This window comes from Borostomias antarcticus (assembly GCF_949987555.1).
Source record: "Borostomias antarcticus genome assembly, chromosome: 18".
NCBI classification, from domain to species: domain Eukaryota; kingdom Metazoa; phylum Chordata; class Actinopteri; order Stomiiformes; family Stomiidae; genus Borostomias; species Borostomias antarcticus.
Window position 1 is genome coordinate 14,974,513 of NC_140251.1, and position 72,089 is coordinate 15,046,601.

At 43.2% G+C, this 72,089-nt stretch overlaps 3 protein-coding genes across 6 annotated transcripts in view; 1 reads left to right on the forward strand and 2 right to left on the reverse strand.

Annotated features, from left to right (window-relative positions):
* Positions 1-38,758: 38,758 nt before the first annotated feature.
* Positions 38,759-48,827, reverse strand: gxylt1a (glucoside xylosyltransferase 1a). The gene is made up of 7 exons (XM_084452907.1): positions 48,594-48,827; positions 46,871-47,054; positions 45,777-45,908; positions 43,954-44,205; positions 43,456-43,579; positions 42,668-42,840; positions 38,759-40,795 (listed from the first exon to the last, which is right to left on the reverse strand). The coding sequence occupies exons 1-7, from the start codon at positions 48,788-48,790 to the stop codon at positions 40,634-40,636; spliced, it is 1,224 nt and encodes a 407-aa protein (XP_084309033.1). The 5' UTR covers positions 48,791-48,827; the 3' UTR covers positions 38,759-40,633.
* A 1,367-nt stretch (positions 48,828-50,194) lies between these two features.
* On the reverse strand, positions 50,195-52,727 carry LOC311321171 (YY1-associated factor 2-like). The gene is made up of 4 exons (XM_084453104.1): positions 52,605-52,727; positions 52,200-52,325; positions 51,332-51,484; positions 50,195-51,149 (listed from the first exon to the last, which is right to left on the reverse strand). The coding sequence occupies exons 1-4, from the start codon at positions 52,628-52,630 to the stop codon at positions 50,909-50,911; spliced, it is 546 nt and encodes a 181-aa protein (XP_084309230.1). The 5' UTR covers positions 52,631-52,727; the 3' UTR covers positions 50,195-50,908.
* Positions 52,728-53,891: 1,164 nt separating this feature from the next.
* The window catches only part of LOC311320862 (uncharacterized protein), a 22,592-nt gene continuing 4,394 nt past the window's right edge, over positions 53,892-72,089 (forward strand). The window contains exons 1-12 of one of the 4 annotated variants that reach the window (XM_084452721.1): positions 53,892-54,022; positions 54,469-54,520; positions 56,543-56,625; positions 56,801-57,010; positions 57,686-57,753; positions 58,119-58,148; positions 61,310-61,444; positions 61,635-61,816; positions 63,399-63,434; positions 65,316-65,348; positions 68,594-68,646; positions 69,538-69,660. In XM_084452721.1, coding sequence (XP_084308847.1) covers position 54,520; positions 56,543-56,625; positions 56,801-57,010; positions 57,686-57,753; positions 58,119-58,148; positions 61,310-61,444; positions 61,635-61,816; positions 63,399-63,434; positions 65,316-65,348; positions 68,594-68,646; positions 69,538-69,660 — 954 coding nt within the window. In that variant the 5' untranslated portion in view covers positions 53,892-54,022; positions 54,469-54,519. Of the gene's footprint in view, positions 54,023-54,468; positions 54,521-56,542; positions 56,626-56,800; positions 57,011-57,685; positions 57,754-58,118; positions 58,149-61,306; positions 61,445-61,634; positions 61,817-63,398; positions 63,435-65,315; positions 65,349-68,593; positions 68,647-69,537; positions 69,661-72,089 lie in introns of all 4 variants that reach the window. The other 3 variants (XM_084452724.1, XM_084452722.1, XM_084452723.1) reach the window with 3 other exon arrangements.

The following is a 72,089-nucleotide window of genomic DNA, read 5'->3' on the forward strand; positions in this document are numbered from 1 at the left end:
ATACAAAGGTAAAGGTTGTACTCATTAAAAAGATGACATTGTTGCAAGAGAGTGCAGTCGGTATGAGCAAATCAGTCCTTCTAAATCTGCATTTTGATAATTACTGTTTTCTGTTGTTCATGTGGCATATACAGGCCAGATCTGGCCCTTGTGGCTTAGTTCTGGCCCATATATGGCCCAGATCCGCTTGCTATCTGGTTATTATTTGCAGTGCTTTTGTCACGGTTGTAATCTATTCTCTTTCAGCTCCCGCTGCTTTGTGCCATTTGTTGTTTCATTTTCACCCCGACGGAACACATTAATGATCCAATTAAGCAAAAGCATGTGAATATTTAAAGCCATAATTAGAGCACTAATTATAATTCTTTATTCATGTAATGAGTGAGCCTCCATTCAGAGCACAGTGTATTATTTATTTGGATTCTAACTAGAAACCTAAGTTAATACAAATGCATTGGTTTTGCAGAAAGTTCAATGTTTTTTCTTGACTTTTCTCCAATTTCCTTGGACAACAACTGAAGAGACCATAATAACTTTATAGATCTTTAGATATGCCAAAAACATATCCACTCAACTTTCTGAAATAAAACATATACAGTACTGTATATTTTTTGTGGTGTGGTGAATAATTAAATGTCAGACAGCTGTCAATAAAATGTATCATTCAGCTCTGTGCATGCATAATGAAGACTAAAAGTTTTCCATGCATCTTCACAATGCAAAAAACTATTAGTCTCCACTATCACAGCCATTGACATTCTTGCTAAGTTTGTCTGCTTGCTTTATTCATGGTCAGTATCCATGTCCAATAGAAATGAATAATCTCCCTCTGTGTGTTTGCCTCACTGAGCACTGAAAAGAATAAATTATGTCAGATACCTGCTTCAGACGGCATGTTTTACATTTGTCCACAATCCCTTCTTCATTGTATCAGCAGCAGCCCAACAAGAATGGCAGTGCTGCTCTCAGTACGGTTTCATTAGTCAAACTGAGTTCATCTATAATTGTTTTGAGTCCCTCTGTGAATTACATAGTAGCCCTGTCATAAGGAGATTTCACACACCAGGACTGAACTTGCGCGGTCATAATTGGCTCTAGATGTACATCTTATAATGAAATCTCTCCGCCCACAGAGGCAAGAAACATCACATGTTTACTATAGGCTACCTTTACTGATATACTGTACTGTACAGCCTGTTATGTGAATGATTGGTGTAGCTGAGGATGCAGTGGAAGCACTTGGGATCCTGCTTGTTCAGGTGCAATATTCTGCGTTGATGGTACACCTGGTGGGGGGTAATGCGCTTCTATCGGCCCAGGTGTGTGGACTGGGCCTCCGCTAGCTCAGCTCTCTGGTCACTGTTGTGCCCAGGGGCTGGAAGGACTGGAGATGATGTATGGTGCTCCTTCCTGCCAGGTCATGACTAGACCACGCGTCTACTTGCTCTTGCAACACAGCACATTCATCTCTGTAGAAGTTGTCTGTCTTTGGAGTGGGGGTAGACAAATGAAGGTGACAAAGGTTCATTTGTAATGTTACCGGCTGATCCTATTTCTGGGAATTTGGTTTACATAATTGTTATGCCAACCTGTAGCCTGCAGGTGTATGGTGTCACTTCAGCCATTCAAAAGTAATGAGTGCATATGGATGCAGTGACAGTGATGTTGCTTCAGGGAGCAACAGAGATTGGTCACATTGACGCCCTTTACCGTCTGCATACTCTGGAAATCTACCTTGTGAAAACCAGTCGGTAGGCCTTTTGTGTTCAATACAAAATGTCCATTGTCATGCATGCAGGCATGCACTTTTGAAGTGTTCTAATAAACTGAAAGATAAAAGACTCGGATTGAATCTGGAGAATAGGTATCTTTTATTCTGCGCTGCCTTTGAAGTAAGCCGACAACAAGGTGATCTGACAACCGCAAATGAAAGGATGGTACTGAGCAACAGAATGATAAACTGAACACAGAGGGCCAATGTGCTCTAGTGCACACCCCATACTGTCGTCTACCCGCGTCTCTCTCTGGGGGGGTGACCTTGAGACTTTATGGCCATCCTTCTTTACAGAAGTCTGCTCATGTTCTGCACCTTAAAGCTTTGCTCTTCTAATTCCGTTGTACTTGTACAATGACAATAAAGACAGTTTACGATTCATGGCCATCGATTTCATAAGACTCTGCAGTGCAGATCATTTAAGATGGCTGATTTTGGGGAATGGAAGTGTGGGGTGATGGAAAAGTTGAGAACTCTCTTGGAAAACATGTCCTTGTACCGTATGACTGATATGAACCAGCCTCATTTTATGTGTTGAATGATATATTATGTGTATGAGTCAAACCAGAACTCTCTTGACATACTAAAGAGGTATTATTTGAACAGCCACATTAACGAGGGGGTTATTTATACATGGTATGTAGGTTGTAGAAAGAACAGTATAACGTCTTATCCTTTGCAATCTCACTAATGGTGTGGGTCCCGGAACTAGAGCAAGGCACCCTGCGTGTACCATGTGACACCAAACTACTTTGCATCTGTATACCGAACATCCTATACATCACTGCCATGGCAACACTCCTCATTTGGGTGTGAACATCCATACTCCACAGCCCATTGGTTCAAGGGTGGATCACTGTAATTGTCAGGAGGTATTCAGCAGAATATATTCTGAGGAATACCTCCTGACAATTACAGTGATCCATGGGAATGGGTCTATAGACGGCGATAGGCAACTCTACCGGTAATTGTTTGTGTTTGTTTGGTAAACCAGGTGAAGGAGACATAAGTCATGCTGCCATGTTTGAGCAGCAGCTTGTGGTTCTGACTGTTGCCACCATGGAAGAACTCCAACTGCATAAAGAATGTGCTCAATGTCGCAATTTAGAACTTTCTGGCACACATCCACCAGGGATGCGAATACATTGCATTTTGTGGATGTGATATGTAAATCTGGTCTGTGGCTCTACACCCAGGCAGTTTCAGGGGAGCTGTTTTTGTACCACAGATAATTAGCTTGGATGCCCCCTAAGGATCAGGGTCCTCAGGTATGCCCTCTGCTCTCTGCCTCCACCCGAGGACATGGGAAGGAAGGAAGAACAATCTCATAACTTATGTAAAGTTATGAGTAACCTATTGTACACTGTGGAACCATGCTAAAGCTGCTTAGGAAGGCAACATTATTCACAGCTGATGCAGGCAGGTCTATATCACAACAGGATAGAATAGGATTACTGTCATTAGCCTGAGTGCAAGTGATTTAATTTTGGTGAGACATTATCAGAGATGGGAAACATCTGTGTTACAGGCAGTTGTCTCTGTGGATGTCTGAGTAAGTGTGCGTGCAGGATAAGCTTGGCTTTTGCATGGCGTCATAGCTTAGTAGGGGCTAGATCTGAGCTAGAGATTGAACCGCAGGTGGACAATGGAAAAAGGCGACCAAGGCAAATTCCATCTAGAATGTGATGTTGGATAACCTTGATTAACCTTACTGGTCAATGAATGCTGAGAAGAGAATAATCTTTCTGTTGTTTAATCATCATTATAAGCATGTATTAATACACATACAGTATCCAAGCTTTAGGCATTGGTTCAATATTGATTTGACACACATAGCTTAGTTCAACAGTTACGTAACAGGATTAGACAATGTAACATACCTGTGAACAGATGAGCAGATGTTTGACAACAGGTGGATGTAGCATGCTAACATGCTAAGCTAAGCTAAAGCCAGCGTAAGATAGTTTAAGCCTTCATGAGTTACGAGGTTAAGCGCACCGCTCCAGTCCAGTGGTTCTTACTTTTATACTGTTCAGTGTAGAGCCTTAATATAGGCTGTCATCTGACCATTCTTTATTATGGTAAGAAGCGATGATTGGCACAAAACCAGTTCAAGATTAGACTCTGCTAGGGAACTTATCCATATCTACTTTCTGATTGCCCAATCCTACAGCTGCTATTGACGGTTCTTCGCTGACCAAGTGAGTTGAGAAACCCCTGACCTTTCCTCAACTCCTATGACCGTTAGACTGACCTTTCATCCAACGGTATCACCGTTAGCCGTAGCTAAATATACACTGGTATTAGAGTCACTAGCAGTCTAATATAGCTTTTATATGACAGCGAATGAGATCACTGAAATGTGGCATTCTGTATCAAAAATACTACAGAAAACTACATCAGATAACCCCCGTCTGACAGTCTAAAGACTGTCACAGTGAATTCTTCACCATCGGCTGCTAGCTTAACTCAACAATGTCAATAAAACAACAATTAACATTAAACAATAACTTCAGACAATAGATGCTAACTCAAAAACACAGTCAATTTTCAAAAGAATTGTGTTTGTTATTCAGAAAACATTAGCCTTGTCTGTAGGTTGGAGTAGGGAGCGGAGTCCTGCGTCTTTGCCCCAAGTTTCAGAGGACAGTTGGCGCCAGTCTCCACTGCCTTGTCCAGAACCCCACAGCCAAGCCATCTCGCGAGAGAGAGTTTCTCGAACACATGTGGAGAGGAAACCCACATGTCAGTCACACAGTTCTTAACCATTTTTTCCTTTTTCTTGAAACATAAGACAGTTAAACACTTTTAAGACTGTTAAACAAAACAAACAAAAATTCGTACATTGACAGATAAATACACTGCTTTGTCCTGTTACAGATAACTAATGACAATATGTATATATTAGTGATTATGCATTAAGAAAAGTCATCCTCACGGACATTTTTCTGCCTCCTCGCGATGTCCGTTGAGGTCCTTCTGTTTTCCTCCTCCCCCGTCTGATCCATTGGCACACGTTCAGTCTTTTGCCACCCGTCTGATGGTCACCGTCTAATCCTCTGCCACTCGTCTGATGGCATCCATAGGAATGTCCTTTACCACCCGTCTGATCCTTAACACTCACACTCCCTAGCATAGGAGTGTCCTTTGTCCGATCAGTCCAGTAGAGTGTAGAGGAGACTGGGTAGACTGGCACTCCATAGACGCCTTTCCTTGATGGTCTTTGGCTCAAGAGTCACCTTGCTCCTTTGTTAGTGGAACTTCAGCACAATGCAGAGGTTACAGATGTCCACATTTACTTTTGGGTAGAGGGGAGACTGGAACTCAGCATAGCGTAGGAGTTAGGGTACATTCCAACCACATTTACTCCTTTTCCTTATCAGCAAAAACATTTGCAGTTTTCTTGTTCCAATTAAAAATTAAAGTTATTATACATTTCTGATAAACTTGTTGTGCAGATAAATTTCGGACCAGCGCCTTGTCTGTACATTAACTTAAACTTGCTGCTTGGTTGGTATCAAAATAGAACTTATTTAAAACTTTAACTTGAGTTTAAATAAACCTTGCCAAAATCAAACCACACCTAAGGTTGCTACGCACAGTGAGGCGTGGCCAGGCAATTTCAGGCAAGTTTTGGAGCAATGAGCAAGAGAATATGAAGACAACAAGAAAGTTGACATTCCAATGTTCATTTTGCATCAGTTGAGGATTGAACTTGTAACTTCTGACACCAAGCAACATCCTCTATCTCACTGAGCTAATTAACAACAACTGACGTTTGGTTTTACAAATAGACTATGTGTCATCATAAAACACTGGTGGTATCTGCAATAGCCCATGAAATATCGTTGTTGAGTAAAGTATACACTGAAACAAAGGATACAACAATAGATGTTGCATCATATACTAATGGTCTGCTCTTTAAAGTGTGGATGAGTGGCCTAAGTGATCAGCGTCTCATAATATATTCAACAAATTAAAGAGACAGCTGTTTACAGTACTTTGTATTGTAAAACATGTTGATGCATTGTCGCTCAATCTTAATGACACTCTGGTCACTGAGTTTGTGAATGACAGTCTGACTTCAGCAGCAGTCGCTCAGTTTGGCCAATCAATGAATTCAGTCATTGTAATCCTCGGCAGGGGCTAGGTATGTTTGCCAACAGCGATGTCTCCGATTGGTGGAGCTTGCGTTGGATTGTGGGTAATGTAGTGTTGGTTTCAGAGGACAGAATTAAACATTTTTCAAAAATCCAATTTCTGAAATAAAATTCTGAAAGAAATCACACTACATCTATCCTTTATGACAATCTTCGCTGATGTTTTGTCCACGAGAAGTTAGACTTCAGTGGAAGATGAAGAATAATAATAACATAGGCAAATACAATAGGGTCCCTGCAGCTACACTGCCTGGCTCCTAAATAAACCAATCCCCCCCTTGGACACGAAATTATCAAAATAATGCAGTGGACAATTAATGACATGTTTTAACTAAATCTTTCCTATAGGGGACTGTAATCAATAATTTAATTCCTTAGTGGAGCACAAAGCATTGACCACGCATAGCAGAATTAATGTCCATACTCCTGGCGTACTAGAGCTATCTTTCTTCACTGTTTCTATTATATCATTTTTATTTCATTTTATTGTATTTTATCTTATTTTTATTTATTTTTCAAAACCCCATCCCCTGGCCTTCCCTTTGTGTCCCTCCCAGAGGTCTGGCTGGGGGTAAGGTGCCATTCTCCTTTCACCATGCCCCGTGCGGCATCACATTCCATGTTCCACGCACCTGAACCATAGGCCTCCTTTCGGAACCCTATCGTCCAGCCGCCGGAACCCCACAGTCCAACCGCCGGGCTCACCCGTCAATCACCTCCCCCGTCTGGCGCCAGCCTCGTTGGGGTACACATTCTTTTGGGCGATGACCTCAGCATGTCTCATGGTCACACCTGGCCTTTGGGGTATGATGAGATTTCACAAACAATGAACAGTTGATAATCTCTGACGCTCTCTACTCTACCTGCTTCCTGTAGCTGTGGCCTGTCATTCACTACTGCCTTGACCCCGCCCCCTCTCTGTAATGGAGAGAGAGACAACATTGGTCAACAATCACACTTGGCTTTCACACAGTGGTAAATGCAGGCTAGAAAGAGATGTTTCGTTTCTGCCAGGACAATTTCCGCATGTGTGCTCAACACTTGTCTTGGCATCGATGTACTGCTCTGTTCTGATTCTGCCATGTTGCTCTATCTTCCTTTGGATTGAATTAAAAACACACAAATTAACACCACAGTATAATACTTTGTTAGTACAGCTCTAAGATGAAAGTAAAAATACAACCGCTTGAGTCTTTCAGACCTCCCACCCAGGGCGCAGTCCTGGGCTAGACCCCTTTCCCTTTTGAGGCCTCAGCCCGGGCTCCCCCAGATTGAGCACTCAACCTTCTGCTTCCCGGTGTCTTCTTTTCAAAGCCCACCGATCACAGAAGCACTACTTGCCTACTAACACATTCGCTTTTGGCTTGTAGTGGCCTGACTGTACATTGAGCCGAGCGCGGCGGCCATCTCGTGGTCTTACTGCCATCTGCGACCCGACCGGCCGGTGACCCAGTCGATAGCGATCCCGGACACTGTAATGATTGTTAGTCACCCAGCTCAGAACCGACGGTCTGATCCTAATTCCACTTGGCTATGGATATTAGAACTTTGACCGTTTTCACCAGCCTTGCCTATTCACAGAGGTCGTCTATCACGCCCCTCTGCTAGGTGTGGACTGTCATCCACGTACCACACCGTGCCAACCACCCTTAACAGCGACACAGTGCTGACTAGACGGTACCAGAGCAGTATGTTAATTCATACTTCACCAGACACGGGGGCCTTCAGTCCTCTCCCCAGCACTATACCATGATTTAGCGTGCCCTCGGGACCTTACGGTTCCGCCCCCGTCTGTTGAGATCTAGGTCCAGGGGTGCCCAATCCCCCTCCCTAAATCTCAATGGTAATGACAATGATGGCAATTGATTGCGCTGAAGTCTTAATTACCATACAGACGGTTCCTGTCGGTAGCCTGACCTCCATTGCTGCGCGACTGGTCTGGTTCCAATTTTATTTCTGCTGCACACAGAGACTTTAACAACAGATTAACAAATTCCTTATTCAATAGTACGATTGTATAACAACAGTGTAATATAACAATTTGTTCAATTTCTCATATAGTCATTGATTTTCTCTCCACATTCCTTTCTCTCATTATTTCCTGGTGATAATAGTGAGTAAAAATCGACTGATTATGATTTGGACAGTTCAATTAAAATTTTCAAAAATATAAATTATTCTAAACAATGTCTTGCCCTGCTTCTTAACACTACCCCTGGCTAAGAGCAAACACTAATTGGGACAATGTTTTTATTAAAAGAATGATTTTATAATTCTCTTTGCTAAATGACTTTGCAGAAGATAAAATATTACTAATTTCTTCCCCTGCAGGGCACTAGATTTCCAATGAGATTTTCGCTTGGAATGGTTAGTCTAGAATATAATTTAGCAAATAGTATTTACTCTCTCTTCCTTGCCCTCATGTACACACTAGTCTTTTCTTTGTCCCGCCTATGCCACTGAGTTTAAATAGTTCACTTAATTACTGCTTCTTGCTTTCCCTATAACTCAAATAAGTCATTGCCTACCTTCCCATCAGGGATAGGTAATAGTCACTAAAGTCGTCACTCTAGTCACTACGCTTCCCCTATTACTTTTTAACAGTAATTTCCAGTCAGGTTAAGCATGTTACTTGGTTAATTGGCTACTCACTCACAGCTCACCTGATCCTCTCTTCAGAGGTACTCTTGATGGTTAGTCTCCAGCTCTCGGACGTCAGGTCACGATGGACAATACAATCCCATCGTAGAACGGACCTTGGCTCCAGAGCACCTCACAAGTTAGTTCAGTCAGTTATTAGATTGTATGTCAATAGAAATATTTATCTCCAGTGGAGATAACATTTCTTGTGTACTCATGTAGTATCATGTAGTATTTGCTTGACCCAATGGCTGGTTCACCACGGCCGCTCTGTCCATTCTGCAGGTACAAATACACTTCACAGATGTTACCCAGCTACGTCGTATTATTAAAGCTTTGATCAGAAACCTTAATCACGTGCCTTCCTACGAGCCTGCAAGATGGAAGACATGGAGCGGTGGCACCCAGGCGATTAACCAATTAATCACTGGGTCAGTTATTTGTCTTAAATCTGCGCGCCATTCACCACCGGTGACGGTGTTGGCCCAATCAAACCACGTTGATAGACGCACAGGAATCGATTCTCCTTCACGACTTCATCTCTCCTTACTCTGGAACAATACTCTCAGGAAGTCATATTATTGTCATGTTGTGCACACATTACAGCAATATTTCCCTAAGTAGTCTGTTGTTCTGTAGATTCTGATCGCTTGATATTGTTACGTTACTTCATACACGTTACAGTGCCAATTCTTAAAACAGTACTATATATACCTGTTGTGGCCACTGAGTGTCTTCCAGCTGTGCTGGGGGGGGTATACTTTTTCCTCTTGGTTCATGACGACCGAGTCATCTACACAATGTACTGCAGACCACCAGGTAAGCTGATGACCTGTCCTCCCCATTCTTTCTCAGGACAATAGGTGTCCCGAGCGTCTGGGGAGACAAGCACCATTATTGCAGACAGTACTCAAATCATCATTAGCAAGTTCCCTATTATTTTAAATAATATATATATATATATATATATTCAGGGTATTTCAAATTGCAGTTTCAATAGTTTAATATCATAATTTGCTAACAACTAATCAGTTTTGATTGTTCAATATTATTATTCAGCCTGTGGGTTACAGTAATTTTGTAAGAGAGGGAGAGACAGAGGGAGACAGTGAGAGAGAGGGGCGGGGGCGAGAGCAGAGGTAGGGGCTAGCCCGCCCGCCTGAGCCGGGGCCGTTGCTATTAATAGATTCTTGGTGCCTGAAGAATTGTGTGTAACCTCAACCGACGCACACACCCACGGCGGATTTCTGCTCTCCAGCCTCTCACTCTCCTGATCTCCCAAAAGCGTTATAATAGCACTTCACTCAGATCAGCTGGCTTTTTTAGTGAGTAAGTTTCAGCACATTAGCATAGCTGTAGCGCTTAGCATTTTAAGCATCGTCACAGTTATTTTTATGACAGACATTATTGTATCATTTTTTAGTCGTCACTCGCTTTTTCTGTATATTTCCTGACACTGTTCAACTACAAACATTTTCTGGAATCTGGCGTAACCACAAATGTCACTTGTTTTCGAAATCCCTGTTCTGGTGTTTGTCTCCGTTAGTTTGTGGTTAAATTGTCAAATTAGGTACGGTACCGGTACAATTACGACCGAATGACTTCTCGATTGTTTTACCATGAAATCAGGCCCTTTCTTTTTACACATTCCTTTTATTGTCCCCTTGGAATCGTGTATTTTCCCCTTTTCTGCCAAGGTGATACGTCTAAACTCTGCAGTATTATAATCAACACATCCAATCGAGATAGTCACTTCTGCTTTCTGGGACCCCTTGTTTTTTACTGTTTTTGGTTACAGCGCAGGGAAAACGACTATGCCAGTCCTGGCCAGCTGCCAGCGGTCGGTCCTTTCCCTTAGATCTTAACAACGCGTCTGTATATCATTCACTTCTAAGGAATATCTATAACTAGCCTACTTCACTCATTTCCAAATCTATCGAATTTCTGGTAAATAGCACTGACTGGCGGTTGGTGCTCAAACATACATCTTTTAAGCATCGTTATCCTGTTAATTACAGTGACAATTGTTTCACACTTAAAACTCATGCAAATTTTCACACAGCTTAAATCTGGCATTTTTCTCGTTCAACATACATTGACCCTTTAATTAATCAGTTCCATATAACAGGTTCTTTTGACTGAATAAGCATTTTATACTTTTTACTCTTGATTTGGCTCATTTAAAGCAGATCTCCTATACATTGTTATTGTGCGCGCTGTTTGCATAGGTAAAATACTTCTTCTGCGCCTCTATCAGAGTTTTCAGTTGTAATAATAGCTTATTATATTAACAATCCTTGCCTGACAACGCCATTTTGATGTTGGATAACCTTGATTAACCTTACTGGTCAATGAATGCTGAGAAGAGAATAATCTTTCTGTTGTTTAATCATCATTATAAGCATGTATTAATACACATACAGTATCCAAGCTTTAGGCATTGGTTCAATATTGATTTGACACACATAGCTTAGTTCAACAGTTACGTAACAGGATTAGACAATGTAACATACCTGTGAACAGATGAGCAGATGTTTGACAACAGGTGGATGTAGCATGCTAACATGCTAAGCTAAGCTAAAGCCAGCGTAAGATAGTTTAAGCCTTCATGAGTTACGAGGTTAAGCGCACCGCTCCAGTCCAGTGGTTCTTACTTTTATACTGTTCAGTGTAGAGCCTTAATATAGGCTGTCATCTGACCATTCTTTATTATGGTAAGAAGCGATGATTGGCACAAAACCAGTTCAAGATTAGACTCTGCTAGGGAACTTATCCATATCTACTTTCTGATTGCCCAATCCTACAGCTGCTATTGACGGTTCTTCGCTGACCAAGTGAGTTGAGAAACCCCTGACCTTTCCTCAACTCCTATGACCGTTAGACTGACCTTTCATCCAACGGTATCACCGTTAGCCGTAGCTAAATATACACTGGTATTAGAGTCACTAGCAGTCTAATATAGCTTTTATATGACAGCGAATGAGATCACTGAAATGTGGCATTCTGTATCAAAAATACTACAGAAAACTACATCAAATGCAATGCAAGAACCAAATATATTTAATTAAGCACATATCATGGGGAAGTCAATCATTGATGTTCTAAAGGTTAAGGTTACAGAAGAATATTACAGAAGTTTAGCACGCAGAGAAACACGACACGGCACATCCTGTTTGTGAACAATTTCACAGTGCACACTGGCTACATGTCTTTTGTTATTACCACAGCATGAGAGCAGACTAGCCAAAAAGGATGTGAAGAAGAAAGAGTCGCTGTGGGTTCAAGCCTAACACACTGCTCAATGGCTCTCACATAAAAGAGCACTTGAGAAAACATAGCACCTAACAAATCAGTCCCAGTCACCAGGCACCATTAGTATGACATTGTCTACTTTCAAAGACTGATTTAAGGAGTCAGAAAATGCTCACACTGATTGTGCCACTGCCAAAATGTCAGCGAATATGAAAGGTGTTATTAGTGAATATTCTTTGATCTCTCTATGACCTTGTTTGCTTATTAGCCACCAACTGTGACTTCTCTGTCTAATATTTTACAATAGGCATCAAACTACTGGCTGGGCAAGTATACATACTGCTCTGCTCAGAGATAAACCAGTAGTTGTAGGTTGCATCATGTGGATGCCATCATGTCAATAATATCACCATTATTTTTTTTAAGACAGGGAATCCACAGAGAAATCAATTGCAATACCAATCTCTGTTATCTCAAAAACAATTAACCTTTGATATCTGTTGATCCTAGCTCCAATCCCGCTAATCAGCCATGGCCAGGCATTTGATTCAGTTATTTAGTTCATCAGAAAGATACCGTACTGGAAAGTTAATCATTAAAATGTCAATGGTTTCAGTACAGGCCCAATTTTCCAGTTGATCCACTATAATGTTGTGCATTATATCATATAGGCATGCATACCTGTGACATGCTACTATTCAGAAATACAATTAACAATAGCTATGCATTTCTAAACAGTTCAATGCATTGTACTGTGCAAAGCAGTTGTATGCATTTTCTAAGAAGACACATGTGTGTGTTGGAAAACAACAAATGCACAAGGTAGCAGGTTGGGCCTATTAATGCTGGCTTTGTAATCAATGTGTCCCAGGCTCAAATTGTATCACAATCCAAATATGTTGGATTGTGATACATGATTGGCATGGCTTGGACATAAGCATTCCCCTGGTGCCGGTTTCCACTGCTCCCACAGAGGACTATGTGCAAGTCATGCCAAACACGTAAAGCGATTCAGATTGCGATACATTTCACAGGGGAGCATACTGAGACTGGTCAGATTACACTCTGTGCTTCGCATCTCAGAAAAACACATGTATTTTAGTTTTTCCAACACATTTACAGGTTGCCCATTTACTTCCATTGTAGCCCAGTGAGAGCCTGCAGAAAAACTGCAGCTAGCTCAATACTGGAACGATCAGTGAAAAGATGGTCTCTGTGTTTCAGGTTCATGGTAGACAGACCACAAATAGGGCTAAATGTTCAAAATACAGTAGCACCTTATAGGGAAAACTTCTACAGTTATTTTTAACTTATTGGAATGATAACATGTTGCTGATATCAGGTCCTTGCTAACTGTTTAATTGAAATACAATTAGCAATAGCTATGCTATGAACCGAATTGAAGTCATTTCTCTGCAGTCTCTTCCACGTTTCCTTCTAACACAACCCAAAGACGTCCACTCATCAAAGAGACATGGAAGGCCTTAGTGTTAGTGCTGATATCCAGACAAAAGACAAGCAGATTTGGTCACCCCACTCTTTATGTTACAGATTGCCTTTGTTCCTTATTCTCATTTCTTACCACAGCATCCCATTATTTGAGGAAATAAGGCTGCTGTACAGTACGGTGCATATGAATGGCAGTCCCCTCCAATATCCCCCTTCTCCTTCTCATCCTCGCTCTCTCTATCTCTCTAACACACACACTCCCCCACACACAAAGGGCTCCTGTAAATTAGATTCCATTCAACAATGGATGCAGAATGGCTGGGTTAATATTTTTTCTTTTAATAAGAAAGGTGGAGGGACCTGATGGCTATTCATCCCTTGCTTGCCTGTCAGGAGAAAGACACAGAGGGCTGCTCCACCTATAACGCACACAATAGGGCCTTGTGCATCCATCGTCTATAGACCATTAGGGGTTCTCATACTCTGATGGGATATTGGATCCGAGTGCAGTATTCTCTTTCACATGTTTGGTTTTTCTTGAGGGATGGATAAAAGTGCCTTTGAATGGTATTACTTATTAACAACATCCTAATCCAGATCCATGATCTCCTTTGATGCCAGTCAGTCCACTCCCACTCTCTGCCCTAACTCCTGTTTTCTCAGACCATGATCAAATCCACAGCCATTTTGATTTCTAATTAAGCATGAACGCTCCACTCGTCCCCTCATCTCTCTGAGGAGATCGAAAGGTTTTGTTGGGGGTTGCTGCTCAGTTTACTGCTCAGAGGTCAAACGGGGTCAGAGCCAGTGGTGAAGCCCCTGGGTGAAGACGAGCACTTTAATTTGACCTCAACCGCTGAGTTTTGTTGGTGTTCAATGTTGTCAGGAAACAAAATTATATCGTTGTTGATAGAAGCATTTTATCCTTTATCTTCGCGAACGTTATGTCAGTCCAAACCCTTTGTCTCTGTGACCGTCCCATGTCGAGATATGGCCGTTTCAATTCGCCCTATTGACAATGAATGGGGGGAATTCTTTTGATCCCCAAGTCCAGAAAATGAATGGAGATGAATGGGCGGCTTTGGGCGGTTCATGGAGCCACTTTGTGATTCGGATCCACTCCAAAATTGACTGGTTTCTAAATTGGCCCATGCTACACCCCTCCACCGATTTTCATGAAAAGTGGTTTGGTAGTTTTTTGTAATCCTAGTCCAAAACATGAATGGAGGTGAATGGCCTGCCCGGACATGTTTGGGCAGCTCATGGACCCGCCCCGTGAATCCGATCCGCTCCAAAATTGAATGGGTTCTAAATTGACCCATGCTACACCCTTTCACCCTTTGTGAAAATCGGTCTAGTGGTTTTTGCGTAATCCTGCTAACAGCCAAACAAACAAACAAACAAATGCACACATGCCACCGAAAACATTACCTCTCGCCCTGCGACGCTGTCACTGGGGCAGAGGTAAGCAGTCAGATTAAAATACAATCCCAAAAATTAAAAACAGAACGTCAATCAAAAATAAATATAAAACAACGCAAATAGAGACACAATGGTCTTTATTCAAGAACTTGAACTGACCATAGGATGGTAGAGAATCAATCCTTAAGGTGTTTTGAAGAGATTATTCCAAGAGTATGGAGCAGCAAACACATTTTAGGAAACACATTTTTGATAAGCCACTTATATAACAAATATGAGTGCAAAAATACACTGTGACATGGTGTGACAGATTGATAATCTTTGAGTCCAATCCAGGTTATACGAAAATATGGAATATAAATATATGTAAATTAGCAAATATCCCAGGAAATGACAGTGGAGCGGACACAATAAGATAATAACAGGAGTGATAAGATCTGTCGAGCGGAAACCAACGTGGTGTTACAGAGCCTCTTCAGTGTCATTCAAGCATACACAAGCAGAGATGTTGACTCTCAGCCATGTCCTTTAGAAGATGAATGTTCTCCATGGAGGACCTCTCTATGCACCATTTACCATTGCTCTTGACATTCATCTGCAGTGAGACACAAACAGACGCACACTGACAGACACAGATATCCCAGGATGTTGGAAATAGCAGATGTATAATTGTGAAAGATATTCTTTTGTTTCATGCAAATGATTATGATACTATTGTCGAAGGCTAGGAAGCTCTGCTGAAGAGTCAGTAGGGACAACAGTAGTGATCTGACCAGAGAGAAGAACTAATGAAAAGCTCATATCACGGCAGACATATCCTATTAAACATTCATGCTCCTAGTATGGTGTAATAACACTTAAAACATCTCGCCTGTGCCATTTCACTCTGGCTGTACTATACTGTAGGTTTGGCACCCAGCAAAGGGTCCAGAGTGGGCTAATGAAATGCATGTAGAAAATAAAAGTAATGAATTCTATTTCCCAGTATGACAAACCTGAACATGGCTGTTGATGAACATCCTTGGCCAGGCTGGTGACCTTCTGCTACACCCTGGCGCTAGTGGAGACAACCATGCATCACCAAGCGTCAGCAGCCATTTGCATGTGTCCTCTCACCCAAGCAGCTGGGATGCGCTGCTCCAGAATGGCTTACCTTCCAGCAGGCTGTCACGTGGAACTGCCTTCGCCATAAAGCGTTTATTTGTCTTCACGGGTGACTGTTCGCCTCGGCTAGGATGTGGGTATGTCAAACACATCTTAACACGCTAACAGTGCGTGATGGTGTCATAGCTTTTAGGATTTCCTTAAAGACATAACATGCTGGGTTAAATTGGGCTGTGTTGACAGAGGAGATTAAAAACAGGTCGGGTACTCAAGGCGACGAGGAGCCTTTGGCTGCACCCCTGCCTGGGTTTTGGGGAGGGCGAGTATGAGAGACAGAGGCGTCTGTCACATCACTCAGAAATCAAAAGCTATTTGGAAACAAATAAGAAGAGCAGACTTGCAAATTATATTCACCTGTCAATCCACATTCTGTTTGATCATATGTCACTGTCAGCCTCAATCTACTGTACACTGCTTGTCGTTACATTACAGGTCCTGTGGTTTTTCCAGCTTGGTGGTTACTGGGTTCTGAGTAAAGACCACCTTTTTTTTTTACCAGCCAGCACAATAATGGATAAAGCCCAACATATTGAAAAGCTTGGCGTAGGTGAATCCATGCCTTTTTCATTCTCCTTTGGCTCACCTGGATTTCTGATACCAATCAAGCATACAGTAAGTAAAGAATATCCTTAGCATCCCAATGTCTTCTCATCAACTCTATACCACACATGTTGTATGAAGAGCCTTGTTCTCAACCTGTCATCACCTTCCATGGCTTCCTGGCTTCTCAGAAGTACCTGTCTCGCCTTTCCGGCAAATGAGAGGAACCTATAGTGGGAAAACCTGGTTCCGGGCCTTGTTTGATGAACTGAAACAACATGATGAAAAAGGGAAAGGCAGGATATAGAAGTAATATGGGTCTTTGAATCCTACTTCAATAGTAGTGTTTTCTCAGCCTCTGTGGGGGGTTGTCGCTGTACAGCTCATTACGGTTTTATCAGGAAAATAGGTCCTGGCACATGCCTTCCATACACAATACAGTTTTGTCTAAAAGTCAAACACACCGTGAGAGGCGGATCCCTCCCCGCGCTCTTTGATGGAAGGCCATACAATATTAATTTCACAACAGCTGTCTGAGCCCCTTCATTGTTTGACATGGGCTGTCGATCTTCTAATAATATTCCTGGGTTTTGTCTCATTTGCGTCCCCATCGAGGTGCCTATAATCTCCTTCATTATTAATTTTGCCGAGCGGAAATGTCATATTGGCAGGCTCCTCGCCAACACAGCATCATTTAATTATTGTTTACCACACTTCCTCTTTCACTCCACGCGTTCCCCTAAAGAATAGTATTTTCATTCTGTCAGGAAGCAGAGAATTTGCATTGAGCTCTACAGTCTTTCACCTGCCATACACTATTGTCATCACATCGCTGATGGATCACAACAGCCATTGTACTGCCTTGCCTCTGTGTGTGTGTGTGTGTGTGTGTGTGTGTGTGTGTGTGTGTGTGTGTGTGTGTGTGTGTGTGTGTGTGTGTGTGTGCATGTGTGTGTGTGGCACCTCATTGTGCACGGACACCTACAGCAGCCCTTGAGAGAATCTAGATGATTTTTGTGTGGCCTGGGGAGGAGGTCTGTGCATATATGTCAACAATAACTGGTGTACAAACTATGTCACAATTGACAAGCACTGCTCACCTGACCTGGAGCTCCTAGCAGTTAAATGTAGATCTTTCCATCTGCCACGAGATTGTGATAACAGCTGTCTACATCCCACCGGATGCGAATGCTAAACTAGCACTCGGCTATGTGCTAGCAGCTATAAACAAACAACAGAGTGACTACCCTGAGGGTGTTTTCATCGTGGCTGGTGATTTTAACCACGCAAATCAGAAGACTGTGCTACCCAAATTCCATCAACATGTTAAATGTGCGACCCGAGGGAATAACACACGCGACTGTGTATACTCTAATATTACAAAGGGATACAGAGCCCGCCCCCTCGCACATCTAGGCCAATCACCTGCCACTGCTCCTGATTGAAGGTGCCCAAACAACGTAACACCAGCACGCTAAATGACTACAGAACAGTGGCGCTCACCCCCATCATTGCCAAGTGTTTTGAGCGGCTGGTAATGAAGCACATCAAAGCTGTCCTCCCCCCCAACCTGGACCAACATCAGTATCCCTACAGGGCAAACAGGTCCACACAGGACACTATGGCCACAGCCTTTCACAAAGCGCCGACACACCTTGACAAGACAGGGTCATATGTGAGGATGCTCTTCATAGACTACAGCTCGGCGTTCAATATTATTGTCCCTAGTCTGTTGGTCAACAAACTCCTTGAGCTGGGCTTCAGTAACACCCTGTGTAAGTGGACTAAGGACTTCCTATCCGACCGCCCACAGACAGACTCGGCCCACACCTCTCCTCCAGTCTGTCCACCGGCGCACCACAAGGCTGCGTGCTCAGCCCATTGCTCTACTCCATCTACACATCTGACTGCATCTCCTCCCACCCCTCAAACACCACAATCACATTTGCTGATGATACAACAGTAGTGGGACAGATCTGTGATGGAGACGAGACAGCCTACAGAGATGAAGTCCACAAATTGGCTGAATGGTGCAAAAACAACAATCTCACCCTGAACATCAAGAAAACTAAAGAAATAACCATCGACTTCAGACGAGTCAAAGAGGACATCTCTCCCCTTACCGTCACCGGCGAGGAGGTGGAGAGAGTATCCTGTTTTAAGGAGGTGGAGAGAGTATCCTGTTTTAAGGAGGTGGAGAGAGTATCCTGTTTTAAGGAGGTGGAGAGAGTATCCTGTTTTAAGTTCCTGGGGACTCGGATAACGGAGGACCTTAAATGGGAGGAAAACACCGCAGCCATGATTCAGAAAGCTCAACAGCGTCTCTACTTTCTGAGGACACTCAAGAAAAACCACCTGTCTGCTGACCTGCTGACCTGTTCTACCAGCGCTCCATTGAGAGGACCTTGACATGTTGCATCACTGCATGGTATGAGAACTGCACGGAAGCCGACAGGAAGTCCCTCCAGAGAGTCATAAAAACTGCCGAAAACATCACATACGCCGAGCAGGCAGCATCCTAAAGGACAAAGCACACCCCTCCCACCACCTCTTCCCCCTGCTCCCATCCGGGAGGCGTTATAGGGCCTTCAAAGCCCGCACCTCCAGGCTGAGAAACAGCTTCTTTCCTAGAGCTGTCATGGAGCTGAACAAACACTCCCCTCCCACGCCCTCTATCACCCTATGGGACTTAGAACTCGGACTGAACAGAATATTGATGGAAGAAATATGGGACTGTGCAATTTTCTGTGCTCTTATATATGCTCTTATGTTGGTCTATGTGTGTAACCTCTGTGTGTGTGTGTGTGTGTGTGTGTATCCACTGTGGATCACTCAAGTGCAATAACTATCTACCTGTGCAATGTGCAATATGTAAATATGTAGATATTTAGCTATTTATACTGTATATAGTGTGTGCGTGTGTATATAATGGTGTGGGTGTGAAATATTTCTATTTTATTATTTATCTAGTTTTCTATTTTATATTGGTTGTTAGGTGTGAGTTTTAATTCCGTTGTACCAGCAATGTTACAATGACAATAAAGGAAATCTTGAATCTTGAATCTTGAATCTCGTGTGGGTGGGTGGCTGTGTGGCTGTGAGTATTGTTTTAGAGGAAACTCTTACGACATTTCGTTATACTTGTATGATGACAATAAAGCTTTCAATTCAATTCAATTCTCACTGCCCCAGTCTGTATCTTATCACTCTCCACCCAGGCCCTAATGTGACATCATAGAGGGAGGTCCACCTGGCCAGGCCCTAATGTGACATCACAGAGGGAGGTCCACCTGGCTGGGATTGGGGCTGAGGCTGGGGTTTGGGCAGAGGCTGGGGTTGGGGCTGAGGCTGGGGTTGGGGCTGGGATTTAGGCTGGGGTTGGGGCTGGGATTGAGGCTGGGGTTGGGTCTGGGATTGAGGCTGGGGTTGGGGCTGGGGTTGGGGCTGGGGTTGGGGCTGGGATTGAGGCTGGGGTTGGGGCTGGGATTGAGGCTGGGGTTGGGGCTGGGGTTGAGGCTGGGGTTGGGGCTGGGATTGAGGCTGGGATTGAGGCTGGGGTTGGGGCTGGGATTGAGGCTGGGGTTGGGGCTGTGGTTGGGGTTGAGGCTGGAGATGGGGCTGGGGTTGAGGCTGGAGTTGGGGCTGAGGTTGGGGCTGAGACTGGGTCTGATGCTGGTGTGGCGGTCTGGGTTGGGGCTGAGACAAGGATGGAATCAGAGTGTACTGAAAGTTGACTTTAATGCTCAGAGTTGAAACCTAACCGAAAAATGAGGTTTAGAACGCTTAAGATTGAAATTGACCTTGAGATTGATGTTGAGAGACTGAGGTTAGAGATTTTTGCTTCCCTCTGGAATATGTAGAGAGTGGGTCCTATGCCCACCTCCCTTGTTCTCTGTAAAGCGCGTTGTGTTGCCTCTGGGTATGAAATGCGCTATACAAATAAAGCTTTGATTGATTTTCAACTTTCAATCTGAGATGGTTCAGGTTTCAGCGAGCGGGGGCAGGGTCCACCCAGGGGTGGTGGCTGGAATGCAACGGTGGGACCTGGTAGCCGGCCTGGTAGCTTGATGGGCCCTGCTGGTGTAATTCCCGCCACCGCCCCTGGGCAGACCCTACTCTCGCTCGCTGAAACCTGAACCGTCTCAGATTGAAAGTTGAAAAGGACTTTGAAGAGAGAGGTCAGGGCGGTGTGCTGCGACCGGGGTCAGCTAGGAAGGGCTCAGGTCGAAGGTGGCCCGTCCAGGGTCTCCGGGCGAGCTTGCCGTCGCAGTGAATGAATGAATTCTTCATTTTTAAGACAGGAACAGTGTACAAATAACATTAAGCTTGTAAAACAAGGAAAGATGTTTTGCACCAAACAACAAATGCATAACACTAAAAGAGTACATCCATCATACATACACTGTGCATCAATAGAATACATCAATAAACGTGGAGGCTACCTATGGAATTGAATAATCAAATCAATCAATCAAAGCTTTATTTGTATAGCGCATTTCATACCCAGAGGCAACACAATGCACTTTACAGAGAACAAGGGAGGTGGGCATACGACCCACTCTACATATTCCAGAGGGAAGCAAAAAAAACAGTAATCACCCGGGGGCCAGATAAGTGAGCTGTAAAAATTCTTCCCTGACCCCTCTCAACAAGGCGATCGAGCAAGCTCCTGGAGTATGTTTGTCTACCGGCTAAGAACATTTATAAAGCAATACATTACATTAAATTACATTTTAGAGTAAGAGAGGCTAAAAAGCATCATAGGAGAGGGGACAGAAGGCCATGCTACGACATCCACAACAGACACGGGGGTATCTATCGGACTCCGGGAGGTCTGCTGGTGACAGTGGGGCATCCACTGGACCTGGTTAGAAGATAGGAGGGAGAGAGAGAGGCACTAGGGAGAGGGAAGGCAGAACTGCTGTTCTGCTGTGTGTTTGTTGGCTTTTCTTTCACATGCACTTGAGTTCCATTAATACATACACTGCTCCGGGCTCGTGCATTTTACCAGGTTTTTTTAATCAGTAAAAGTGCACTGTACACACCATTCATAATGAGCGATTCAATAGATTACACCTCTTCAGTTCGTCAGACACAGTCGGAGAGCTACAGCGACAGTGTCAGTACAATGTGTAAGCTCCATTACAACACCATTATCACATTAACTATGAACTGGGTTTGCCGACTGCAAATTAAAGAGAAAATATGAAAGCCCTCATGAATAGATCCGCCACTACTTCAACTCACTGCCAGACAGCCAGAAGATGCATTCTGAATAAAGAATAAGCAGAGACGAAGAAAATTGACTAAATAATGAGTCCATTGAAATTGAAATTCCAACAAGGGGGATCATTTGTTGTCAGCTGAGGCCCTGGGAAAGGGAGATATCATTTAATTCAACCTGTCTATTCTTATAATCTGCAGGCAAAGGGAGCACACGTGTCTATGGAAAAAATACGCTGAAAAATACACACCATCGTCCACCATCGTATTAAAAAAAAAAAAAATTCAGGTGCATTCTCTATTAAATGACTTATCAGAATGAGACAGGCAATGCAATAAAGCTCACGCAAAACACAGAACATCCAGCTACTGTATATGTGTTGGTGTAAAAACATGACATGACATCAATGCCGATCATATCAGTGCCACACATGCACACGCGCACGCACACACACTATGTTGATGCATCAAATGAGACAGCGCGGAGTTAGCTCATAAGCTCAGCAGTAAGCCTGGGCGCCTGGGCTCTGATAAGTCCAGAGTCTCACAGATGGCGTGGTACCTTCCCTCCCCGGGAAGCTGGCAGACATGGGACTGGCTGATGAAAACCAACGACCTGGCCCACATGTCCTGATTGATCAAGCGCTTCTCATCAACACTTCTAATAAAATAACCCAAACCCCAAAGAGAGAACGAGTGGTAGAGAGTCATAGTTCGACAGTAGATTATGAAGTACAGTATCTGAGGGGCTGAGGCTGAGGCTGGGGCTGAGGCTGAGGTTGTGGCTGTGTTTGGGGTTAGGGTTGGGGCTAACATTGAATAGCAGGGTTGGGGCTAACATTGAATATCAATGCTATTCAATGTTACTGCCTAAAATGCTAGCCATGCTAGCCTACTGTTAGTAAGCAAAGCTTGAAGATATAGGACTATGCTACACAAACGTTATATTCTAGTTACAGATCAATAATTGATTGTTGAAACAAGTTGTACAAGTTTCAGTTATGGGTGTATTTGTTTGTTTGTGGCATCAAAATATACTGATTATGAATGTATCATTTAAAAAAATGTTGACTGGTCTGAAATTAATGTTGTTACTCAGATGTTTCAGGTTTGGTTCCCACCTCTATCAAAGGTCGTATCGTTGGTATGATCAGTGGTAATATTATTGTCACACAAGCTTTGTTAGGTTTTTTTAATGATTTGTCTACATAAGTATCTATTAGCACATTTAAATTCTTAGTAAAACTGATCCAAGAAAACCCCCTTTTAGAACCGTTGGTGTTACAACCTCCCTCAGATGGTAGACTAGGGATGGAGGGAGGAATGCAACACAGCCTGCATATAAGCCCCAGGGAGCCACCTGCAGTACAGGTGTGGTGTGAAAACGAATGCCAAACAACCAGAGTACCTTTAAATAATAAAGGATGTATTGCCAGTGAATAGGGCCATTTACAACATCCATGGACATGGACAATAACAACAAACATGAAACGGGGGGGAATAACACCAACTAAACCGGGGACTAAGGGGGTAGGAGAAGGGAGGGAGAAGGCTGTGCAAACGGGGTCACAAACAAAAACACAGTCCTATGCTTCCCTACACCTCTAACCTAGCCCATCTACTGAACTAAACACTAGCTACCTAATCTACCCGGAAACCAGCCCATCTGCTACAAAAAGGAGGGGTGAAACCCGTTCGCTTCTAACCTAGTGTATACAGAATGGTTACCTACGCGATGTAGTGTAAACCCCAGGGTATCTTACCTTCTCTTACCCCAGGGTATCTTACCTTCTCTTACCCCAGGGTATCTTACCTTCTCTTACCCCAGGGTATCTTACCTTCTCTTACCCCAGGGTATCTTACCTTCTCTGACCCCAGGGTATCTTACCTAGCCTTCTCCCTAGACGAGTCAACAACCGGGGACCACAAACGTCACGTACAAAAACCAAACTCAAACAACTAGGTTACAACAAAGTGTAACAGACTAAACAATGAACAAAAACTAGAATGCCACAGAACAAAACATCACCCACGTCCTTTTTCATGTGACATACTGCGTATGTTTTACTATGTGTTCTTTGTGTATTATTGTTGTTTGACTTGTACAGCACTTTGGTCAACTTTGTTGTTTTTAAATGTGCTCTATAAATAAAATGGTATGGTATGGTATGGTAACCCACACCTGTAACAAAACATCACCCCCTTCCCCTCTAACCCACACCTGTAACAAACAGCCACATATATAGGAGCCAGGTAGACAGGTGATTGGACGACCGGACCAGGGTCACAACGGGACACAGGTGGACTTGATTGACAGATGATTAGTGGGGTCAGATTGACGGATCACCCCTGGGGGGGAGGGACAGACAAACAGAGCAACACACAAGGACGGAACAGTTGGCAATGCCAAACATTTGTTTCTTGCATTGCTGAGAAAACTGAGACGTATAGGCTACCCTGATGTAATGAATGGTTATTAGATGGTTCGTCACTGCAAACTAGCACCAGCCCAGAACCAGTTCGCGTTGGTGGTATTAGAACTAAGTTCGCGTTGGTGGTATTAGAGATCAGCATTTTAGTTCTGAGCTTGCCAACAAGAACTTTTCACAGGTGAGACATGCCTAAAGCTGAGAGGACAAGGTAGTGTATTATTAACATGAAGAGAATGTATCACTGAAACACAGAAAACACTCATGTCCATTCAGGTGTCTTCTTAAAGAGACAATCTAAATGCAAATGGTGAGTTATCTGCCAACCTCGTCAGGCTGTCCTTGGGCATACAGGAGCTCAACATAATAGCTTGCATGCTGTTATTAGGCTTTTGAAATGAGATAATGATGCGCCATGATCAAATAATGTAAATCCCATTACAAGTGAGCCTCCCGTGTGCACCATTTACCGCCTCTGGGGGTGAGAAGATGCTTCCGGGCACTTTCCTCTTAAACGGCAGAGTCTGCCTTTAATGAAACCATCAACTCTGTGAACATGTGCTTGTTTGGTTTGACTGATCAGTCATGTGATTTAATGAAAGTCCTTGAGATCTACCAAGGAGTACTAGACCCCAGGTGAGAGGATGATCAGTGCCTACGGCTCCCATGAGATGCAACTATCTGAACAGTGACCCAATTATGGAAGCATTTGAAAATCTTTGGCTTCAGGCAATTTATTCCCAAAAGTGGATTTCATGTTCAGTTAAGATGTAGCAATAGGACACAAAATGACTATAGTTCACATCTCCATAACATCAGAGAGCATAAACTGCATAAGACAAGGCTTTTATAGTTCCAGTCCTTTTATAATGAAATCTCAGTCCCTCCTAAAGGCCAATCAGGTTTTAATGGCAATACCCCTGTGTGAAATGTCAGTTTAAAAACAAACAAAAAATCAATGTTTGTTAGTTTGATTAAAGCTTCTAAAGTAAGTCTACAAAGACGAGATTCTGCAAAGACTAGATATGTCCCTGTTCTCAGGTTGGCCAGTTAAGAATAAATGATCATTATAATTTATCATAAAGCATATGTTGGAGATGGTTAGAGAAAGTTTTCCCCCATAGGAGTCTTTTCAGAGCACCTTTCATCTACGGTATGTAGTACATTTTTACCTCAGAGAAATTTGACCTATATTTTCTGAGAATAGAACTGAGGACAGAGCCTGGAATCTGAACATAAATGCATTATTCTTTTAACGCTTAGCATGCTGATTCAGGTCTGGATGCAGTGCTCAGCTTACATCTCCAGTGACTCAGCAAGAGGGTTTTTTACTTGCTGGTCTACTTTGTAAACAGATATAGAAGCAATATTCGGGGTCCTTATACCAAACCTACACAGACATAGACTTAAGCTCAACTACTGTAGCACAACAGTTTGGTAAGCTGCAGATCTGAGGACAGAAAGATAGCCCCCTTTCAACAGAAATAACTGAGAAGAATTTTGGGTTTTGGGTTGAGTGTCTGGAACATGATAGAAGACTGCTTAGTAGAGTGAAAGTGGTCTCCCAGCTAAATGGATTCCCTCCTCATTTGATGGTTTGTCCAGGGGAAATGGGAAAGCTGCTTTGAGACGCTGCTGAGGAGAGGAGATCTGGGATCAGGGTTGTGCTTGTGAGAAACAGACCAGAGAATGAAAAGATGTTGAATTGTGTGTTTTGAGGCTGTTGAATCTACATTTGTAATAGAGATGTGTTACCACTTTCAAGGCTTTTCCAGCTATTTCTAAAGAGGATGTTTCAGAAACAAATGGGAAATTTTGAACTATTGAAGATTTGTTCATTTTTGTGTATACTGTAGCTGTTTATTCTTTATCTTCACTATTGTATCCAAAGTCTTCTAAGCGGAAAAAAAACATAGTCTGCTAATTATCTATACAGTATACCCTCTCTATATATACAGAATACCCTCTCTATAGGAAAAGCATTTAATAAGTGCATCTTTGCTTTTCTTTTAATTATCTGTTTAGGAGTGTGATAAGAGCTCATTAAATATTAAAACTATTACTTAATTTATTTTCAAATCAATAGAAGATTTTAACCTTTTGTGACCTCTAAGTTGTTGTGATTTCATTTAACTCAAACTCTCAACAACAAGGAAAATTGTAATTACTTTCTGGATAGATAATTCATTGACTTCTTAAGGGTCAGCAGGTTATTTAGATGTGTTTTGATGATGAGAACACATGCTCATGTAAATACTCAGTAGTATTATTTGAGTCCTAGCCTCAGTCAACCATTAAGCATCCATGTAAAAGAAGGCATCAAATAAAGATGCATGATTAACAAAAATGTAAAGGTGTCTATTAATTATTCCGATTGTTCAATGTCAAGTCAGATATGAAGTAGTGAATTCTTTATGAAAGCTTGGCTTGGGAACTTCACTACTCCTCCTACCCACTCCCTCTAGGAATAATTATTTTGCAAAAATGTAAACTAGGACTTAAATTATTAAAGCCTTGACAGAACAAATCCCAAATCATCAACAACTTTTGAAATGTCTATATTTCTCAGATGCAAATGTCTTAGAAGAAGAGCTCCTGCATGAGGTCGCAATGTCTCCATAATGTCTCATAATGTCGCAATGTCTCTCGCGCTGGGAATTACCAATGTGGTGATGTGTGCGTGCTGTCAGCCAGAACCAAACCATGAGATCTTTTTCCTCCGAGATATTAGAGCCGGAGGATTTGGACACCAGCAGATTTTCTCTGTCCTCCCTGGGGATTCCTCAGTAGGCCACAGCAACAGGGGTTTATCGACTTACAGGAGGCATTGAGGGAATGGCACTGTGTGGGTCTGTCTAAATCAAAGGCTGTCAGAATCAGCTCAGTGTTTACTTTGAGTACTGAGGCTTCTGTGACTGCAGGCAGGCTGATGGAGCAGGACTGGGGTAATCAATCTGCTATTGAAATGTTTCTGGTTTAAGCAGCACTTTATAATTAATTAAGCTCTGCACGCCAAACATGTTATCCCCTCTGTGGATTGATCTACACATCTACAACGGTCGCGTCAATACAAGTCATTGGATTTCATAAAATGATCAATAAAACCCTGCATGATTCATACTTTGCGGTAAATTTGATGTCAGAAGACCAACGGACACCAATTACCCCCTCGGTGAGCTTCTTGTCTTTGAAATCGAGAGTTCAACATGTTTTTACATGTTTTTTGAATGATTTTTCACGGTGCCCACCCACATCCATTGTATGACCTAAACGGTGGTAGAGCAATTATCAGACTTTCTCAAAAGTGCTAGTTTTGTCAACGTTTTGATCTGAACCATTGTATATGATCATAAGTAACCTTAAAACAGGGCTAAACATGATTTTCCCTTTACTACTCCTTTAAGCATCAACTGAGGTATTACTACATGTGTTAACATTCATGAATTCACAATGCATTAACGTTATTCATAATGACCCATAAATGGTGAGCAGACCACAAATCATGACCCACAAATCATGAGTAAATCATTTAAAACTGGTTGATTAGTCATTTATAAATGATTTATTAAATGTAAGCAGACCATTATCACATACCTTATAAATGATCTTATAAACCATTAGAATAAAAATTGACATGTATAGCTTACTAACGTTTATAAATGTTGTCATAATGATTTGTAAATGTTAAACAGACTATGAACAGATGCTTTATAAATGGTTTATTAACAAGGGTTATTCTAAAGTGTTACCGTAATGAATTTGATTACATTTTTAATTGATTGACAGCCCTACAGTATGCTAGTTAACAGGGTTTTCCCTGTCACTTTCATGTCTCAAACACACGTTCCCCTGATAACCTTTTCTGACATCAGTTTCAGGCTCTAAAATGTCAGTCTTGTTTTCTGTACAGATCTCTAAATTCATTCTCCACACTCCCATTCCCAACGGAGTAGTGCCAGAAGCATTGAAGCGTCGTTCTATACTTGAAGGCGTTATCACAGGAAGAAAGTAACTTACTTCCATTCACTATTTCAAATGTTTATTGTACTTTTACCATGAAACTCTGAAAAGCAGCTTTTTGCGGTGAGTGTCAAGTGTTGTAGCGAGAAATGAAGAGGAAGAGTTGAAGATTGTTGTATCAAAATGGCTTCCAAAATGTCTCAGATGATGATAAAATTGACTGTCAACTCAGAACACGGAGAGAGTCTTAAAGGGGAACACCGCTGTCATAGCAAGTTTAGCTCAACTGTCGCTTTGTCCTCAATGAAACCGATCTGTACACACCAACATTTAACCGATCCATGCAGTAGTAAGCTAGTTCCTTTTTCCTCTGTGCGCGCATCCCCTTTATAATGTAGGTCTATGGGCCTCTGCTAAAAACTATGATAAACATGCATTTTCAAGGCAGGAAGCGCCAGGAAGCCCCGGTCTCAGTAGAATGTTGTCTTGTGAAATGAATCGCCATCCCCATGTGTTGACGTGTTAGGCATGGCTAGGATGTAAACAATCGTCTAGCTTTACCGCGCACGCGCATGCTTGCGCTCTCTACCATGTGCAGCGGTTTAAGGTGAGAAAGGTATGGTGTAGGGCGTTCGGCAAAATAGTTCTGGCTCAAATGGAGCTTTTGTTTCAATATTCGGTTTGAGAATGCAATATATTACACATGACAGCATAATGCCACCGGTAAGATCACACCCTGCGCTTCCTGCCTTAAAAATGCATGTTTATCAAGTTTTTAGCAGAGGCCCATAGACCTCCATTATAAAGGGGGTGCGCGCACAGAGGAAAAAGGAGCTAGCTTACTACTGCACGGTTAAATGTTGGTGTGTACGGATCGGTTTCATTGAGGACAAAGTGACGTTTGAGCTAAACTTGCTATGACAGCGGTGTTCCCCTTTAAATAAATGAACAACTACCGTACAGTACTGGCACAGTCCTTCGTTTTCACCATAAAAACAAACCAATGAGCACAAACAGCCTCAAATGGGAGACGACAAAACACAAACAAGAGTCCAACAACAATGTCCGAACTAGAAATCAACAACAAAGTCCTTGAGACATGCAGGCCTACACCAGGGGCACGATGACCGCTGAGCCCCCTCATCCACAGAAAGGGCAGGTCCAGCCGGAGCGGGCAAGGCGTGTTGCATGCCCTCCACACAGTTAGAGGCTTGTCCCTCACTGGAGGGGATGATAGAGTTGCCAGGTGGAGGTAGGCAGAATGTCTCATGGCGTGGGCCGTCCAGGGAGACAGGAAATGCTATGCCAGCAGGGATTGCAGGAGGCATGGATGGCGTGTGCGGACCCGGGAGCAGATTGACATCCTCCACAGTCGATATCTGGACCCGGAGAGGGTCGGCTGACAGATGCATCGGACGGAACTCTGAAGCTGTCAGACATCCTCACACGATACAAGGTGCTACGCTGAAGTAATTGTTTTTGGAGCCAATGAAGATCGATTAAAAGTCAGCACTTAGCCTTAATCAGTAATGCTAAAAACCCCAAACGAAGCCAGAAATCTTGGTGTAGTCATGGACTCAGACCTGAATTTCAACAGCTACATTAAGACAATTACAAAGTCAGCCTACTATCACCTGAAGATTATATTAGGGATTAAAGGATTTATGTCTCAGCAGGATTAAGAAAAACTTGTGCATGCGTTTATCTACAGTAGACTCGACGTCTGTAATGATGTGTTTACAGGTCTCTTTAAAAAATCTATCAGACAGCTGCAGCTGATTCAGAACGCTTCAGCTCGAGTCCTCAGAGGCTAAGAAAGTAGATCACATCACTGCATTTCTGAGGTCTTTACACTGGCTTCCTGTCTGTCAAATAATTGACTTTAAAATACTGCTGTTGGTTTATTAAGCACTGAATAGTTTAGGTCCAAAATATATTTCTGATCTGCTGCTGCGTTATGAACCATCCAGACCTCTCAGGTCGTCTGGCACAGGTCTGCTTTCTGTCCCCAGAGTTAAAACAAAACATGGAGAAGCAGCGTTAAGTTTTTATGCTCCACATATCTGGAACAAACTTCCAGAAAACTGCAGGTCTGCTGCAACTCTCAGTTCTTTTAAATCTAGACTGAAGACTTTTCTTTTTGCCACTGCTTTTTATTAAATCAAATAATTATTCATTCATACACTGCACTGTAATTTTTATTCCTGTATTTTATTTTTCCTGCATTTTGTTTTAAATGTCCTTTTTGCATTTCATTTTATATTATCTTTTATGTGTTTCTTGCACTTTGTCTTGATGTTTTTAATGTCTCATGTAAAGCACTTTGAATTGCTTGTTGCTGAAATGTGCTATACAAATAAACTTCCCTTTCCTTGTTAGTAGGCCCATCAGACTCAAATGTATATGCAAAAACAATGAAAAAGTTCGTTTTGCAAACGTGGACCCCTTTAAGGAGACGTGTTTCAGATTACCTGCAGCATCCTAACGTTGTTTAAATGTTTGAATGAGCAAATGTGCTATCACAGTGATGACGGACTACACGGTTTCAGCTTCAGAAAAATGTTCCTCATCTTCCTCCAGGAGGTGAAAAGAGAGGAAGAGTATAGTTATAGACACTGTCACCATGCCAGTTGAGGCTGTATTAATGACTGTAAACCAAGACACAGGCTGAGACGTTAATGACGTTTCATTTAATCAAAGCACGTGTGATACAACTGACAGTCAACTCAGAACACGACAAGAGTCTTGCGATAAATTAAAAACATAAACGTAAATTAAGATATAGAAGCGCAAGAAAAATAAACAAACAAAACAAAAATATCAGGCCAGTATAGCCTACAGTGTATTGACATCTTGACTGAGGTCTGCATGCTGTAGCTGTACCTTTACCTCTCCACTTACACTTGTTGACTTTCGTTGTCTTTTATTATTGTACTCATTCAGCTCTGCGTTGTGTTTTGATTTCAATAAAAGACGGCCCCCAATCTCACACAATACCACACTGTCCAGTGTCTCTTTTCCAGGTGTATTCCAAATTAATCTCTCCAACACGGGATTTGAGCAACAATTAAAAGCTGTTTTATTACAGAAGGTTTAGCATACAAAAGACGATGGCATCTAGTCTAATGTCAGCTTGCCTGTCTGTCCCAAATCAAAGCATCTGAGCTCGAACACGGTTCTTATGGTTCGGGGGCGTTCCACCCTCCGGATTGCCAAGTTGTATAATTATGATTAGGCAGAAGATTCTCCCTCAAATTGAAATTTGTCCAGAGTCATTGAAAACAGTCTAGATGTGTGTGATAGTTACTAGTGTAGCACTAGGAGGATATGCTCAAATTTAATTAGATTTGAATGTGGAGAACGTTAAGTAGATAGCCCTGCTGAGTTATTCTATCCTCTTTGCTACTATTTCCAAGGGAAATGAGGAGAATGAAGAGTGAGGGTATTCAAACAGGAAACATAAAGTCAAATGACGCTTTTATGACTTTCAGCTCTGATGCTCCAACTGTTCTGTTAATTAGACATCGCTGAGCGAGTGGGCTGGACTGGAAAAAGAAATGTATATTGAATATTGCTGCACCAATTGTCATGCATAATCATTTCATCATCAATAATGCTACTCATCTGTGCCCACCTGCTAGATTAGAGAGAATAGGCTAGTCTCCATCAGCCCAAACCCCACTCTGCCTATGCAAACAACACACAGGCCTCAGCCCTATAATATTCAACTTACTGGCTCAGTTGTTCTCATTGATGTTTATTTTATAATAGGAATGATTACTGTATACAGCTAAACAAGCATTTATTGTGGCTTCTCAGGCACATAGCCAAAGTAAGACTTTCACTAACATGGCTGTGCAATTTCTATTTTGCAACAGTATGAAAAAGGAACCTGGTCCTCACATACAAACCATGGTAATTCTATTTGAAAGTTTTAAATAAATATTTGAATGTTGTAAAATACAATTGAACCAAAAGTACAATAAGTGTAATCTGTCAAACAGAACCTTCAAAACAACATCAGTTATACCCATATGAGCAGTTACAATAAATGGGAAGTTGGGTGCTGAAACAGCGCCTGTATAAATAGAGGTCAGTATGCAATTTAAACTGAATCCCTCTCTCTCTGAAAATAAAACGAAGAGGGATCATGAGAAAGGCCCAGTCATTAGAATCGGGTTTTGCTTCTGCAAAGATGTCAGATTCCCTACGGTGAAGCATCTGTCAACAGGTGTCACGTCTCACGTCTGCTACTCAAAGACGCTGTCTCTCTGCTTTTTACATCAGCAGTGATTCTGCCTGCTTTTACTTCTGATTAATGTGGGTGAGGCAACTGTGAGGTAAGCTGTCAAGCGTGGGGATTTGGTCTCCTCACAGATCAAAGTTCAGCTGCACTGAAAAGATCTTGTCTGAAGTGCCAAAGGCCCCTTAATCAGTTGGCTCAGACAGACAGCAATGCACACCTCATCACATCTCAACAAACAGCTTCAAGCTGATGTATATATATCAACTTTCCATGGATATGTGAAGCCTCACCTCATTTAGAAGACCAGCACCACAGCGTGATAAGTGACCAGGGAATGAATCTAGAATATAAGTCTCAAAACAAAGTAATCACAATTGTGGTTTCATACAATTCTGAAGAGAGTAATGGACATTTTGTGTGTAAGTAGAAATAACCTGGAAAACTAACTGACACTAACTGTCCCTCACAGCCAGGAACCACCAGATTTCAATTAAGGGGGAAGATCTTTATCGTCAAGGGACCAAAAGCAAGTCAATGTTAAGGCGCCTTGAGGCTCTGACTTCAGTCTATTTCATTATCTTTTCCTTACATGCATGGATTTCCCTCCACCTGTCCCAGCAGCCATTTTGTATTCAATTCACTCAATTTTCTATCTATAGAGGTGTTCAAGGGAAATCAATGAAACGGACTGATGTGGACTCAAGCGTGAATTGACACACTGCCTAAAGAAATATTTACGCTGAGTGCTCTAAGCTCCTGTAAATGGATTACTTCCTGTGGGCTAATACCCGTTCAATTTTTCAATCCTGAAAAACTTAAGTGTCACCTGAAGGATTTAAGGATGTTTTATACATGTTTTATACATTTGTACGTGACATTTCCTCATGCTGTTATCCGCCTTTCACAGTTATCAGACGTTTACAATTTGTACAGAGCTGAGAACAGTGTTCTGAGTTTAAGCTTAAGACAATTTGATTCTGGAAGCTTAGCCATAAAACTTTCTAGCATAGCCATCTGCACCTTTGACTTTTATGTTTGGCCTTTTGCAGCAACATAACTTCTTTCTTTTTTTCAAGAGGAGTTAACGCAATACAACTTTATTGTCATTTGCTACAAGAACAACTGAAATGTGTCCGCTGTATGTCAGATTTCTCATAAAATATGTCTGATACTTGATTAATTACAGAGTAGCTCAAGATCATGTGATTTCAAGCCAGGAGCATGGACCCTTCAAGATTTGATTGAAGAACTCCACTTTCAAAACTCTGAATTGTCATGTGAAGCCATGCATGAGGTCGGAGGGCAAAGGTCATGCACAAGCCATGAATAAAAAATCAGCACAGGGGATAAGTCTGAAATTTCCTTTGAAAGCAGTTGATTTATTAAGCATAAAGAGATGCACCATCCAAAAATTTGTGATTGACAATATATAAGCGCAATATGTAAGCGGGGGGTCTACATGCATTGGGAGACATATATATCTCTGGAAATTAATTATAATCTACTTTTGATAGAATGAGGCAGACATTGAATTGTGTCTTTCGTTCTGTGTACGATGCTCTGCAAGGAAAGTAGTGGCTGTTGGATGGACTAATAATTCACACACGGCAGTCTGTGCCAGTGTGACAATGAGTCCCTTGGACACTGTGCCAAGTTGGTACGGAATCCTGGTTCCTGATTGGTTGACTGTAGTGCGGGAGATAATGGAACTGGCTGGGATAACCTGTGGTGGCTGCTTTTGGATTGGCTGTTTAGGACCCTAGGGAGACTCTGATGGGGTTGTCCAACATTTTGCCTGTTTCCTGGATGGGGCCCAGGAGCTGTGTGTCTATTATATATGATGCCACCCAGTAGGCACACATAATTACTGTGTGCTGATTATGCTACAAGTTCGGGGGGTCAGCTACATAGCACTGCGGAGAGCTTCTGTGAAATTACTTTAATGGTTCTCGGCTCTGGCTACAAGGATGAAGATGGAGCTTCCACACTGAGATGAGGAATGCATTTTCAACCTGTGACAAAACAGTTCAAGATGACATCAATTTGGACCAGAGCGATGTGTTTTGGAGAAATACTCCATCAAATCTCCATGTACTCCATAGTCACATATCCCTCATCTCACAAGAAAATTATGTTTCTATTCCTTGAAGCATGCATAAATAATGTTAATGACTTGGGAGAGCTTTGATGAGGAACTGGCTTTGTATGTTTCCTGCGGTGAAAGTGCCCTTGGAAATAAAATGATGACTGAAAAATAGCTTTTCTAAAGCAATTTGTGTTACAATTCTCTGGGTTAAAACGCTGTTTCATTATATATTTCAGAGCTCGGTGTCTTTGGAATTGCATTTGGGCAGGTTTTAAATTTCTGTTTTATAATTTAGCTCATTAAGATGGATGCCAAATCGATTCAAGCTGAAGAGAAATCCCTGGAATCAGTTTAACACAAGGAGCTAACAGAAGGAGCAACAAATCATCGCATAGTCTACATGTTATAATCCCTGCTGGCTGCTTCATTTAAGAATTCCATCTCAGAAACTGCAGCTCATTGTTTCTTTGAAGTATGTGGAGCTATAGTTTAGAAGCAGGCAGGGTGGACCCATGGGTTTCTCTCAGCATTAATGGACTCTTCTACTGAGTAACACTTACAACTACACATCCAAGCTTGAAAAATCCAGCCAAACGTCCATAACGGGGTATGTGTGCTCTGGTTCAATCACTAGCACTGTCACTCAAGCATATCCAAAACTCTCATTTGACCATGAATATTCTTCAAGGTATCTGGAGATTGTCCTTCCCTCTGTCTGAGATGAGCACTTCAGCCAATCCATCATGCACAGACAGCTGTCAGGCTGGCAGGAAAACAATTAAAGGTTTCTCATTCAGGTTGAGCTCCTTCGATAGTCAATGAAGCAGCCTCTCTGTGCACACCCCTCTGAACAATGGATTCATTAGAGGGAGCCAGAGAAGGAGGGATGTGTGTGAGGGAAGGAGGAATGTGTGTGAGGGAAGGAGGGATGTGTGGGACACAATTAAAATGGCCCACAGTATATGAGGCTGAGGACTCATGAGACCAAGGAGGCGGAGAGGAAACATTGGGCTCTTGTCTAATGTCTGTAATCTTGTCTCCTGTATTGATCACCTAAAACATACAGAAGAGAGTATGTTACCGACAGATGATTCAGGAATTACAGTACAGTAGGTCTGTGTATTGTGGGCTTAGTGTGCTGAAATATTACAATGGACACTAATGTGTAGTTACACAAAGGGGTGTCTGGGACGTGATGATGTCATTCTGTAGTGAGGACGCCATGTGCCGAGCCACAGGGAGGGTCTCTGTCCAGGTTAGCCTGAGGTCCAGCTCCAGCAGCCATCAGCCAAACCCACCAGCTGTCGGTCCTGGCCTCTCCACTCTGGACCATACTAAACAGCCATGTGCGGGCCTTGGCTAGGGCCAAGCCTTGGACAATATTTCATTATAACAAACAAACAAACACACACACACACACATGCACGCGCGCACGCACGCGCGCGTCTGCACATAAGCACACAACCACCCGTTTTATGAAAACATAGAAATCAAGTCGAGACAATGTATGCCCTTTGATAGACACCATTGAATTGAGAATGAATCCAGTTACTACAATATTTGTAACAGGTCACACAATTATCATAAATCACAAAAGCTATCTATTAATGTTGTTTTTCTGTGGGTCTACAATGCAATCAAGAAAGGAGCAAGTATTGAATCACAGAGTGCATTGTTCACTAACAGCACTTGGCATGCCATTGATTCCAGCCAATAGTCTTTAGCCCCTGGGCACTGAGAGTGGCTCATTGACGAGGTGCTTCTTCAGTGAAAAAAGGTCAATTGAAGTGATTGATAACCTATTTTATGAGTGTAATACAGAGAGCATTACTTGTGCATTTTGTATGATGAATCAGTGTGACATTTGGTACGATTGGGCCATAAAACGACCAATGTGAGAGGGTGTGTGAGTAATAACATCCTTATTTTGTGTTGGAATTCGACTATAAAATATCCCCACACTATCATATATGGAGTGGCGGAGGGGGCGCTGCCCCCGGGGGTCAATGATGGAGCTCTATCTGTTGCTGTTTATGGTCGAGCGCGGAGAGGAAAGAGACCACAGAGACCATGCCCTCAGGTAGCCTGGATATTGATTATTTGTTTAACATTGATCCATGCGGAATGGCTGTTGGACAATGTGTTGTTAATCTAGCCAACCTCTGTTCTTTGAGGAATAAATTAAGAGAACTCGTCTATCGATGAAAACACTGAATCCAAACAATGGGATTGATTTGGTGACTACTTGCATGCAACCTGCAGTAAGTGGATAGGAGTGAATATTAACCCTTCATTGGAAGAATCATAGTCCTTGGGTTCCATCATTTCCTCTAAATATTCACAAATCGGTGCATGTTGAATTGAGCTTCCCCTCATGGTGAAATGAGATCTGCACGGTGTACAGTTAGTCACTGAGCTCTTATTTAATTTGCATATTTCTCATCGTCTACTGCTTACTGTTGCAAATTCACAGCTCAACATAAGAAGGCACAGAAGGACCCATGCATAGCTACAGTAATGCGCGTCGATAAATTATATTAATTGTTTAAAGCCTTGACAACAGCACAATTATACAGTCCCTGTATTAGCAGCATGGGAAATACAGTATATTACTGAACATAATGCTCTCGCTCCTCAAACAATATCTTCCTTTGCCTGCAGCTGGAAGTAGAGGGGGAGAGAGACAGATATGCTGGGGAGAAAACAAATATCTTTTCCCAGGTCTGCTCAGCTGTGGCAAACATCCCACTTTTCCTCATCTCTCCCATTCGTCACTTAGCCCAGTTAGCTAACTGACAAAGATGCACGGCACACAGCAAGCTGCATCTTTCAGCTAACAAGATATAAAGAGGGGGAACTGCCTTTATAAATTAGGTGGTTGGGAACCATATCTGCTAGTTGAGTAACCTTTCAAGAGAAGGCGTTAGCTTCCAGAGCCCAGCAGGTTAAAACACTCAGGCAAGACACCTCTGTTCAGAATCAATGTTTCACATTGAAGATGTGTGAGCTTTGACATTTCCTCAAAAACTAGAACTACAGTACTGTATGTGTCCCTTTTCACTTGCCCTATACGTTTTCATGCAGTTAGGATGACTTAGACAAATCGTTTTTTCTCTATTGAATACCTTGGCTTTATCTCAGAATATCTCACATCTCAGAGTTGAGTGAGGGTATTGAAAATGTCATTTTGATGCACTTACAGAGGAAAGATGGCCATACTTCTTCACATTCACTCCAACTTAGGACAGATGCTCATTAGTTGCTAGTTTCAAAACCACTGACATTCAGGGCCACAATATTGCCTAGCTATCCATTTCTTAGTCACCCCTTTACTCTCCTTGTGTTGGGCCATTTACCTCCCATCTACTTAATTTATGTCTAGGCTTTAGAGTGCTATTGAGCATCAGGGAAGCAAGCGGGCGATAACATTAATAATCCATTGGCAGTTCCAGTCAGACAGAAATGGAATGAGACCTCAATCATCATCTTACACCAGGGGGGGGGGGGGGGGGGGGGCACACCTGGCAGGAAAAACAGGCATTATCCTCTCTCACCAAAATAATTTTGCACATTAAACATCTGAACATCCATCTTATTAAAAGCCCTTAGCTTAAAGGTATTCATAAAATGAGTTTAGCTTTCCTTGGCAAATCTGTTATCACTGTATAGGAGAAATTAATTGACCTCTGGCATTCTCTGCGCAGGAGTTTTTTGTGTGTGCAGAACTGTAGAGTTGGGCCCCTCTTCCCCAGGGCTGGGGAGAATAGAGCTTCTCCAATAATGATCAGAGCTGTAGCTAATTCAGCAGTATGCTGGCCGTCTATAGGATTTATCCCTCGTAGTTGTAGTAGCGCCCCTGGGTTTGGCATACTGTAGCCAAACGGAAGCCCTTTTGTACTCCACCCTCTGGCTGAGCATAGATTTTAATACATTAGACTTACTTTCCATGAAGCCTGTTCTTTCAAAGTTTGCTCATAATGAGCATGGGCTTTAATAAACAATTCCACCCCATGGAAGTCATTTTCTCAGCTAGAGGTGTCTTGTTGTCTGTCTTGCTGAAGTGAGCAACATGTAGGTTAGATATATAATATGCATTATACTAGTTTGTGGACACATTCCTGTCATGTTTTGTCAGTGTACACACAGCTGACTAGAGACCATGCAATCCTAGTGACAATGAGTCAAAGTTCAGTTCTGTACTTCAAAAGAAAGCATCCAAACGGAAGCCCATAACTATGTTAATGAACCATTCTTGATTCTAGCTATATTGTATATTATTAGACAAATCAACAAGACTGCAGCCAACATGAAATTGAAATCCAACATGAAGACTTCTTCAAATGGACATGATAAATGAATAAAATATTTATTTGCCATAGATTTGATACATTGCAACTCAACATTCACATTTTTTCACGTTTGCTTGTCCATTAAAATAGTTGGAACTGGAAACATCAAATATTAATTAGGACTACGCTATCCTTGATTTCCTCAATCAATAGTGCAAAATCTGTTGGGTTATTTGGCATTAACTAGATTGTTAAAACGAGAAACACAAATTACTACATTACTTCTAAGATTGGGCTGGTTAAATTCGAAACATTGGAAATTCCAGTTATTTTAACCATTTTCACATTGGTATGTCAAAGTAAAAAATAAGACAATCCGGTAACACTTTAGAATACCCCTTGTTAATAAACCATTCATAAAGCATTCGTTCATAGTCTGTTCAACATTTACAAATCATGATTACATTTATAAACATTAGTAAGCTATTTATAAATGAGTAGTTATGTATTTATAAACATGTATAGTTTAAATTATAAATGTGTATAATGTCTGCTTTAGATCAATCCTTGCAAAACACTTTACTAATGATTAATACATGTTTTTAAAGACCTGTATGAAGCATCATCCGAGGTATTACTAAATGTGCTAACATTTATTAATTCACAATACATTGTTATTTATAATGACTCATAAATGGTGAGCAGACCAATATCACATACCTTATAAATTATCTTATAAACCATTAGAATTTCATTTTAAACATGTTTATAAATAGCTTAATAATGTTTATAACTGTCAATGATTTGTAAATGTTGAATAGACTATGAACAGATGCTTCATAAATGGTTTATTAAGAAGGGTAATTCTAAAGCGTTACCGTAGATGACCCTACAGTAGATACAGCTTAAGACTGGGGTTGACTTCACAAAATAAGCAATCCCATGTACACTTGGAAAATCTGATGATGATTGAAGTGAAGTTGCTCCACCACCAATACTGATATTTCCAGATTATGGTCTTTTCTATGTATTATTACTATTATTTTCATTATATTAAGTGTTCATGGAGCAGTTATATTGCAGTATTCTTGGAGTGGTTGTATCGTACCTTAAAGTCAGGTGTAGTCATGCTGTACAAAAGAATGTACAGACTGAACATGCACTGTAAATGCTTTATAAAAATAAAATAAAAAAATAAAAAAATGTATATAGTTGTAAAAATGTATTATTTTGATCATGGAGGGTGTACTAAGAACACTGTTAGGCCATGTTCAGACTGGATCCAAGAGCGTTGTGAAGCGTCCAAACTCAGGCGAGCAGGAGCCTGGCTGTTCACACCAGAAGCTCATTTCTCCCTGCTCCTCTGCACTTTCATCAAACACGTTTGCTCGCACCTCGCAAAAAACTAGACCAGACGCCGATTCTGGCGCTGTAGGGCGCGAGCCGGCTGCAGAACTCCGCAATGCGACGAGGCCGGTGTTAAGAGTTGCATTGGTTAACACGGGCGCCAAAAGGAATCTGCCTGCGCTTCGCTGCGCTGTGGCGTCCAGTCTGAACCTGCCGTTAGAGATGTCCTCTTTCTTTAATACCCCAGGAGACGCGCACATACTGATTGTCAGGCGTTCTCACCACCAGTTCAGGACTTTGCAACCTGATTGTCATGTCTGCCATTGGCATGAGACAGAAATATCTAAATCTCTACAAGGCAAAGTGATTTAAGTGCTTCTCATTTCAAGACGGCATTTGTGACCTGATTTTGTGCTCATGGGACGGATTCTGGTGATCACACGTTCAACACGGAAGTATTCTTTGTGTTACATAGAACATCTTCCCCTTGACACTTCCATTTCAACAGTCTTGCATATGTAAACAGGTGACTGTTCAGTGGACATGAGCAGTCTTAATTAAGTTCATCCTCACAGTAGAATATCCTTAATTCAAAGAGATTGTTGTCTCTTTAGGCTGGGCGGTTGAGTATGATAGTAGTGTGCCACACAATTCATCTTCCCTGTGTGGTTCCCTGTTGAATGGTTCCGATAGTCTCCTGTAGCCTCTTTGTAAACAGGTGGCTGGCTCTTCCACAGTAGGTGTGTGTGGTGGCCTGTAACTTGGTCTCTAGGGGGCGCAGTAGAGCGTCCACCATGTTCTCTCCAAATGGATACTGACAAAAAGAAGCACATTTGTCAATGTCATTTCAGAACAACATTTCCTCATTTCATTCAGGTCAGCGAATTCTGACAATGCTTGGCTAATGGATGCAGAAATTAATCACAATTATCACTGGGCTTGGTAAAGCATTACATAGCTACTGAAGCAACGTGCTCAAAAATATGTTTGATGGTTGTATGCTTTTGTAATGTAAATGCAAGGGATAAAAAAAAACACTCAAATGCCCGTCAATATAAGTCTGGTCTCTCATACACCACACACACACTGGCTCCACAATCCTCTTCATGAATAAGAAATTATGCTTCTTTACATTCCGTGAGTGCGCCTCACTTTTACAGCCGTCACAGTAAATAAGCGGAAATGCCTTTTTTACGAGGTCTCATTTGACTCTAGTTTGGCCTAGCATTAGGTCACTCAAAGCACGTGTGCTTTATTAGTGCTCATACACAACAGCAGGCTATAAAGCCCCATTAACAGTCTTTCTATCGATTTTATGTGGATAGTGGTGGTGCGTTGTCCACATCACATCACTGTGTCTCAACGTGGCATCAGCACTAAAGATTTTACTACTCTTCTGTGGGTCTGGCTCAGTAATGGCGAGGAGCTTTACTGCCAGCGTCTCTGCAGGCTGGGGTAGGCCATGTCTGGGGAGCCTCAATGAGGAGCTCTTTGTGTGCTGAAAATCAGAGGTTTACCAGAAATGCCTTCTCTGGGTTCCAAGCCTGGTGTCCTCAAAGGACTGGGAGGGGGTGGAGGGGGTGGAGGGGGAGGCTGAGAGCGTTGCAGTTTGCCCCTTGGTACCGGGAGGAACTTCCACCAAATATGAAATATGAACTCAAGACTGCAGCAAGCTTTCTTTCAGCATGACCCAGCTTTCAACAGAGCTAGTGAACAAAGTTCTCTAGCCTCCACATCTATTTCCATTGCCTACTCTATGTCTTTTTCATAAAGGCTAGCTCTAAACACATCTATTGACTTGAGTTGCCCTATTTGTACCCAGAACACGTTCGCCAATCACCAGCCCACATCCCTCCAATGACACTGCGTGAGCAGACAATAGGGCACAATGCGTCTGCACGTAGCACGCGCGTGTGTGTACTGCAGTGTGTGTGCTGTCTGAGAGACCACGCCGTAATGAAGCCAGCTCGATTACTTAATGGCCGAGAACACTGCCCACACCGACAGCTCGACGCGGCTGGTCTGGGGGCCCGTGGCGGTAATGGATGGAGATCAGCTAATGAAGCACCCCCCCCCCCCACCCACCCACCCTCCCTTGATGCTACGGACTCCTCGCCTGTCGACAGGCGGAAATCAAGCAGAGCAGATGGGAAGCGGAGGAGGGCGCTCCCCCAGGTGACAGGCGGGTTTCGTCCCCGTTGACAGATGGGGACGAGCCGCGGAACGGCAGCTCTAAAGATCGGGGCATTAGGAGCAGCGACTGCCGTACTGGACTTCAGGGCAGTGGGGATTAGTGGTCTTTGGGAGAGCTCAGGCCGAATGACAGAAAAGTTAAAGGGACTATTGATTCTGCGCTCTCCGCTGGATGGACGGAAGTCTCCCTAATAGAAAAGCAATGGCCAGGAGTGCCCTGATGGTATAATTGAGCGATTGTTGGCTACATAGGCTGTTTAATCACAACAATAGCAAAGGAGAACAAGGAGGGGATGTAATTACAGAATAGGTGGCAGACTTTTCCTAGCCACAGGATTAGTCTGGTCTGTCTATGGGCCGAGCCCGAAAGACACTTCAGGCTCCAGTTCCACACCTGACCTTTACTTCCCCCAAAAATATACAGCATTTGAATAACGTTATCCTTTCAGAGAAAAAAAAGAGAGAGAAAAAAAAAAAAAGATGACTACAGCACCTTTTGGATGACTTCATAGATGGCTCGAAACGCTGGCTGCTTGTCGTCATGGTAAACACCCCTGTTGCCGTGGAGAATGAAGACGCCCTCTTGCTCGGCTTGGCGACAGTTGCTCCCGTAGATGCAGTGGTCTGGTCGGTAGTTCCACTGGCATGGAAACACATACAGGCTTTCTGCATTGGGACACAGCATTAGAAGAGAGTTAAATGGTAAATGGACTGCACTTATATAGCGCTTTTCCACCTTAGCGGCACTCAAAGCGCTTTACAATGGCCTCTCATTCACCCATTCACACACACATTCACACACCAATGGCGGCAGCTGTCATGCAAGGTGCTAACCTGCTCATTGGGAGCAATTTGGGGTTAGGTGTCTTGCTCAAGGACACTTTGACATGTGGATAGTCGGCGCTGGGATTCAAACCACTGACCCTTTGATCATTGAACGACCCGCTCTACCAACTGAGCTACAGCCGCCCCTGTAAGCTAGGTCTTAGCTCCGTCATTAGGGAGTCATATTATATAAAATAGGCTTATTCTACACTTTGTTGAGGATGTGACGGGCTAGGACGGCCAAATGTGCTGCCAGGTCTTCATACATATAAACACCCTTAGGTAGGGTGGGGTAAACACCAATACTTAGTTGAGATATTCACAGGAGGGATTAATATCTCAATGGATCGATGGGATTTAATTAAGAGGTACAGATCAAGATACTTCTTCTGAGTCAAGGAGCAAGAACCTCATCACTAATCCTGTCGTGATCAAACCGTATCTGGAGATACAAACCTGAGTTGTGGTGGAAGATGATGTTGAGGAGGTCCTGGTCGCCCCAGGTGATGTTGAGCTTATATTTCTGCAGTAATGGCATCAGTAACTCTTCCCATTTAAGTGAAACTGTTGTCATATCATTCTGTGAAGATACAATTGCCAGAAGGAAACTTAAGCAAACTGAGTAAAGATCAAAACCACACTGATTCATCAAGGTTTGTGTTTGAAACAAATCGTTCATTATGCAGTCGCTAGTGAGCCAAACAAATGACAACAGTGACCTCCTCTGGTCAACACTGGTGGTACATGTCATTCTCATTTTAAACACAAACTGCGTTTACAAATCAACCACAAGTGAGCATGTGCACACACGCACACGCACGCACACACGCGCCCACACACGCACGCACGCACACGCACGCACACGCGCGCACACACACGCACGCACGCACACGCGCACACACACACACACGCGCATACACACGCACACGCACACGCACACGCACACACTACTACCTTGAAACGTTTTCCTCTGATACGAGACATGTTCATTAGCATGACCCCAGAGTTGACCCCAGTCTTTCCGTAGTAGGGGTGTCGGGCGAAGCGGTTGTACCAGGCGATGCGAGGCTCCTCGTGCTCAGGGGCCATGGCTGCTATGTGGCTGGAGTTGAAGAGGCTGAGGAACGACCAAATCTCCTCCACCGGCTGCAGGAACAAGATGTCTGTGTCCACGTAGAGCAGCGAGTCCACCTCCTTTAAGATCAGCTGAACAGCAGCAAAGAGAGTAGGACATAATAGAAGACTGACATTGCTGTTATTTGTCTCCTACCTTTCAAGAACCCTTCAAAACATGGTCTGAACTGTCTCAGATATATATAGCCAGTCTTATCAAACCCTGAGTGTGATGCAGCATTCCACTTGCCTCAGGAACTCAACCTCATTCCACCCCCGACTTCAAGATGGCTACGTTCCATTTGGCTCGAAGTCACAGGATACTACTCGCAGTTTTGACTGGTATGCCCCTCATGACTTGTTTTCTCGGCTAGTGAACTCGTACCATTCGCCGCTACCCCCAGTTAGCTCTGGAAGTCATGGACAAGATGGCAGCTCCCTGGGTAACTAAGTGAAACTATAGTAATACTGTTTTATTTGCATTTCTGTCTTATTTGTGTCTCATTAAATCAGTCGTACACACAGTATTCCCCAACTGTTATCTGAGGACATGTTCGCAACCTCTTTTGTATGTGTAAAATACCGCGTAGTGCGTTGTTATCTACTGGTTTGGCAAACAAAGCTAGCTAACGCCCATCAGCCATGACCTTGTGGGGGACGTCGTTCTCCGTCTCTCCCACCTCACTACCTCCCAGACAAATGGAATGCAGCATAATACTGTTTATTACCACTTCTGTCTTAAAGGATAAGGACACTGAATTTCATGTTTAGTCCTATTCCTGGCTTCCCTGGCATGTATCTGACTAGTACAGGTTAAAATATTTCTGTTTTGTGCAGTACAGTTTTGTGTTACAGTCGTCCTGTAAACACCATAGGTCCTTTCGCCTTCAAGCTGTAAACATCTGCGAAATTCATCCGCAATCCGAATTTCGCGGAGGTTTACAGCGTGAAGGGATGGCTGTTGTATGTTCGGTGAAATTAGTACTGTTTACAAGTTACTGTTGTTTCGAAATGCAGAGGCGAAAGGACCTATGGTGTTTTCAGGACGACTTCAGAGCTTGGTAAGCATAAACCATGTAATTCCTGAACTTCAAATCCACGTATATCATACTTTTTATTAGAGTTTTTCGATTGTGACCATAGCTAGCAACGAGCCAGGGCGCGCGCTGACGTTATTGACACAGAACTCTGTACTGCACAAAACAGAAATATTTTAACCTGTACTAGTCAGATACATGCCAGGGAAGCCAGGAATAGGGCTAAACATGAAATTCAGTGTCCTTATCCTTTAATGGTGTCTCATTAAATCAGTCATACTCAGTACTGTCCAACTTCTATCTGTGGGTATGTGGTGTTTGTATGTGCAAAATACCACGTAGTGCATTGTTATCAACGGGTAATGCTAACAATGGCTAACTTGGCTAGAACTGCTAACAAAGATGAATGAATGAATGAATGAATGAATGAATGAATGAATGAATGAATGAATGAATGAATGAATGAATGAATGATCAGGATAAAGTGGGGTTTTCGACTTGTAATTGGAACGCGGTCAACTTAGGAGTGACATCACTCCCAGCTCCGAATTCTGACTTCCGAGGCAACTGGAACGCAGCATAAAACAGACTATGAGGATGGAAAGAGGTAGTTGAGAAGAGACCCACCGGTAGGAAGAGCCTCTGAGAGGCACACGGTTTGAACAGCTTCTTCCACTCCTTGGCGTTCTCAGCAGGGAAGGTGATGGGGTACGTAGTGAAGTTGAACCGGCTCTGGATGACACTGGGCCAGGAAAGTAGCTGAGGGGGAAAAAAACAACATAAGGCATGAACAGGTCTACTTACAGCACAGTCTTACAAAGTCTCGTTGAATCAGAGACCTTCTTTGTCCTGTCCACACCTCTTAAGTAGCCTACAATCACTAGCCAGGCCCTGAGACACAGAAAGGCAGCCTCAAACCTACCTGTGAATCCTCTGTATACATAGGTGTATTTTCTGCTATGCACTGTATATATATCAAGTAGTGTACAGAAGCTGGTTACCCTGAAACAGGCTTGTTCTGTTCTGACATCTGTGTTGCTTCAATGGCTCAGTGTGCTACTAACCGTTTTCTGCCTCCCCTAGTGCCTCTCTCTCTCTCTCTCCCTCCTATCTTCTAACCAGGTCCAGTGGATGCCCCACTGTTGCCCGCAAACCACCCTGAGTTCGATTGATACCCCCGTGTCAGCTGTGGATGTCCAGTGGATGCCCCACTGTCACCAGCAGACCTCCCTGAGTCTGATAGATATCCCTGTGTCTGCTGTGGATGTCGTAGCCTTTAGTTAACATACACACACATACACACAGACACACACCAGCCCACTTCCGGCTTTAGGCCTGGGCCATAGCAAACACACACCAGTATTCACCATGTCTCTCCTATGATGCTTGTTTAGCCTCTCTTACTCTGAAATGTAATTTAATGTAATATATTGCTTTATAAATGTTCTTAGCCGGTAGACAAACATACTCCAGGAGCTTGCTCGATCGCCTTGTTGAGAGGGGTCAGGGAAGAATTTTTACAGCTCACTTATCTGGCCCCCGGGTGATTACTGTTTTTTTGCTTCCCTCTGGAATATGTAGGGGTGGGACGTATGCCCACCTCCCTTGTTCTCTGTAAAGCGCATTGTGTTGCCTCTGGGTATGAAATGCCCTATACAAATAAAGCTTTGATTGATTGATTGATTGATTAAGTGTTTGCTCATTCTGCTGCCTAGACTCACTGCATCTTTGAAGCTGTCGTGCAAGTGGTCCTCAGCGAAGATGTGGAAATGCAGCGGTTTGTTGCTGAACAGGATGGCAGACTTGAGCATGGTGAGGGTCTCCTCCAGTCTGGGACCACAGGCCACCACAGCCAGGTGCATCTTCTCATCTTCCCTGGCCCTGGCACCAGCACCTGGCATCTCCCTGAGTAAGGGGAAGGACCACAGCATGATTAACCCAACAGCTAAGGTTCCCTATATCTGTGTCACAGCAGTGAAGAGAAGGGGAGGAGGGGACACTGGTGGGGAGGAGGAGGAGAATATTCCAGTAGGTTCAGGTGTCTGGAATTCAGCTCTAGGGGGGTTGAACAACGTCACGGCACACAGGGGGGGGGGGGGGAGAAACAATGAAAGACAGGCTGGATCCTCAATCTAAAAGCTAGATGAAAGACTTGAGCAAGTTGAAAGACATGAGAAACAATTAGGCTTAGACATAGAGGCCAATGTGGCCCACTGGGGTTTCCCCAGCCAAGCATACCTAGGAGGTGATTCCATAAAGCAGTTCACGCCACAAACATCAGGAGGCAGTCTCCAATAGGGATTCCAGTAAGACACTGACATTGACTTACACCTGACAGAACAAAAAGAAAATACCTTTTGGATTCTTCTAATGACATTGCTTTCTGGGAACTGTGGTTATAGCTAGCTACACTTCACATGTATGTAAGCCAGACAGTCACCTCTCCAGTGTGCTTCTAAGCCCAACTTTAGTTAAAGGTACCCAATGTAGTTTTTGACCACTAGTATGCGCTCTAGAGCAAATTTGAGAAGGTGGTCCCCGAAAATCGTGTACTACGTCATTGAGTCAATACACGGAGCACATAATAGTGACGTTTCACACGTCTTTGTTGTTTTCAAAACATTAGCGAAATATCATTTTGCGAAGAAATTACAAGGTAGGATAGACATTCAAGTGATTCAACATGTTTATTAGACTACAACCATATAGTAGAACCATATAATCGAGGAATTTCGAAAATAAACAAAGAACTGATTGTTTTGATTCACGTTTCGTTGGGTACCTTTAACGTTAGAGATAAAGTAAAGACATTCAAAGCGTCTTACATACACAAGATCACTTTTGATGCACAGCTACTCAAAACACCTGTAGCTGAGTAGCTATAGCACTAGCAGGCTGGCAAATGTTGTGACTGTTGTGGTGCCACTGATAAATCAGTCCGTGTTGATCAGGAACGTCTCCACCTCAAACTAACTACCCACTGAGCAAAGACACGTCTATAAGACGTCTTTTAAACGTGCTTTTTGTCTTTTTCGGACGTCCAAAGACATCCAATTAGGAGCCAGAATGAATGTTTATTTTAGTCGTTCAGATATTGAACCCGTTCTGCACGTCCACAGACGTCTTAGAGGGTCCAAGCCAGACGTGTGAATATTGAGGGGTCCAGCAGACGAACACACGGGGTTCTGGACTGACGGACGTTATTAAGACCTGATCTGAACGTCTCCCTGACGTAGAGAGTATAAGAGAGCTAATGTTCACTTTGCTATAGCGTATCTCCCGTAACGTGACAGTAAACATGTCTGATGTTTTTGCTCTGTCCTTATCTTGTATGTTTCTATATGTGTATTGTTGTCTTGTGTTGTTTTTATGGCTGTTTTATGAGCTACGTGGCATTTTAATTTCATAAAGTGAATCAAATTAAATCAAATTAAATCAAAGTACCTGTCATGTCGGCCTGCCCCTCCTCCCTCTTTCCTGAGGACGTCCCCGATGGCGTGACTCCTTCTGGAGCTCCTCACCCCCATGTCTGCCCATCCGTCCGGCTGCTCTAGAGAAGAGGCCAGCTGGTTAAACACATAAAGCACTGAGAAGAAAGCGAAGGCCATGCACAGCAGGAGAGCATGGAGATAGCATCGCATCTTGCGACCCGAGTTTTGTGGTTAATGTTATGGATTCATCCCGTCGGTCTGGTGTTGTGCTAGCTATGCTAGCAGGAGCACTAGCGTTGTTTATGGTGCGTTCGTTTATAAGTGGGAGGTGCAAATTGCGATTTGCTACTAGGATTAAATAAAACACCGCATGAACTCGCACTTCCTCGTCGCAAATTCGGATATGTTTCTCAGCCCCCAGTTGCTCGAATGCACTAGATATAACTAGGTGACTGTGATATAATGGTATATAGATATAACTAGGTAACTGTGATATAATGGTATATAGATATAACTAGGTAACTGTGATATAATGGTATATAGATATAACTAGGGAACTGTGATATAATGGTATATAGATATAACTAGGTAACTGTGATATAATGGTATATAGATATAACTAGGTAACTGTGATATATAGATATAACTAGGTAACTGTGATATAATGGTATATAGATATAACTAGGTAACTGTGATATAATGGTATATAGATATAACTAGGTCACTGTGATATAATGGTATATAGATATAACTAGGTAACTGTGATATAATGGTATATAGATATAACTAGGTAACTGTGATATAATGGTATATAGATATAACTAGGTAACTGTGATATAATGGTATATAGATATAACTAGGTAACTGTGATATAATGGTATATAGATATAACTAGGTAACTGTGATATAATGGTATATAGCTCGAATGCACACAGGTCGGTAGGTATTTTGCCACCTCCGACCACAAACGAACGCACCATTCCAGTCTGTTTCAGGTCCACATCCCCCTGAGCCTGGAAGGCCATGTGAGCTCACGTGATCAGGATGGCGACGCTATGCTAGGTGCGCACGTCTTGTGACCCGGGGACAGCTGAATGTTACCCGGTGAGCGGGGTTTACAAATATTTTTCTTGATTACTTAATTCAAACAATACACATAATCAGTGACATCAATTGTAATTCGCATTAAAATACATGACTAGATATTCCCTTTACCGTGGCTTTTGATTCCCCATCATTTTGCTTGGTCAATACACTGCTTTCCTTTTCCAATATTCTGTTGCTGTAATAAAGCTTACAGCACCAATTATCTGTAAGCCCAAAAGTCTTTCTATCTGCAGGGTTCAGTAGGCACACTAAAATGATTAACATTTATCAACTTCGTCAAAGTACTGTATCAGATTTGAAAAGAGCTGAGAGCAGATATACCTTCAAAGAGGTAATCAGTTGGAATTAAGAGTTGGTATAATAAATAAATGCACAGCAAAGAATGGAGGGCTGAAATGTAATATAAAATGTTACCACTGATAAATCTATCACTTTTGTTTTATTTCATACTATCTTACAATATAAACCACTGTTCATAGCATGCTTGACTCTACAAAGGGGAGGAGAAGCAGAATAATCCTTACAATATTTCTTTCATACTCTTTATGCAAACTTAGTACAGTAACATTAGTTGAGATGATTCTCATCCAGATTAAACAAAATGGCTGGATATAACCATAAACATATAAACAGGTATATGATTCAGTAAATTGTTGGCCAGACTGGAAATAATGCTAAAGCAACATTCTCATGAACACACATACCAGACACACATACCAGATGCCATCAAGTGCAAACTGCATCAAGTCTGCTGCTAACAAAAATTCAACATCAATCTACAATTACGAGATGACCGCTTCACATTTTCTTTCATAATGTGCATTCATCCTCTGTAGCTAGCACTGGTGTGCAGTAGTCCACATAAGAAAGTGATAGGAACCAGCAACTAAGTGTGTGATGACAACACTGAATGTGTTGTTAGAAATGCTGCCACAACAGATGGCACTGTTCAGCTGGACGTCCAGAGGTCCTCATGACTGTCAAGTCTTTTCAGTTCACTCATCGTGATAGATCGGCTGCTTTGCTGTTGATGTGGTAGAGTACATCTTCCCAGCAGCAAATTCAACTTTCTCGCTCATCACTGGGAAATGCAGTCTAGCATCCAACCCAATTAGAACTGGTGGTATTAATATTGGCAAAAAGTTTCACAACATGTGCATGTTGACAAATGACTGACTGGGTGGGTGTGGCCTAATGCTTCAGAGAGGGCGGGGAGGGGGGTTAGTGAGTCTCTCCGTTGACAGGGGAAGCTTCTCCACGGGGCGAGGACGACCTGGACACCCCTCTTTCAGTGTTGTCAGAGCTGGAGCCACTGTGACTGTGCTGGTCTACTGAGGCAGTGCTGGATGGAGTGGAGGTGGGTTTGGGTTTCTCCTTAAAGTCTGTGATTATGACGGTCAGGTCTCCCACAGTGACCTCCAGGTGCTGCGCACTGCTCCTGTCCACGTTTTTTAACCTGGGCCTGAGAGGAAGATCAAAGAGTAATCATGTTAGTTGGTGTCCAGGAGAAATTGAGAGTGGAGAAAGTGTATCGTACCAAATAGTAAAGCATGACTATAGTTGGATTGGTCAATTTCATTATGAATATATGCAGCATCATTATCAATGCAAAGTTCTCATTGTATATAAGGGTAAACACAATACCTCAACTTCTTGTGGTTGTTCTTTTTCAGTGTTGGTTCCTTGTCACTCTTCTCTTTCTCTGATTTCTCTCTCTTTTCTTTTTTGGGTTGTGTTGGGGATGCAAACTGCTGAGTGACTTGCTGTGAGACCAGCTGAGAAACAGGACGAGGTTTTCTGAAAGACAGAGATGATATTAACGACATGTCCTAATTAAAAGCTCCCCATGCCCTTCTGGTAGCCCATGGGTTAATAGCGTTGGGCAGAAAATATCAGTCATTCATTTTTGAGAATGCAAATGTATATATTAAAGAATCAGTTAACATTCAAGTCAAGGGAAAATAATAAGCACCTCACGTGGTTTGAAAGGCCGTATCTCATTTAAATGGCCAATGAAGTCAACACTTGCAATTTGGGGTTCATGGCTTTTGCATCATTCCACAAGTAAAACATCGATCAACCACAAAGAGTCAAGATCTGATTTGAAAACGCATGCCTTGTGTGCACGACTCCCCGTCAGAGACCGGCATTTCCGTTAGTCCTACCCCTGTAGTAGCCTACTGGTAGTCCTACCCCTGTAGTAGCCTACTGGTAGTCCTACCCCTGTAGTAGCCTACTGGTAGTCCTACCCCTGTAGTAGCCTACTGGTAGTCCTACCCCTGTAGTAGCCTACTGGTAGTCCTACCCCTGTAGTAGCTTACTGGTAGTCCTACCCCTGTAGTAGCCTACTGGTAGTCCTACCCCTGTAGTAGCCTACTGGAAGCAGCAAAATGTCCCCAATGTAGGCTATTATCTGATCAAGGGCAAAATCCCCGCAATAAAACCCCTAAAATACTGCTCTGCAATCTGCACTCCAATGGTCCCGTCAAACTGGAGTTGATGTGACCCTTACCGAGTTGACGTTCCCTTTCTGACGTCGCACATCATGCACTTAAACGCCTCTGCGCTGTTCCTGTATGTGCAGACGCTGCAGTCCCAGTACCCATCCTCGGGACAGGGCTTGGGCTGCCGCTTCGGCCTTCAGATGAAACACACACACATACTGGATGCTTTAGACGGGACATTTCAGGGAATAAACACATGCTTTCTAGAAAGCATCACAAAATATGCGAATCTAACCTGAATCGCAGTCAGATTTACGAGGTAAAAGATATTGTAGGATATTTGTCACAGCGGCCCCATAAGGCAAGCTAGTCCGCCATGAACGCTAGCTCCCTACTGCATCCATTTGTATGCGCTCAAATGATTGCAGATGTATGTTTTCAGTCGCCCTTGGAAGATTAGACATTAAATTTACCTTGTGGGGCTCTTCTTGTCACCCATTTTAGGAGATCTGATCTTTGTTTGAGTTCAATGCTGGTTATTTAAACGTGGAATGGTCAAGTAGCTCAGCTGCCTTCAGCTGTCGTGGAAACTCCAGTCGAAGGATGATCACGTGGTGTCGTCTATCCAATCAATTGAAATCCAATGACAACAGAGAACATCCAAAACATGCATTTCAGAGAATAGCCTGTAATATTTTGGCATAACGAAATGCAAAAAAATTATCACTAGACTAAGTTAGCATAACCAATTTTATATTATTTTTTCATATATCCATGCCGTGATCCTGCAAAACATATGCGAGGTCGAGGTTTTCAGGAGAGATGTGCAGCAAACACAGAAAAATAGTTTACATAAACCATTTATATAGCCTAAATTAGTCAGAATAAAATCACAAAATATCCATAAAAATCAAATAAATGTAACTTAAATTAAAGAATAACAAGCTATCAAAGACATTACATTAGTCCGAATATTTTCTAATAGCCTACATAGAGATCTTTGGCACATTGGATTTCATATAATTTCTAGGACTTCACATAGGCTACAGGTGAGTTTCATTGTAGTAGCAAGTGAAGATGGGTGGGATCTTTATAAATGTAGCTTTATGAATAAAGAATTTGGCTAAATTAGTAACACATTTAACAATATAAGTCCAATTTTGTCTTCTAATAAAACACCCAAAACTAGGTATTGCGATCTAAAACAGGCATTTCTATGATTTTCCTATTTAACCATTCCTGTTGTTTCAATACCATAATTACAGCAAACACACTTACTGTCAAAACCAAATAATCTCAAAAAACCAATGGAATAGTAGATCATTCATTACTTTGTAATTTTTTTGTTTTTTGTTTTGGGTGGACTTGGATATTTGAAGAAATATGTTCTCAATTTAGATACTGCTGGTTGGTAAAAAAAAAAAAATATATATATATAAAAAAAAATATATATATATAAAATATATATATAAAAAAAAATATATAGGCCTATATAAATATAAAAAAATATATATATATTATATATCATCCACTGTCTCACAGCTCGCGTCATACACATACGCAGGGTACTCCAGAAAATGATCAACAGTGGCCAATATTATCCTGAGATTGTAGGCTGTATAATTTAGTTTAGACACATTTATTTGAACAATGCACCGGTATCTCGCGGGACTACCCGGGTGACCTAAACGAAGTGCCCTATATTGTTTTGACTGGTATGCCCGTGTGTGTGGTTAGTACACGTAATAGCAGGTAGCCAACATAAAGCCAAATACCAGCCACCTCTGCAGCATCTAACAAAGTTATGCTCCCTTCCTTGAACTGTATTGCTGTCACGTATGCACAGTTCAGAATATAGCTCGCCTCTGGTCGGGTCCTTGTTTGATACCTGGTGAGTCTATTAGACTTTTACAGCATTTCACGAACCCTTCTCGTTCCTTGCCAGGGCCCGAGTGAGGAAGCTCCAGCTAGCATTAGCTTCCTACCTTATGAGTGATCTAGCCAGAAGAGATCTAGCTAGACAGCTACTTTTTCAAGCGACATTTTGCACCAGTAAGTGACTAGCTGATGATTTAGCGAGCCAACAATGGATGCTTCTAATGAGCCACATAAAGAAGTTACTAGTACTTAATTTGAATAGGCCTAGTGCCGTTAGATAGCAAGCCATGTTTGTTGCGATTCCAATGACGCTAGCTAGCATAGCTATTACACGTTATCTAGTTTGGGGTTAGTCTTAGTAATCACGCCTAAACGAGCTAACTCGTTAGTAAGTATCTAACCAGCGGCTGTCATGTGTGTGATGGGTCTAGTAACGTTACTGGATGATCTGTCTTGCAGGTTCGCATCGTCCAGTTGAGGTAACGGGACTTCGGAGGTGCCCAGTAAAGAAGTAGGTGACCATATACCCCTCTGACCATATACCCCTCTGACCATATACCCCTCTGCGTATCTCATATACCCCTCTGACCATATACCCCTCTGCGTATCTCATATACCCCTCTGCGTATCTCATATACCCCTCTGCGTATCTCATATACCCCTCTGCGTATCTCATATACCCCTCTGCGTATCTCATATACCCCTCTGCGTATCTCATATACCCCTCTGCGTGTCTCATATACCCCTCTGCGTGTCTCATATACCCCTCTGCGTGTCTCATATACCCCTCTGCGTGTCTCATATACCCCTCTGCGTGTCTCATATACCCCTCTGCGTATCTCATATACCCCTCTGCGTATCTCATATACCCCTCTGCGTATCTCATATACCCCTCTGCGTGTCTCATATACCCCTCTGCGTGTCTCATATACCCCTCTGCGTGTCTCATATACCCCTCTGCGTATCTCATATACCCCTCTGCGTATCTCATATACCCCTCTGCGTATCTCATATACCCCTCTGCGTATCTCTCGAGCTAATATTATAGCTACATAGCTAGGTAACGTTACTGCCATTCAAATAATCAGATTTGTTTAGCCAGGTAAGTTTTCACTCATACTAGACATTTGTTTTGGGCTGTTGGTGCGTGACATTAAATAGAGCAAACTCTCTCTCCTCTGTTCTGATACTCCTAGACCTGCGTTTGTCATGGGACACCATCAGATCCTTTTCTCTCCCCTCGAGCACAGGCTCCTAACTCTCCCTGTTTGCATCCTACCTGACGGGTCGCTCCTATCAGGAGACATGGAGTGGGTTTATATCGGAACCACATAGTCTGACTACGGGGGTTCCACAGGGATTTGTCCTGGGTCCTCTCCTGTTTTCCCTCTACACTACATCTCTGGGTTCTGTCATTTGCTCACATGGCTTCTCCTATCACTGCTATGCAGATGACACCCATCCAGTCCTGTCATTTCCACCTTCTGATACACAAGTGAAGGCACACATAGCTGGGTGCTTGGCTGACATCTCAGAGTGGATGACAATGGTCCGGGAGTCAGAGACGTGTTTTTGTGTTAGACAGGAAGTTGGTGATCTCCCTGCAGGTGGAGACAGGCACGTGTACCTGAGAGAGCTTGTCCTTCAGCCGGGCTGAGAGGATGGTGTTGAAGTCCACAAACATGATCCTGGCCTAGGTTCCTGCAGAGTCCATAGAGAACATAGAATGCTTTTTCATAGCTTTATTATCTGTCCGCGCCGAACAACGTTGCTGTCCTCGCCACCTACCTCGCCCCCCTCTGTGAATCCCGGGCGCGCATACGACAGAGGACACGGAGGAGGTGTCTAGAGTGGCGGTTGCCCTCGTGCTTTACCTTACCGACGTCCTTGCCCTCTGCTCAGGCACGTCCATGGCGTCTGCCCTGGTTCAGCAGTGCCATCTGTGGCTCTCTTTGACGGCGATGAAAGAGGTGGATACAATCGCTTTCCTCAATGCGCCGGTTTCCACAGAGGATCTGTTCGGCCGTCGGTGACCGTCACCGCAGAGAGGTTCATTCGCTTGGAAGAAAATAAGAAGCAACTCTCCGGGAAGCTGCTTTTCTCTCGTCAGAAGGAGACCAAGAGCTGCCGGCATGCTACTGTGTCCACACGCCCCACGGCACGCAGACGAAGACGGCGGGGGGAGCTGGCTACCAGGAAGGGAGTTCATCCTGCTCCTGCAGCAGCTCCACGTGTGTGTCCGTTCGTAGCATGAGAGTTAGACCTATCAGGAGTAGCCAATACCTTTCCAACAGAGGGCAGTAGAGATTGCTCAAAAACCTGCACCGCTTACTTCATCACTTTTTTTGTTTTTTATTGCTCTTCATGGGAAATAAGAATGAACAAGAATAAGACTTGATAACTTATCTGTTTATTGTGATTGTAATAATGATTGTTGATTATGATTGTAAGGCTCCCAGTGGTCAACTTCATAGTTAAAGTATTTATTTTACAGTCATTGAATGACTCATCAGATCTCTATGTTCATTTGCAGTGGCATATCTACAAGAACTACAGGACCACCACAATATAAGAGCAGCTTACGAGCGAGCGCTCGGGCTATTCTCAGAGAGAGAGGTAACTAATGGGTTCAAACTGAATTTCTTTAATCATGGTCATGGATGTACACACTGATTGTTTGTTGCAACTGTGGGATTTGATGTGCTCATCATTCTGTGCTGAATCTTTCCCACACAACCATTTCCAGTGAGCCTTTTTGATCAATCTAAGCTGGGGAATGCTTATGTTTCAGGTAACATACAAGAGAGTTGTCAATGTTGTGGAGAGGAGGTCTGCTTCGCCCTATGATACCCAGCGATATAGTGGCTCTCGAAGCTATCATCAAGATCAGGACCACAGAGGATACTATGCCAAAGACACTTACACTGGGAGTAACGATGGAAGATACTATGGTGAAAGCTCCCACTTCAGTAGCGTCCGTAGAGATACACCCCCACGCAAGGTATGTTAACCTCCATGCCCACTTCATCAGAAACTGTAGGCTATATTTTGAGGGTCACAGAACTACCAAAACAAGCATAGATTGTTAGGGGTGTCATCCGCTCTATATTAGGCTACGTTCCAGTTATCTGAGGATTATCCCATTGTAGTGTAGTGCATAGTGTAGTGCATAGGCCTATATCACGGCGCCACAATTTGGGCAACTCTGATCAGGTGGGAGAATGCAGAAGTGCCCATTGTCTCCAAAGTCTAAAGATCGCTATAATAATATTATTTCAAGAACCAAAATGGTTTTAAACAAAAAATCACAGGTAGAATACACATAGTTACCGCTCATTGACTTTCATAACAAAAAAACTGGCAGTGAAAAACAATCGGAGTCTGGTTATGATGAGTTTGTAATGCTGTGTATTCTGCTTGTTATTTTTTACTATTTCGATTCTTGAAGTGGTATTATCATAACAATCTTTTAACATTGGAGACAACAGGCACTTAACCAAATGGCGGCTGTGCAAATATGCCTATGTACATAAAAATGGCATGACAATGACATGTAACTTAGCCTGCTAGGTTTGTTTTCTTCCCAGGGATTAGACATTTCAAGACATGCTGTACTGGCTCAACTACATGGGTCAACAACAACAACTACAAAAACTTTGCCCATTTCTCTTTTCAGGAGGAGTCCTACTCTTACTACAGAGGAGCCAGAGATGATGGACCAGTCGTCCGTCAGGTAGAGATGAGGTAGGTACATCTGACTGCTTCCACAACTATAGAATCTTCATTATTTAACCTTTAGAAAGTTATTTCACAGCATGTGCTCGCCAAACTGCCCCTTACCCTTCATTTTATTTGAAGTGCCCTTAACTTGAATAAGAAAAAGGTGTGTTGTATAAACACAGTCCAGCAGGAGGCAGCAGAGATTTACCTTGTTTTAGCTGCAATGAATAGGATTTTGTGGGTGAATTTCAGTCATTTTTCAGAATGTTTGTCTTCGTGTTTGAAAAGCTGCATGCATAATTGACTGCTTTAACCATATTCTGAGTACTGAAGGCTTTTTTTTTTAAGCTTGGAAATTCACACTCCTTTTTTGTATCTTCGTTGGATAGGCCAGAGAAGGTAGACGAGAGCAAAGAGGGGTGAGTTTCAGTGGAAGAGGGTAGACCTGTTTGTCATAAGTATTTGATCACTGCAAGGTAACTGCTTCTGCCATGACATGAGTCCATTACATAGATCAATTACTTGTAAGTCATTGAGGTGCCTCACAGCTGGCAATTGTGGGATTTCTTTATTAGGTAAGATAATCAATTGCACCCTAGTATTTGAGGTTATTGGCCAATAGTAATAGTAATTGACCCAAGGTCTGTTTGCTATCATAAAGGAGAGTCTCATCAGAATATGATGTTTTGTGGTATATATATATTTCACTTATCAGCCACCGGAGTGTGCATGACTCTCGCCTTGGGAGCTCGACCCCACACAGAGCAGCTAAACCCAGGGGCTCTGCCCAGTGCTGCCAAGACGGCCATCTAGCAGTGGCCTGCACAGAGTGGCAACAGTTCACAGGCCAGTGCCCTGCAACCCCCTTCGCTCCAGTGGAGTCACACCACTTGAGACAAGGACAAAGGGCACCAGTGTCTACTCACTGAAGCAGAGCCAAACCCCCACAGGAAAACCAGCTGGGCCACTCCCTCTCCAGCCAAACAACCACACACTCTTCCTCAGATTCTCCACACTGCCTGCCCTCTCATCCTTGTTAGATTAGACGGGGTGCGTGCGCAAGAAAAGGTCCATCCTCTCCTATTCTGCTTCACTGCATCCAATTTCTTGACTGTTCAGCATATCAATAACTACGTATGTCACACAAAAAATATATTATACGGATGAAGAATCGGGAAATGGTTTGTTGGGAATGAGGGATGATATCTTCCATGTAGTTTTGTTTTCATTCACTTTGGGATTGTAAGGAAATGGTACTTTGGAAACTGCTATTGCCAAAGCATCCCTGGCATTGTGTGGTTTTGATGGGGAGGCATCTGGAAAGGTTTTCCACCGCTGGTGTGGTGCGGTCAGAAAGTTGATTGCCTCACCCTTGCAGTGTAACCAACAGGAAGCATGGCCAGGAAGTCTTTGGAGGTTCTCCCCTGGCCAGAGGTGTTGCATTGGCCATGTGGAAAGGTGGCCAGACACCAGACGACCAGCAAGCCCCCCCCCCCCCCCCCCTTCCTCTGCTCAACTCAAGATGGGGGCCTGGGGCTGCTTCATGGCCCTCACAGGCTCCCACACTAATGCTTAGACAGAGGTGGCCCGCCACAGTAATGGGGCTCACTGTGAGGGGGCCTTGGCAACAGAGGCGGGCGACGGATTGCTCAAACTGCTCCTTTGTAGAGCTCTTGACCTCAGCTGATGAATAGCAGATAATGAGGAAAATGGTAGCCTAGTTAAGTGCCAGAAGTGCAACTAGTTAGGAGTCACTCCCTTTGAACCATCAAAGTCACCTTGCTAAACCTCACCGGCTTTACTGTTTTTTGTAAACTCCTTGTAAATAGACCTTGAGCCATAATTATGTCTGTGTTATTTATGCCCGTGCAGTTATATCTTATTAATGATTTTAGAATTCAGGAATATGACGAAAGAGAGTGGTTGACTTTATAACGGATTTTAGACTAACAAAACCAGTTAAACTTTTCTTTTTTTTAATCATTGTGAATTAGTATTTAATGTTTTCATACTTCCTGGCTCAGCATGTATTCTAGCATGTGTTTCTTGTTCTGGACCTGAAAGAGGTGTTGTGGTGCAGTGACATCCAATTACATCTGATTCTGTGCTTTTTGTTACTCTGATCAGTCCTCTCTGCAGGATACCACCTTTTTTCAGAGCAATGTTTCTTGGTGTCATGCTCTGTCATGTCTTGGAACATGCAATCCTATTGCTCATAATGTTAGAGAGCTGTCTGCTGAGTCTTTAAAATGACCTACTGCTTTGAGTGCACTATTCACAAATATGCAACCTAAAAGTTTGTCAGGGCATCTTTCCATTGATCCTATGTGTGTTGCCTACTGGTCGTTTGTTCACTGGTGGTTGAAATACTGATTATTCTCTCATTGTAATGAAAGATACGGTGTCAATACTGCCCCAGTATGAACCTGATTCAGTCCAGAGTTTTTTCATAGGTGGTGTCAATTTAGTGAGATGACTGGAGTGTACTGCCACAATGGCAATTAACTTTATTTGGCAAATGGCAGTCTAAGCCTTGGCTACTTCAAACAGGGCTTGAGTCGTAAAAGCTTGAGGCCACGTTATGCCTGCTCTTTGTTTCGGACCTGGCCTAAGTTCAGACAGGGGTCATGGAAACCAGGTGCTGTTCATTTATACCTCTACTTGGTCGTACAGTACGTTGTATAGTCACAAGCAATCAGGCCAGCAAATCGGGATCAGGAACAAAAACAATGGAGCTTGGTAAATAAACTAGTTATTTTACCACAGATGGATGGAGTTGAATGCTGGAAAACCTAGTAACCATTACCAAGGTGGTAAAATATCAGGATTAGGTTATGATGTTGCTTAATGACCTGTTGATCTTAAACCAATTCAGTGATCAGGTGTTCGGTCTGTACCATCAATGTTTTTGGTGCAAGTCTCTCTTAAGGCTTAGAGATATTTAATAGGCCCAGTTCACTCAAAATTCACAGTTTTTCTACTCTTTATTGACCGATTGTGACCCACCAGACACTGGGTGTTGGTCCGTCTTTACAATTTAAAATATTCTACAGTCATCCACTATAGTTCAACAATTTCCTCCTGGGATTAATAAAGTATATCTATCCATCAATATATCTATCTTTCCTGGGCCTACCAGGATGTCTACCATTGCTGATTTCGCTGATAAAAATGTATTCAGATGTTGTAGTCTCTTGATGAAATGCTTTACATGCTTGAACATTTTTTGAGCCTGATTTGATCAGACAACAGCAGCTTCCAAAGGCAAATGCAAAGCCTAGACTAGACAATGACAACCCTCTTGTGCATGGTCAACTTCTACCGAGTGGAAAACAGCTAAGAAGCCAACTCTCCAAATAATTTTAGTGCCCCAAAAAGGAGGCTGGACTATGTACAAAAATGCTGTGATTTGTAAATGTTTAAAGTACTCTCAAATGAAAGCACAGAGCCAAAACCCCCAAAAATGTCAATGCCGAAATACGTACGGTTTAAACTGTATGTCATTGGTTTGGCTTGTGTGTGAGCTGTTTGATTTGATGAACATTTCCTGTTGTGACTTTCTTGGTGTCTTTGCCAGTAGGAGCGGTGGCAGAGCTGGATCCCTACCCAGCACCGGAGGTCAAGGGCTAGGCCCTCCCTTGAGGCCCATGTCTTCAGGCATCCCTGACCGAGCAGAGAGCCAGCAGAAGCAGGAGCCTATGTATTTGGACCGAAGGTATGCTATTCCAGTGAGTGATGGACCAACTGCCAGACCGAGGTCTTGACAGACCCTTTTTGGGATATAACTCTTAACGTAGCGTTTGGCACTGTGATTAAATCATGTATAGCGGTAGATCTATGGTTTTAGTACTGTTATCACATATTAATGGGCCTTTAATCCCCCTTTTCTCTGTTTGACTTTGCAGAGAGGACCATGCGGATCCCAGGTGGAGGGAGGAGTACCCTGCAGTCCGAGACCGTTCTCCTTCTCCCGCTAGGAGGGAATTGCTGCCTCCTGAACCAACTCTCTTAGAGTCCACTACTAGCAGTAGAAGCTATTCCCCTGAGAGAGACCAGCGCTTCTCCTACCAGCAGATCCAGCAGAGGAGTAAGTGTTCTGTGGCCATCTGCTCAAACAACAAACTCAGCTGTCAATCATCAGTACTTATATCTGGACTATAGTAGAAACATTCTATTGGGACTGCCACCAGTTTTGACGTACAGGTGCATCTCGAAAAATTAGAATATCATGGAAAAGTTCATTATTTTCTGTAATTTAATTCAAAAACTGAAACTTTTATATATCCTAGATTAATTACACATAAAGTGAAATGCCTTGATGATTACAGATTACAACTTATGAAAATCAAAAATCCAGTATCTCAAAATATTAGAATATTACATAAGACCAATCCAAAAAGGATTTATAATTCTGAAATGTCGGCCTTCTGAAAAGTATGTTCATTTATGCATTCAGTAGTTGGTCGGGGCTCCTTTTGCACAAATTACTGCATCAGTTACTGCATGAAAGCAAGTTACTGCATCAGTTACTGCATCAGTTACTGCATCAAAGCAAAACCCGGTTCAGGTCCACCGGCCGCCCAAATACCGCTGGTCGTTCACCTCCATTCATTTTTTTTAACCAGAATTACGCAAAAACTACCTGACCGATTTTCGGACGGGTCGGGTCCACGGGCCGTCTAAACAGCACAGGGCAAGAGAAACCCATTCAATTTTGGAGCAGATCCAAATCACGGGCCGGATACATGAATGAAAACGAAACAGAACGAAGCCAGCACCCTGTGTGGGGGTGCTAGAGACACAGGGTTTGTACTGGGGTGTGCAGGCGGAGAGCCCCGGTGGCTGTGACCCAAGGGGGGTGCCACAGAGCCGGCCAAATAAAGCCACCCATTCACCTCCAGTCATTTTTGTGCGTGGCTGTAAGCCAGCGCACCTAGTATAGCATTTGTCCGGTTATCACTCCCTCCCTCCCTCCGTCCGTCACTCCGGACAATGTTGGCCTGCATTTCTCTGTTGGCACCACACGAGGCAGTAGTCCCAGCACACAAAAATCAAGAAGGACACCAAAATCAACCCGCCAATCTCCACTGCACAAGTAGAGTAGTGGTGAGAGCATTGGACTCCCATCCGGGAGACTGGGGTTCAAGACCCCGTGTGGATGACTTTATGTTATCATCAGTGTAACTGCTTTAGCCACTAACCGCTATCATTATTATCATTATTATCATGTTATGGAATCTGCTGCTAGTTGTTGTGAGCTCATGAGCTAACTGGCTATCCCACTGGGACCCAAGGGGGGAGCCACAGAGCCAGCCAAATACAGCCACCCATTCACCTCCAGTCATGTTTACCTCTGCCCCAGTGAATCACGAGCCGGCTTCACACTGCCCGGGCGGCCATTCACCTCCATTCATTTATTGGACTAGGATTACACAAAAATTACCAGACTGATTTTCATGAAACTCAGTGTATAGTATCGGCCAGTATAGAACCCATTAAATTTTGGCGTGCACAGAGCCACGAAATGCATTCTGGGGCCGAGGTATGTGCTCTCTGAGCACCATTTCTAGTTGATAGAAGGTTCCACAGCCTTTGATTGAATGTCAATCTTTGTATTAGGATCTACTGTTGTTTGACTGGGTTTTGACAGCTCACTCCTTCCTCAACAGGGTATGAAGAATCTTCCAGCCAAAGCAGAGAGCTTGGTAAGCCTACATGCACTCCAGGGCATTTGAGATCATAGCTAATCCACATGTGCTCCTAAATGAACACATTTAGGAGCACAGAAAGAAACTTAGGAGCGCAACGAAAAATTTGAAATAACACATTTTTATTAGCAACACACACATTAGACCTACTGCCAACAACAATAAACAATAATAACCTGCTCACCATAGGAGCTCTCATCCTCTCCTACTATACTATTCCCACACACTTCATCATGTGCATTGGTCCTAATGAAGACTATAGCCTACTATCCCCACACACTTCATAATATGCATCGGTCCTAATGAAGACTATACTATTTCCACACACTGCATCATGTGCATGGGTCCTAATGAAGACTATACTATTCCCACACACTGCATCATGTGCATGGGTCCTAATGAAGACTATACTATTCCCACACACTGCATCATGTGCATTGGTCCTAATGAAGACTACTATTCCCACACACTGCATCATGTGCATTGGTCCTAATGAAGACTACTATTCCCACACACTTCATAATATGCATCGGTCCTAATGAAGACTATACTATTCCCACACACTTCATCATGTTCATTGGTCCTAATCAAGACTATGGCCCAATCCCAATACCCCCTTAGCCCTAGCCCTTGGCCCTACCCCTACATTTTGCGTGTTCACGCGTAGGGTATTGTGTCCCATTCCTTTTAGCTTCTAGGGCTAGGGAGCATATCGAGGGCTAGTGGACGTTCAAACAGTCCTCCAAAACGAGGGTTTTCAGATGCTGACTTGAAACCGAGGGGTAGATGAAAATTCACACAATGCTTTGCGAACTTAGGCAGGGATATGAAACATGGCTGCCGGTGCCGTGGGAAGAAAGGCCAATATCCTCACAAATAATCATAAAAAATAAAAAAAATCCGAAAAGCTTAATTTAATGTAGATGCAAAGGAACATGTCATTGGATCGTTATGACACGCATTTCAGGGGAAAAAAAACATTTTTACAATGTCAACGGCATTTCATTGCGTTTTGATGTGGATTGTGGTTGCTTAGGTTTCCCAGAACCTGTAAAGAAACATGTTGGTATAAGCTATATAAGCTACAGTACCTCTTCATGGTTTCAAATAAACAAAATGGAAACGGGCCATTCTGAGAAGCATCTGTTTTCAGAGGAGGTGTGTATTAAGTGGGTCCAGGTGTGCTGGAACATGTTAAGATTTTAATTACACATGCAAACCACAAAGGCTTGGAAAAGGATAGCCTTGGTTTATGGAGGTGATTTGGCTTTTTGATTCCAGGTTGACCTCAGCTTGGTGTGAAAGTAGCCTGGACCCTGAGCTAACAGATGTCCCTCAGATCAGAGCTCCCCCTTCAGCCTGAGGATTTACTTACATACTAGCTTTTGTTTTAGAATTACTCAACAATTGATTTTAAGATGACAAAGGTTTTATGTACATTTAGATTTGCTTTATTTGAGCCAATTCCTGGAGTCAGGTACATGTAATTTCACATTTATGAGTACATTTGGCAGGGGAATAATAAGTAACCTTTAAAATGCACTTTTACTGATGGTCTCAATTGAGAGCACAAAGTAAGCTTTCAGTTGAGTAAAGAATCTTATATTTGGGCTGCATTTTCTACCCCCTTTGAAGATGCCATAAAACTGCTAGAAAACGGTTGTCCCCCCCACCCCCGCCTGGAACACTAATTAGGCCAACACATCAAAGCGCCCAGGAAACATTTGGGGTGATGATAAGGGCTGCATGCGGGTTCTAGTCATACACAAGGAGATTCTGTACAATGTCTCTCTTTGAGTGAGCAATGGGTACAATGATCTTAAAATACTGTATATACTGAAAAAATATACTGTGCATGTTGCTTTTTGGCCGTTTCAGTACTACAAGGTCACACAGAAGACGACGGACATTGTGAGTTTGGGTGACATTGAGGTGATCAATTTTGTGGCAGTGACATTCCAGTTCCTTCCACGATTGGCATATGCTGCTTTTAATGCCCCTCCCAAGGGGGCAGACATAGTTGCTATTGTGGCTGATTACAATTGGGCCTGCCCATCCATCATGGCTCAGTGAAAGCTGAATGGACCTGCAGCATGCCCAGTGTATCTAGTAAGAGGAGAATGCAGACTGCTTGTGTACTGTTGACCAGCTGCTTGTCTGCTGCTCTACAATGTTGTCCACTTCAACTCTACCAACCTCAGAAACCTTGAATCAGACACTGGCTTGGCTTGGCTTGGCACGGTTTAGCGACATACAGCTCAGCTCGCTGGTGGATAAGCAGCCTATACACTGTATATGCCTTCAGTTAAAATTCTGTTGAACTTTCCGTTTTACTACTTTGGGAAATATAGACTTGGATCAACATCGACAATTTTCCACATCGGTGGACAATAAAGTTATATTCTATTCTGTCTTTTTGTTTTAGCCTGGAACTGGAAGAAATAGAACAGGTCTCTATTTTTGAGATTCACACCGTACTCTAGATTTCAGATAGCGATTCCATTTCATTTCATTTTGATAGATTTCACTCAGTCTGCTCATCTCTCTTCTGCTCCTCTTGCATTTGCAGTTCATGAGCCTCTGCTGTTGTGGATCTGTCTCTAATCATTTGAATTACGCTGCTTAATGTTTTCCACCGATTCAATGTTTGTGGTGATGAGTGGCACACCAAGTCAGCAGCTTTCCTCTCACCACACGGCAGAAAACCTAACCGAGCCGGTCCTCGATTGGCATTTGATGTTTTTATTGCATTTGCTCTGATGTAGCGCAGTCTATTTTTGTTGTCGTTAATCCAGTAATCTGAACCTCATTTGCTTCCTAAACTAAGGAACTACATGTGCAGTTCACTTAGGCCCAGGTTCAGTGTGCTTGCTCCAGGATAGTTCAGCACAATGCCGAGAGCTGGGATCAAACCGAGGACCTTGCGATCCCCAGACGGCTGCTCTAGCTCGGAGCTAGGTTCGAACCGAGGACCTTGCGATCCCAAGACGGCTGCTCTAGCTCGGAGCTGGGATCGAACCGAGGACCTTGCGATCCCCAGACGGCTGCTCTACCTCGGAGCTGGGATCGAACCGAGGACCTTGCGATCCCCAGACGGCTGCTCTACCTCGGAGCTGGGATCGAACCGAGGACCTTGCGATCCCCAGACGGCTGCTCTAGCTCGGAGCTGGGATCGAACCGAGGACCTTGCGACCCCCAGATGGCTGCTCTAGCTCCCGAGCTACGTGCCGCCCCAGCCTATGCTTGCATTCTTGACATTCCTGAGTAGTGTTCGCAAGTTTGCTTTACTGGGCCAGCTATAAAAATGTGAAATTCGAGTTCGTAGTAGCTAAATCTGTCCATGGAAGAAAAGAAAAAAAATTCAGCAGATATCTTGGCTACAACATGATTGAGCCAGCACGGCAGTTTGGTGTTTATATGTGTAGTATTCAATTTGGGAATCCCACAATGTTACAACCATAGATCCTTTTTATGTGGACAACGCCAGAAAGGCAGAGCCTAGGTAGAATTTAATTGGAGGAGTTTTGGCAGTGGAAGGAAAAATGACCAAATCAGGAAGTCAACAAAATCAGGCAGACAAAAAAGCTACACTTCTGAAACACTCTCAGTGGGGGATGAAGCCGTGTGGAGGATGGAACAAAACCCCATCGTCATAGACCTGCACCCGGTGGGATTTGGGCCTCAGTGTCTCACTCCGTCTGAGGCTTTGTTCACACGGCAGTGAAATGTGACCCAAATCCGATCTTTTTGCCTACATGCGACTCGGGTCAGATTTTTTCATCACCATGTGAACAGCGCAAGTCACATTTTTTAAAATCAAACCTGGGTCGCTTTCAGAGGTGGTATTATATCGGGCACGTCTGATGTTTTGCAACGCGCCCGCCGTCTGAACAGTCATGTTGCGTTTAATCCGACTTTTACGCCACTCTAGAGCGACAGAGTAACAATCGTCACAATTCTGCGCCGGTTCCTTGGTGGTAACTGCAAAATAGACAGATTTACCATTTGCTCATACTGTCACCGGCTTCCACTGCACAAATACTTGAAAATCAACCTGTAGTAAAAGCTAACTTCAGTTGTGGTTGTAACGTTATCCACGGTTAAAGTCACACAGAAATTAAAAAAGCATTCTGTCCCATTTTGGTTCACATAATTGGTCATAGTGTTCACCTATTCAACAATGTATGTCCAAAAAATTACAAAATTCTACTTTTGTTGTAATCTTATAACAAAGTATATAATTTCCTTCTTCCTGGAAAACGGTAGGTCACGTGCAATTACGACACCAGGTACCTTAGATTTTAGGCCAATAATCTCACGACATCCACCCTGTCAATCAAAACATCAACTACTCTGCAGCCTCAAGTGTTGAATATCCTGCCCGCTTGATAACGTTCCAATGAAATTCATCTAAACGTATGTCCCGCCCTTGCAGCCCGTTTCAGGCAGAAATGGGTCAAAGTACGGAAGCAAGATATTCTCCAACGTCCCTTTCAGTGTATCTTTAACGTAACTTCCGTAAACAGTGCGCTGCGCATGACATCCTGACGTCTTTGTTATTGTTCTTCTGCGCATGCGGGTCTGTTCAGGGCCGTGGGCTGTTCACACGGGAGTCAAATATAGGTCAGATATAGGTTACATTTCAAAAGTAATGTGAACAGCTAAACAAAAAAAATCGGATCTGTGTAAAAAATCGGAATTGAGCATTAAGACCTGCCGTGTGAACTAAGCCTAAGAGTCTTGATTCCAAGTGTGTTTTTAATTTGACCTTGGCTCAGTCTCATCACCCTCGGAGATTCCTTCAATAAAAACAAACTTCCAGCTTGGCCATATTTGTTTTTTATAGACATATTGGAGCCGGCAGAGCACAATATTTAGTCACAGCTGAACTTCTTGACCGCTATTGTGTGAGCACTCCAGAAAGAGCCTAGAATAAACAGCTATTTGTCAGTGCTTTTTGACAGTCTCGTAGCATCTTGCCTCCTCCATTGTTCGCTGTACGAGTGCACTGATTGATTGGTAGATCACAACAGTGAATGAAATGTTTGTTCCCAAATGTGTTTCTGGTACAGAGAGAAATGAAAAGCAACTGTATTGTGATGAAGCTGATGCATCTCTCTATGTGCACCCTCATGGATTTCAATTTCTTTCCACAGATAAACCCAGGTTGTCAAGTCCCGGTATTCCTCTCGCTGAGGTGCCAGTCAAGGTGGGTCTTAGTGGCTGCCCCCCCCCCCCCCAACACACACACACATGCCATTCACATACATTTTGAAACCCCCAGTAGCATCTAGCAATCCTCATAGATACAGTATGTAGTTATAATTTATTGATCCCAGAGAAGGAATTACGTTTGGCGAAAAATAAAATGGAACTGGGTCAGAACAGTGCACAGTGAAATTCCATTAGTTGCAATACGGTGCATCATATATCACCCTATACTCTTTGAACCGATTTCCAGCTTACCCTTTCCTTACCTCTGGAAACCCATTACCGGTGAAATCATGTAATGTGATTACAGTAGCTTAGGAGCCCAGATCACAAGGTGGTTGATGCTCATTATATGGTCTCTTCTTTCTTGTGGTTTGATGACGGGTCATGTTAGGCAACATTCACAAAGGATGACCCATTTCCTTCCCCAGGATGAAAATCCCAGGACTATGGAAACTGAAAGGAATGAGCTTGCTGGCTTTTAATGCTAATAGGGTTACAAAATGCATTTTATTTGCTTCTGTGTTCAGTTATGAAGCCTAAATAAGAGGGAGAGAAAGTGAGTTGAACTTGCTGTGATGATGTGGGCTATTGTTTCTATTTTGGCCTCTAAATTATGCAGTTTGGTGCATTGACGTCAGTTAGGTATTTGCTTTCATTTTGGACTGTCATCAGGCTTTGATCATCGGTTGATCATCATATACTGGGCAGAACTTGTTAGATTGCTGTTGAGAGGCGTCGTGCATAATGAAGGATTTAAAAAGAAGTGTTAAACAAGAAAGCAGCAGCAGACATTCTCCACAGGTTTGTCTCACAGACTTTGAAGCCAGAACCAGCTACCTCAGCCATGTGATCTCTGAACTCTAACCTTTAACCGTCTCGCTCCCAGGACGACCCCCCTGCGCCAGGAGCGGAGCCGGCGGAGCCTGGGATGGCGAGCGAGGAGCCGGAGGAGGACTTCAAGACCCGACGGTCTCGGCAAATCGCTACCAAAGCTCTGGAAATCGAGAAGGTAATGAGTTTCCTCAGTCCCTAAGCCTCCAACGGCCACTTATTCTCCACTCAGCTGGCCCCCGGGTTAGCTTAGCTCTCTCTAAACTATTACTGGCCCTCTCAAACCCTTCTGCCTGCTACACATGGTGGCCCCTGGGTTAGCTTGGCTCTCTCTAAACTATTACTGGCCCTCTCAAACCCTTCGGCCTGCTACACATGGTGTCTGCGCAACATGTCTTTTTCATTTGGGTGGAGAGAGGGGAGGATGAGTTGGCAGAAAAGATTTAAACACATCGAGTTGCAATGCTCTCCGCGCCTGCTATTTGAGTCTGCCCCCCCCCCACAGCCCGCCCCCATGTATGCACTACTCTACAGTGCCACTTATCTGTTCCCGTTAAAGCAGGGCAGGAATTGCCCTCCAGGACTCGGCCAGCCCACCCACGGTGGAGTACTTCTCTTGGCACTAACACACACATGCTTAGCCCGCCATTTTTAACCAGGTCACAGCGGTGGTGAGGGGCACCGGTCCGTACAGTACATTTGCCATCTCCACATCTGCTCCGAGCTCCACCATGTACTGTCTGAACCATGGCTACGGTGGAAGAGCAAGACTCCCAGACCGAGTCGCCGGGTCTGGGGCTGCGGGGTGACGTCGGGGTTTAGGACATGGGGCTGGCGGCGGGAACCTAAAGGGGGGGAAAGACTTGGGAGATGGGCTAGAGCTTGGACCAGGGTTTGGGCCTCGGGGTTTATCTGGAGCTAGGGAGTGGCACGGGCTAGGGCTGAGATAGAGATGTGACGGTATGAAAATGTGACGTCACGATTATAGCGAGCTAAATTATCACGGTTATCAGTATTATCGCTGTATTCTAAAATGTGTTGAACATTTTCAAAACCTTTTTTATATCGAAAACCACATTGAAACCACATTGTTATATTGAAAACACAAATAAAATTAGCAGCACTATGCACTTTTTGTTTGCATAAACACTAAAGTAATGTGTCTTGGAGACTATTGCTAACTTTGGTTGACATTGGACAGTATTTACAGTGGGTTTTTCAAAGTGCGGAAATCAAACATGGTTTTAGTGATAATTTCATCACGATAAATTTAATTGAAATTTATCACAGTTTATCATTATACCAGATATCGCTACATCCCTAGGCTGAGATCAGAGCTGGGGCTGGGGTTCGGGCTAGGAGGGGGCAGGGGCTAGGGCTGACCTCAGAGCTGGGGCTGGGGTTCGGGCTAGGGGGTGGGTTCCATAGCTGTCATTCAGCTCCACGTGGAGGTAAGATGCTACCCGTCTGCTTGCTAGAGAGCGTTTCCACTCAAGACTTTGGGATGAGGGCTACAAAGAATTCCATTATGATTTAGATATTGTCTGATTCAGAACTTTGTTTCAAGCCTTTTATGTCCTCAATATGTCTTATGCATAATCTATGAATGTTTGTTGAGATTATGACAAAACCTTGACATTAATTACAGTTATTCTGTTTTGTTTGGTTAGTGAAATTGCTGTCATAAAGGAGTTATAAACAGTCTTTCTTTTAAGCCCCCATCCTCTACATATTTGTAGTAGCAATTTAATTATGATCCTCCCTATTTCACGTCAGGATGAAATAACCAGTTTTATTTCTCAGACATTATGCAAGACATAGGCCTACATGGGCTGGGAGCGATTTCACTGAAGAGCCCATTCATCATTTCAATCAGTGCAAACGAAACGTATCAACTTGCTCTATTAGGCCCTCCATTGAGAGGTCCGGTTTGCAGCTTGAGTGATTAAAATGGCTCTTTTAATAATATCCCCCTAATCTTTCCCAGCCCCTCAGCCATTACCCCACTTCCCTTATTACACCGGACCCCCAGCCTCACCGTCTCCCTCAGACTCTCAACCCTCCACCATACATACACACATGAGCACAAACCTGGATGCACACGCACACACACACACACACACACACACACACACATACCCTTTGCACCCCTGTATTTCAGACCTCAGTAGGGAGGGCCATATCTGATGTGGTCCCCTCCCTCCTCCCCCACGTTAGGCCCCTCAACAGCTCTGTCTCCGAGGGTCTCCAGCCCGTCCTGTGTGGCCCTCTGGTATCAAGCCTGAAGATCAGCTCCAACTGCAGGGAGGGGAACCCAGGAACAACCTCCCCACAACCTCCCTACACAGCACAGCACACGGAGCAGGCTCGGGTTTAACGCACCCTTCCTGTTTGCTTAAGTAACAGTTGAGCAGCTTTAAGAGAACAGCAGCCATTTGAGCAAACACCCCTGCGGTCTCTGTATTGTTATAGCCTCGGAAGAGAGTGACGCATGTGCGTACGCAGCTTGTTTTTGAAACTGTAACAGTGTCAGGGGAAATCATTTGATTTGAGGTCATTGCAACAACAACAAAAAAAATCTTCTCTTCCACACTTTGTCTTTGAAGC

Coding starts and splice junctions, on each gene's coding strand:
- gxylt1a (XM_084452907.1), bottom strand. CDS start 48,790: ATGCGATGCTATCTCCATGCTCTCCTGCTGTGCATGGCCTTCGCTTTC. Junction 47,055..48,593: donor GGGGCAGGCCGACATGACAG/GTACTTTGATTT, acceptor CCCCTTACTCAG/GGAGATGCCAGGTGCTGGTG. Junction 40,796..42,667: donor TCTATGAAGTCATCCAAAAG/GTGCTGTAGTCA, acceptor TCTTTTTGTCAG/TATCCATTTGGAGAGAACAT.
- LOC311321171 (XM_084453104.1), bottom strand. CDS start 52,630: ATGGGTGACAAGAAGAGCCCCACAAG. Junction 52,326..52,604: donor GACAAGAAGAGCCCCACAAG/GTAAATTTAATG, acceptor TTTCATCTGAAG/GCCGAAGCGGCAGCCCAAGC. Junction 51,150..51,331: donor AACAACCACAAGAAGTTGAG/GTATTGTGTTTA, acceptor TCTTCCTCTCAG/GCCCAGGTTAAAAAACGTGG.